General features: G+C 38.3%; 2 protein-coding genes across 3 annotated transcripts; one reads left to right on the top strand and one right to left on the bottom strand.

The window, feature by feature from the left end:
* Positions 1 to 7,939: 7,939 nt before the first annotated feature.
* ABHD17B (abhydrolase domain containing 17B, depalmitoylase) lies at positions 7,940 to 24,657 on the bottom strand. Of its 2 annotated transcripts, XM_081945169.1 has the most exons (5): positions 24,286 to 24,657; positions 16,419 to 16,652; positions 16,178 to 16,331; positions 12,934 to 13,113; positions 7,940 to 11,512 (listed from the first exon to the last, which is right to left on the bottom strand). In XM_081945169.1, the coding sequence occupies exons 2-5, from the start codon at positions 16,642 to 16,644 to the stop codon at positions 11,293 to 11,295; spliced, it is 780 nt and encodes a 259-aa protein (XP_081801295.1). In that variant the 5' UTR covers positions 16,645 to 16,652; positions 24,286 to 24,657; the 3' UTR covers positions 7,940 to 11,292. The 2 variants fall into 2 exon arrangements, with proteins under 2 accessions (XP_081801295.1, XP_081801294.1); XM_081945168.1 differs by having other exon boundaries at positions 16,178 to 16,652; positions 24,286 to 24,656.
* Positions 24,658 to 24,748: 91 nt separating this feature from the next.
* Positions 24,749 to 48,387, top strand: LOC309388131 (uncharacterized protein C9orf85 homolog). The gene is made up of 4 exons (XM_081945172.1): positions 24,749 to 24,998; positions 42,780 to 42,886; positions 44,719 to 44,832; positions 46,730 to 48,387. The coding sequence occupies exons 1-4, from the start codon at positions 24,897 to 24,899 to the stop codon at positions 46,869 to 46,871; spliced, it is 465 nt and encodes a 154-aa protein (XP_081801298.1). The 5' UTR covers positions 24,749 to 24,896; the 3' UTR covers positions 46,872 to 48,387.
* The last annotated feature ends 2,456 nt before the right edge of the window (positions 48,388 to 50,843 follow it).

Below are 50,843 nucleotides of genomic sequence, written 5' to 3'. Positions count from 1 at the left end.
CATGGATCACCTAAGACCATCGGAAAACACATATTTTCGATGGTCTTAGGAACGGAGACACCAATTTTATGGTTGGGGGTCACCACCACATGTGGGAATGTATTAAAGGGTCGTGGCATTGGGAAGGTTGAGAACCACTAATCTAAATGAATGTTAAAGTAGTATGATGAGAAAAACCCATATCCTGAATTATTCTAGTTTCATAAACTCTTGTGTCAAATAATTTACCACATTTTTATCTTCATCATAGTCCTTTATAAGACATGGTACCACACTGACATAATATCCAGTAACTTCTGTATTGGAGTTTATAGAACATGGTAAAACATGTTTTTTTTTCCTTGAAGTATTCTTTGGATAAAGAGCTGTAATTTAAAGTCATATTCTTCTGCGCTGCTTGCCCGTACATTGTAAGACACCGCAACAAAATGCATTTAAGTAGCAGGAATCTCAAAGATGTTAATGACATGGAGACACTCTTGACCTTTTCAGCTGAAAATAAATGCATAACCTATGTACTGTATTTATAATTCCACGAATCTATGGATATAGATTCTAGAAAAACATTTGAAACTATTTTTAAATTTCCAATTGAAACATAGCAGAATAATCATTGGAAAGGCAGCATATCCTGTGCTAACAAATCACTAAAAGAACAAAAGGCACAAATTGCTTTTTAAATGAGTGCTTTTCATAGGGGAAAAAAAGCTCAAGTGAGCCTGAACAAGTGTACATAAATGCCATCATATGCCCCCCTTACGTCTGGCCTTGCATTGCCTCCTACCTTATAGTGCCATGTCCCTTCAATGGAGTTCAGTGTACTATTATGAGTCAGTGTATTTGCTAAGTGGCTGTGCCTAGGTCTATTTTTCCTCGTTGTTTTTCCTCCTTTCTCTATACAATGAATGTTCATTTTGCAAGACTTTGGTTTGGGCTGTGCTTCACTGCAAAGGAACACCACATTTTATATGTTTTCTCTTGTGTACATTTTTATGATTGTGAGGGATTCTGAGACACAATGTATCCTATTCAGAAGTAGGGGAAATGTGGCAAATAAAATATATTATCTGAAATACTTTTATGCATACCCACTGTCAACCATTACAACAATCTTTGTAAAGCTAAAGCTAAAATGTCTGGTGTATTATTACTCAGAGTCCTTAAAGACTCTTTGCATACAATTAATACATATTGGCTACCTATATTATAGAAAATGGATTTTAAATACAAAGTTTAGAAAGCACAAAAGCTGTTAATGGTATTTTTTTAAAAAAAGCAGAAGCCAATTACAAGATAATCTGTATCTACAGATATGACATTTAATCATTCAACAAAGGATGTAGTTTGGAACTAGAATTTTGTGTTTTTGTGGTACGTATTATTGAACTTTAATAGGATCAGATAATATGGGCTTCCTTAAAATAGTTATGTGGAAAATTCAGTGAAGTATTTCAATTAAAACACATAACTCTTTGTGATTAAGCAAATTACATGGGCTAGTCTCAAAACAGGAGTATTTAATTAATTCGTCTGTAATGTTCTTTGCCCTAAGTATAAAAATGAAAAATGATTGTTTGTGGCTGCTAGTATAGTTTAGCATTGAAGGAACACACATTTTCTATTAAAATTTCCTGTTGCGGTTTACCTGTGCCACTCATATGAGACTTAGTAAGTGTTGTTTTCTATATAGTCATTGTACCATTATGTGCCCTTTATTCTGTTGGACACAACTGTCACTTAACTGAATGGACTACTGGAAACTCATGCATCATTCCTATTAGCAAATGTAGCACAAAAACAGGAAGTACAGTGATCTGTTACCAATCTGGCATTTCATCATACTCATTCTGAAATAGCTGCTTCTGCAATCAACATAGACTGGAGTAAGAATCATCCACTTCAATGTACTTATTACACAGGGTGCTATTTAGCACTCCCATTCAGAATGCTTGTCATTCAAAAACTCGTTTGTGCAGAAACAGAGTTACAACACATAACATTCATATATGTGAAGTTGCTAGCTGTTATCTAAAATGGGTCATCAACCTTTCGGACCTCATGGACCACGAAATTTATTATCCACGGATCACTAATATAGTCTGCCTAATGACTGGTTGGGTGGCCGTGGCTAAGTTGTCATGTGATCGGTGGGCATGCCCAACTCAATGTCACTCACATCAAGGGGCACCTCACCAGCCTCTACTCACCCCGCCCCTCCCAGCCACTCACTCCTTGCATGCCCACCCGGGCTCCTCAGGGCCCCAACAGGAAGCTGTTGTTGGAGCTAAGCAGCCACCATGAGAAAGAATTGGCAAAACAGCTGGCTCAGTTTAAATTGGATCTGACAGAGAAGGAGGCTCAGCAGAAGCACCTCACTGAGGACTACGAGCATAGGCTTCCCAAGCAGAGGGAAAACCTATGGGAGTGCAAGCCAGGTACCGGCACCTGGAGGCTCAGCAGGCTGAGATGGTTAGCCAGTTCCAGGCCATGACGCAGTTCCATTGGAAAAAGGCAGTCTGGCTCTTTGCCACCAATGGCCCCGCATCAGGAGGCTGAACCAGACCCCAAGTCGGAATTTCTCCCCCCCTCCGACCCGCACAAAAAGGCCCAGAAGGGGGAGACTCTCTGCAGCAACACAAACATTCACTGCATGTATCCAGCCCAGGAGCCATAGTTTGAGATAATTTGATTTAGTGCAATATAAAAAATACAACTAGGTTTCCTGTAGACCATCACAATTTTCTCAAGGACCATCAGTGGTCCACGGACCACTAGTTGGTGACTGCTGATCTAGAAAACCATATAAAGGCCAGATCCCACTAATGAGGACAAGAAGAAATATATAACTCCTTGAAAGGTAGGAAACTATTTTTTAAAAAATACCCATGAAAATATGGTATTCCATTGGCTATTGTTATTAGCCAAAAGTACCTCAACAACCTTAGTCCAAATACAGAAAAAATAATTTAGAAACAAGTAATACTTAGAGGAAAGTGCTTTGTTTTTGTGAACAGTTGATATATGAGCACTTTTTGCCATTTGGCAGAATCCGGAAGTAAGTTTAAAAATTCTACATTCTCTTGAATAATTAGTGGGACTAACCAAGCACCCACATTCCATTCTTTAATTCCTTATTGGTTATGGAAATGGTAATTTTAGAATAGTACTCTTTCTAGAACTTAAGAGCAATACATTTCTAAATTATATTATAATTTAATAATTAAGAGATGATATGTTTTAGTAGAGTTAAGGCAACTGAAAATGCTGTTTTGTGAAATAAAGCTCCTTGAAAAAATTAAACTTTTCTCTTAAAAATCATGACAATATGAGATTTCTACTATTGAAATATAATGTAGTTTAGAATATTCTAGAATGAATTATTTTAAATATATAAACATAATTAACATCAGAGTTTAAGATAGCTTTTTAAATTTATCTTGTAAAGCAACAGATTAAATACTGGCAAGTATCAACCAGCTAAGCAATACAAGTTTATGTCAGTAGAGGGCATACATTCATTCTAATAACTACCACAAAATATTCTAATAAAGCCTACTAAAATATAAAAATCAGAGTGCTTACTGTCTCATTCAGATAGCAAAGCCATGAACAAGACAAATTATCTTTCTCTAAAAAGTGAAATGTTATAGAGGAATTTGAGTCTTCATTATTTCAGAAATGCAGCCTTATTTTAATGTATGTCAGTTCCACCTGACCACAGATGTCCAAGCTTTGCAAATAATTTCATTTTGTTAGTTTTGAATTGACACTTCTTGAAGCAAAGCCGTGTTGTGGTCTACTGTCTCATTTCAGCTTGTTTCATCAAATTAGCTTTTGTGAAAAACGCACTGCTGAGCAAAAAATTAAGATATTTTGTTTCTGTTGCACAAACACAAAGCGGATATGCTCTTTGAAGGTAAAGTTTCCCCCGCACACGCAGTTGTTGTTTCCATCTCTAGGGGCAGTGCTCATCTCCGTTTCTAAGCTGGAGACCCAGTGTTGTACGAAGACATCTTCATGACGCATGGAGCGCTGCTATCTTCCCATCAAAGTGGTCCCTATTTTTTTACCTGCATTTTTGTACGTGCTTTCAAAACTGCTAGGTTGGTAAAAGCTGGGACAAGTAACAGGTACCGGCACCTGGCGGCTCAGCAGGCTGAGAGCCAGTTCCAGGCCATGATGCAATCCCACTGGAAAAAGGCAGTCTGGCTCTTTGCCACCAAAGGCCCCGCACCAGGAGGCTGAAGCAGACCCCAAGTCGGAATTTCTTCCCCCCTCCCCAGAAGGGGGAGACTCTCTGCAGCAACACAAACATTCACTGCATGTATCCCGCCCAGTGCTCACTCCGTTACGTGGCGCTAGGGATTTGAACCAATGAACTGCGAGACCTTACTGATCGACCAGCTCAGCATCTTAGTCACTGAGCCACTGAGCCAAATGCTCTTTACATACTGCTAAAAATAGTTTGAATAAAGAAAATTGGTGTATTATGGCAAAAATTATAATGATGAATTAGCTTAAATATGATGACTTATAATATACATTTTCAGGTGTTAATTCAATTATGCCTTTCAATACTATTTGTTCAATTCAAACTTTAATTCTGGAAGCAGTATGAGAAATTTAAATACGTCTATTATCAGCCTCTTGATAATTCACATATTTTCCATCCTACTGAGATGTAATCCATTAAGACGTTTTCTCTAATAATTGCATACCTATATATTAAAATATATTCTGTACCGGATCTGTTTTGGTGATGAATTCCCTTTTTTCTTCATTGTTAATGGGCCACTCTGCTCTTTGAATATCTTTTTGCTAAATGAATATGGTACTGTATAGCATTTTCACAGAACCCTTGTTGATCATATACGGTTCCATGCAAAAAAACTTTAGGCAATCCTCTTCAAATTTATACTTTGAACCTGCAAATAAATAGTATGCTTATTTTGATTTGCAGAAAGAGATGTTTAAATTTGTACCATGTAAAGGTTCTGTTATCTTCTGTTGCTTGGAAATTCAGTGAAACACACCATGTTATTTGGGGTGCCTAAATTTTCTGTATGCAAGTATAAATGTGAATCAGAATGGATGAACCCTCAACAAATATACTGAATCTTCTCTTAACAGAGTCATCCATGGGATTAATGGCTCACTTAGAAACTAAACTGAAAACCTTAATTAAATCACATTTTAAATGGATTTTTATTTTTCAGTTCACACAATCTATTGCATTATTCAGTCCTGAAAGTTTGTCTCTTACATGCACTCTGATACTGAGAGTATAAAACTCAGGTTTGGTAGCATGAAGTAGATTAATAATGAACCTAGGGAAGAATTGGACTTAGGATTTCTCTACCAAATTTTTAACAGTGGAAAAAATATTTTACAATTACTACCAGATAGGCATAAAGATAATTTTACTTAAAAGGAAATAAATAATGAATACAGAGGATTCATCCACTCCAACGCCAAACATCTGATGTAGCCTATAAAATATCACCAAACTGATTTTTTATGGAAAGGGGGCATTAAATATGTGAGAATCATGTTAATAAATTTAAATTGGTTTTTTTCCCTAGCCTCAGTCCCGACGTTTTGCACACTGGCAGCAGTCTGTACATATATTTATTACTATATCAGTATAGTATTTCCCAGGGACGCGGTGGCTCCTAAGATGCTGAGCTTGTCGATCAGAAAGGTCAGCAGTTCGGCAGTTCGAATCCCTAGTGCCGTGTAATGGAGTGAGCTTCTGTTACTTGCCCCCGTTTCTGCCAACCTAGCAGTTCAAAAGCATGCAAAAATGCAAGTAGAAAAAATAGGAACCGCCATTGGTGGGAAGGTAACAGCGTTCCGGGTGCCTTTGGTGTTTAGTCATGCCGGCCACATGACCACAGAGACGTCTTCGGACAGCGCTGGCTCATCGGCTTTGAAATGGAGATGAGCTCCTAGAGCCCCGAATGACTAGCACATATGTGCAAGAGGAACCTTTACCTATAGTAGTTCCAAGAATTATGTTCAATTTTACATTTCACAAAGAAAGACTGCTCTCACTGATGAAAAGCTTTTTTATACTGCCAATAGTCAACCAGCCAACTTAAGCATACATTTGAGAAATTTAATTATTTTCACTTCAACAATTTCAATTGCATCCCTCCCCCCCCCCAAAAAAACAACAATAAAAGTTCCATAAGCAATATCGCATAAATTTAGGACATACTATGTTCCAGCTATCTTCTGAAAGATGACCAAAATTACATGATGGTGAGAATTATATAGTGGGGCAAAAAAGTATTTAGTCAGCCACCAATTGTGCAAGTTCTCCCACTTAAAAAGATGAGAGAAGCCTGTAATTGGCATCATAAGTAGACCTCAACTATGAGAGACAAAATGAGAAAACAAATCCAGACAATCACATTGGCTGATTTGGAACGAATTTATTCGCAAATTATGGTGGAAAATAAGTATTTGGTCAATATCAAAAGTTCATCTCAATACTTTGCTATATATCCTTTGTCGGCAATGACAGAGGTCAAAAGTTTCCTGTAAGTCTTCACAAGGTTGGCACACACTGTGGCTGGTATGTTGGCCCATTCCTCCATGCAGATCTCCTCTAAAGCAGTGATGTTTTGGGGCTGTCGCTGGGCAACACGGACTTTCAACTCCCTCCAAAGGTTTTCTATGGGGTTGAGATCTGGAGACTGGCTAGGTCACTCCAGGACCTTGAAATGCTTCTTATGAAGCCACTCCTTCGTTGCCCGGGCGGTATGTTTGGGATCATTATCATGTTGAAAGACCCAGCCACGTTTCATCTTCAATGCCCTTGCTGATGGAAGGAGGTTTGCACTCAAAATCTCACGATACATGGCCCCATTCATTCTGTCCTGTACACGGATCAGTCGTCCTGGTCCCTTTGCAGAGAAACAGCCCCCCCCCCCACAGCAATGATGTTGCCACCCCCATGCTTCACAGTAGGTATGGTGTTCTTTGGATGCAACTCAGCATTCTCTCTCCTCCAAACATGACGAGTTGTGTTTCTACCAAACAGTTCTATTTTGGTTTCATCTAACCATATGACATTCTCCCAATCCTTTTCTGGATCATCCAAATGCTCTCTAGCAAACTTCAGATGGGCCCGGACATGTACTGGCTTAAACAGGGGGACACGTCTGGCACTGCAAGATCTGAGTCCCTGGCGGCGTAGTGTGTTACTGATGGTAGCTTTTGTTACATTGGTCCCAGCTCTCTGCAGGTCATTCACTATGTCCCTCCGTGTGGTCCTGGGATTTTTGCTCACCGTTCTTGTGATCATTTTGACCCCACGGGGTGAGATCTTGCGTGGAGCCCCTGATCGAGGGAGGTTATCAGTGGTCTTGTATGTCTTCGATTTTCTAATTATTGCTCCCACAGTTGATTTGTTCACACCAAGCTGCTTGCCTATTGCAGATTCAGTCTTCCCAGCCTGGTGCAGGTCTACAATTTTGTTTCTGGTGTCCTTCGACAGCTCTTTGGTCTTCACCATAGTGGAGTTTGGAGTGTGACTGAGGTTGTGGATACGTGTCTTTTATACTGATAACAAGTTCAAACAGGTGCTGTTGATACAGGTAATGAGTGCAGGACAGAGGAGCCTCTTAAAGAAGAAGGTACAGCTCTGTGAGAGTCAGAAATCTTGCTTGTTTGTAGGTGACCAAATACTTATTTTCCACCATAATTTGCAAATAAATTCTTTCCAAATCAGTCAATGTGATCGTCTGGATTTGTTTTCTCATTTTGTCTCTCATAGTTGAGGTCTACCTATGATGCCAATTACAGGCCTCTCTCATCTTTTTAAGTGGGAGAACTTGCACAATTAGTGGCTGACTAAATACTTTTTTGCCCCACTGTAAAACAATACTGCTGAAAACAGGATTCCATTACTATTAATAAAACAATTGAAACATTGTAATCAAAAGCTAGGTTTTATTTGAGCTGTCTGAATGTACAATGATTAGCAGGATTTTTAAAACAGAAATAATTCCAGAGTAAAGCTTAGGGCCAGGATTGACACTGAATTAATCCAATGTTAAACAAAAGGACAAACACAAGCAAATGTAGTAAAGATTAACATTCAAGATTTAACTTAATCGAAATAATTTCCATTTACACGACTTCTTTAAATTGTTATTTTATTTTCTGGAATTATGTATATTTCTGTCATTACCTTGTATCCACATTTCCAAATGTGGAGGCTCAACTACCCAAGAGTAATAGGGTCAGTTTGAGGTAGTGTGCAGTATTAAACCAGACAATTACATCCATTTACTTGCAAACTATAGCATCCAATTGGGCAGCATATCAGTGATTATTATAGTTACCCAGCTTGACACAGCACAAAAGTGAATATATTTATTAGTGTAAAGTATTTTTTAAAACCACCAATTCCATAATAAAGATGGCAAGACATTTTTCACTAATGGTTTTATCTCTGGGTTCTGCTGAAATTACCATGACTGAGTCAGTAATAATGAAGAACCAGAAACAAATTTGATCTGGAACTGTCAGTATTGCCTTAAATGCCTGCCCAATTCTTAAAATCTCTTGCAGTGGGGTGGGGAAGCAATTTGCCACCCTTTTTCTCCTCTTCTAAAAATTACTGTACAAAATATGTTTTAGGAGTACAATTTTACTAGTAAGTAAAATTGAAATAATGTTATTTCTTAACAGTATGCTTGTGTCCTATTAGATGGAATCATATTTCTCCCACCTCAAAGGCCAGTATGCATCAAAAATACATAATTCAGATTACTTAAAAGTCATCACTGATTTGTTTTGGTAAGGTAAAACTTATCATGCTTATTTAATATGGATGGAATGGACGGAAGTATAGTGTTTACATCTTTTACATTAAGTTGCTACATCCCCAGGCAGTACTTATCTCTTTACTGCTAGTAAATAAATGCACAACTTTACCCATATACTTCTCCTATATGTATGCAGATGATTGAAAGACAAAGCAGCTGTAGTTGTAAATTACAGTTGATAATAGCCACTAGGGGAAAACTCATTGCTTAATAACCAAATCATACAGAGTGGCAAATTCTACATTCTTTGTAAGTACAATCTGAAATGTAGGGCAATCTAATCGTAATATAAATGAGCTTGCTACTGATACATACCGTTGCAAACACCCTATTGTAAAATGGCAAGTTGGTGGCCCCAGCACACAACAGTAATTCATATATTCATCAATCCCAATCTACATCTTTGGCTGGTAGTCACTTTTGTAGCTATTTATTCCACTGTTCTAGGAAAGGATATATGAAACAATATTGATATTAAACTGAACTTTACTGGAGCAACTTTTTATTTGAATTATTAAGGATTTTAGAGAAAAGATGTAGTATATTTAATATGAAAGTCAAAAAGTTAAAACTACCAAAATGTAATCAATTTTGTCAGTATTTCATTAAAATCAAAACTATTTTTAGGACCAATGTTCAAGCTCCGAGCATTTCAGATTTTATTGATTTTGGAATGCACCCACTGAAGTCATTAAGTGTATGGGACTAATAACTAAAACAACCCAATCGCTAGTGCATCACTCTAACTGGAGAAGGTATGCATTTTTAAATATACTAATAAAAGATATCCTTTAAACTATACTGGTAAAACAGCATCTCAAGCAAAGAACTGGTTGCTAATTTTCTTGGATTCAAGCTCTGCATGATCAAATTGCCAATGGATACAAATAGTTCATGAAGGTTGGCTTAGGCATATTAAACATATTAAAACTAATTGAAATATTATTTATAAATGGTATGGATTGAATTATTACATTTCCTAGATCTAACACTGTAACTGACAATTTGCTAGCTATTGTGATAACTCACAGTTTTCCTTATATATTTAATATATTAAGTCCTTCATTTATGAAATCAAAAAAGCAATTTAATTAGAAGCCACAATGGCTTGCTCAAATTGGGAGCATATACTTGTCAAATGTCTTCTATCCCCTAAAAAAGTGGATGCTATAAGTAGTAAAACCTCTGGCAACAAGAAATTGATCTAGATTTTAGGAATCACTAGAGTTTAGCGAGATGTTTTAGTCACATCAGAAATTGTGCTCTCTTACTGTGTTCACAGAGAAAGAACTAATCAGGAACAGTTTCTATTTTGTACAAACACTTCAGAATTGTAAATTTTTCTTAAGAGTTAAACACGTCAGAATCTAAGCATTTACAATACATCATACAATATTCTCAGACAATCACAAGAATAAGCAGAACAGGTTAACTACATAAGGCTTTAAAATTAGAAGCACAGTGTGTATTTGAATATTATTTTGCTTACAAGTCAGGCTATATTTTAATTGTATTCAAGCAAAAATGTATTCTAGGGAAAGGCAGCTTATTTTATGAGTTGTCAACATTTGTTTTACTATATAGGAGTACATTAGTAAACGTTCATAATAATTGAAAGAATTCTATATTGTAAAACATTCAAATCAAAATGTCAACTAAATCTGTAAGTTTGTATGTTTGTCTATATAAAAAAATCAAATCAATATCAGATTTTTTGGAAGATTTTTACATGATTATTTTAAAATAGCTGTATATAAAGTTCCTTAGATTACTTGCCGATATCACGGAGATATTGCTTCCGTATTTTGTTGTGTTTCTATTGGCCTTGTTAATAAAGCAGTGCTTTGAAAACAGCATTTTTGGCCATTAATCAGTTAGGAAAAGAAGAAGAAAACACTGAGAAGAAGACAAGGTAATAAAATACTTATTTTGATTTGCTCCCTATAATAAGGCCTGTAAAATTCAAGTGGTTGTCTTCATTCTTTTTTATTCCTTCAAATGCAATGGCTATTTGTATTTTATAACTGCTTCAATTATACCTGTGCAACAGAACATGTCACAGTACATTTTGAGATGTTTAAAAAATATTGTATATAAACCTGTTTGGGATATGCTAAAGTATTTGGCAACACATTTACAGCATCAGAGTTTACATAATTAAAATTGTACTTCCTTCTAAGATTTTTGTACATCTTAAAAAGATTTGCAAATTGCCTTAAGTATATAAGAAAACTTGCACAAAATATATAAACTACACAGGTTTTGTTCCATCATCTACAATTCGTTAATACTGGCATTAAAACCTTCATTAATTGTGTTTACAAATCATTTTACCTGTACATTTATGAAGGCAACTGACCTGATTTGAAAACAAAACCATCAGGTTTTATGTTGTGGCTATTAAGATCTGGAGTTCAGCAATGAAATTCAACAAGTAACTAAACAAAGAGGTTTACAAATTCACCAGTTCCTGTGATACAAACTGTTTTAATCTTTCAAGATACTGTACGTAAAGTTCCACATCATTATGTCCTGCTCCTTCAAGCCACAATGGTTCCACGGGTCTTTGACAACGCTCAAATAATGCTAGGCCATGTGAAAAGTCAATCACTTCATCTTCAGTCCCATGGATTATTAACACTGGAGAAGTTATTTTAGATATCTTGTCAATACTATAGAAACACAGAAGAAGAAAAATAACACACATAGCAGAAAATTCCACAGATGTCTTATATGCATATATGGTTAAAACGAATATTTACTATGCTTTATTGACAGTATGCCATTAAAGAGTTTATTTGATGGAGATTTTCAAAACCAGGTCACACAAATTCATGTAGAAATTAAACTTTTTGGGGAAAATATACAGGATTAGCATTCTGCCATATATATATAGCAGAATTATACTGTTAACTGAAAAACAATATAAAGTGAGGGTTTTTCCTAACTTCCCCTTGGGCTCCCAACACCACCTCCATGTTTCAAAGACTAAGAAGACATTTTACAGCAAAACATTAATGAAGCCTTGAGGAGGATGAAAGCACTGGAAAAAGTTGCTGGCCTCTCTTTCATGAAACCCACATCTTTCTGCAAAAGGTAAAAACTTGAATATAGGTGGTCCTCAACATACAACCATAACTGGAATCAGAATTTCCACTGCTAAGCAAGGCAGTTGTTAATTGAGTCACACCCAATTTGACAACCTTTTTTGTCATGATTGTTAAGCAAATGACTGTAATTGTTAAGTGAATCTTGGCCATTAAGTGAATACAGCTTCCCCCACTGCCTGATTGTCAGAAGCCAGCTGCAAAGGTCCCAAATGGTGATCCCATGGCTGCAACCATCGTAAATACCTATCAGTTTTCACCTGATCCCATGACCATGGTGTCAAGTTGCAAAACGACTTCAACTGAAGCCATTCTTTCTCATGCTTACTCCTGGCTTCATTTCTTGGTTGCCATTGGGGGTGGGAGGCTTAGGAATGTGGTGCCTCAGCTGCTAGTCAAAACATCTACTAGCCGGCGTGTGAACCAAGGCTATGTCAACGGACACCTGAGGGAACTGAACAGGAACCGGTGGCTGAATTGATTGGCCCATGTGATCTAAAAGACTTAGGGGGGTGGGGAATTTCTATTCTTTTAACTATCCCTGAGCACTGGAAACCCTTTAGAGCTAGCTTCATCTTTCTAAACGCCAATACGATGTACTCAATAAAGGGCTTCTTGAACTTTAGCAAACTGTCAAGAGTCTTGACTTCCCTTGAGTTCATTACTCAGAACGATGTCACATGGGTGATGCTGCGACAGTTGTAAGTGTGAGGACCAGTCATAATCACTTATATCATTGCAATTTCAAATGATCACTAAACAAATGACTGTAAAAGGCTACCTGTATGCAGATGGGCAGGTGTTATTGCAACCCACAGATTTTGTTTAATATATTTTAACTGTCTGATATATTACAACATCAAAGGAAAAAAGTCCAGTTACCTAAAAAGTTTCACATTTAATGATTTTTCTTTTGACATTCAAGCAAAAGAGTATATGGATAACTAATTTCTAACTGCATTTTTTTAAAAAGCATAGTAACTTACTTTGGGAATGCATCAAAGCAGTATGTCTTCTTTATATCAGGAAAAGCTACTCGCATTCCTGAGGTCAGAGGAGAATGAAGAATTACAGCAGCACTTTCATAACGAGCAGCAAGATCCACAGATGGCACAGTTCCTATGCTCTGGCCATATATAATCACATTTTCAGGGCGAATTCCATATCTGAAAAAGTAGTTTTTATGTCATTTCAAAGTGATGAAATATGCTATCAATAAGGTAAATATACGTGCACATAAAATAGTAAAATTATGTATCTTACAGAATGTAAAAAAATTAATCATTTTATCCCTTTCATGAAAGGTAAAAAAAGTTTCATAAGTACAAAAAATTATTTTCAGGCAAATACTTTTAAGTGAAATATACCACTATTATACTTTTAAGACTAAAAAAATGGTAGTATATTTTAACTAATGTCTAAAGATGAGTTTATAAAAATGGCATTCAATGTTTGACAGATATTTGTCATCTCAGATGGCTGTCTGATGTCTATATTGCTTTCTGAAACACATAGCACATAGAGTTTATTAATCCAATTACCTTTTTCTAAACTGGTTTTACATACAGAGACAGAATCACACATCATTCTTTCTGGTGAGAGGAATGTATGATGCTCCTTTTTGCTGAATGACAACTTCCCTTTTATGCCAACTAGAATGCCAGTCAGGAAGCCAAACAAGCAATGAGGCAAGCAGTACTTCAATATTTAGAGCAGTGTTTTTCAAAGTTGGCAACTTCTAGATGTGTGGAACAACTACCAGAATTCTCATCAGCTGTCATCTGCCTGAGTAATTCTGTGATGTGAAGTTTACACACCTGGAAATTTCTGTTCAATTCAGACACACTGATTTTAGAGCATCCCACCTCTATCTTAGAACATGTGCAAAAAGTATTCTAGTAACTGCACAATTTCTAATTAAGAAATATCAGGAAGTATTCTTTTTTTTCTTTTTTGAATAATTTTTTTTATTAGTTTTACAGTTTTAAGGAAAAGGGTAATGGGTATGGTTACAAATTTTGACAGCTACATTATGCAGGAAATGGTACTCCCCCCGTTCTCATAACTTTCACATGTTAATAAACAAGATAATTATTACTTAGCTATATTTTGACAGCTTGTTTTTACCTTATATCTTCCAATAATTTCAATCATTTTATATCAAACAGAAAAAATTCCCTGTATCAGCAATTGCATTATTTTTCTAACTCACTTCTGAGATCTAAGTTTTCTCAATGTTGCCTCTTCCCCCCCCCCCCCCCGTCAGCACCTCGGCATCTCCCGTGTCTTGTATGTCTTGTGTGGTATCATCAGCTTTATCTAGAAGGGCTTTATTTTTTTCCATGAAGGCCTCCGCCTCCATAGTTGTATTAATTCTAAGAAATATCAGGAAGTATTCTGATCAAGGAACTACTCAAAAGTATAAAAGGTCCTAGAGACCATACAATTCTCAACTTCAATGTCTCCTGACTAAAAGGCCATTTCAAATGGATTTGCTGTTACTAACATCTACTGCTTTAAAAACAAATAAGCATACAAGGTAAGGTCAAACTTTAAAGCTATTTAAATTATTATTTATCCCTACTTCACCATAAAATCACAACAAACACCGACCTACTAATTTATAACTATTTAGGCAAGGATCTGGTTTATCTTGTTTCAAACCAGAGGTCCCAATAATTACTTAAGACTCAAGACTTACATAGAATCCTGTACACAGTCAATAAAATCAAAGGGGTTATTTAGTTAACATATGCAAGTTTTTTAAGGACAAATAAACAAATCCCTCCTTCTATATGCATTTCCAAGTAATTAAAACATTAAAACATAAAGAGCGACTGCCTTACAATGCAAAAATATTTTTGAAAAACTTAGCAATGATGAAGACAGAAATGTATTGGAAACATCAGCCTCAATTAGATTACATATTTTTTAAAGTTTAAGAAATTAGTTTATTTAAAAAAACCATCACGCCTAGTAACAACAATAAAAGGTAACCCACTACTAACTGGAGCAAACAGTAACTGCTCTTGATAAATAGAATCATGACAACAGCTTGCTCACAAATATTCTTCCCCTCCACCCACAAGAATGAAAAATACAGTGCAACCATCCACTAAGATATTGTTGAAACTGCATGTGTGGTTTAACCAGAAATATTCAGGTAAGTAATACACACATTGAGTTAAAACAGCAACAACTGCTTCTTCTACTATTGCCAGTGAGGAAAGGATGGTAAAGGTGCTGTTGGGAAGGATGTAGGAAAGTAAAGGAATTAATAAAAATTTGGAATGTATCTTTAGTCTTAGCTATCTGTAAGATAGCCAGATTTTTTAAAAAATGTCAAAAAAATCCGTAAATATTCATATAAGATGGCTGCACAAAACTTTCATTCTTAATTTTCAAGCCACAGAAGAGCCACAATAGGTAGGTTAATACTAAGCCATTATTTTAAATTAACTGCTGCTCTAGTGATATAGTTCACATATAACAAGGTTTACAAATCAAAATGGATTTCTGTAATAACAGTGCTAAACATAAATAAACTATGTGATGTCTTAGAATGATGGGAACTTAAAACAATGATGCTTTAATATAAGGAAGCATTCAATGTAGAATCCCTACCACACTAAGTCAGCTTGATTCCAATACTTTATTTTCTGAAGATATGAATTAATCTGAAGTACTGAAGTACCTCTCACTTGATTCTCCTTGTCAATGGAAAATAAATCAATATTAATATTTTACTAACCTACACTACTTTATTAATCTGAACTCCACTGTCACAATGTAAACAAAACCATTATTTATCATGGGTTAGTAACATGTTCCTTACTTTACTTAATGAATTGAAAAAAAGACAATATGAACAGATTTTTAATGTAAAATCTCTCAAAGGGCTGGGCAAATCAGGACAAGTAGAGTCCAATTTCCTTACATCTTATTTCTTACAAGTCTCTAATAAAGCTTCCCTGAGGATTGAAAGAATTTGAATAACATTGGCAGGGAAAAAATGTGAGCAGTGTTACAGTCACTGTAGCACACAGCCACTAACTCTACCTTTCCCCTCAGTCTCCATACCACAATTGGTCCATTCTACAGACTTTTCCCAATGTGCAGATAAACTTTTTCAGGAGGGCTTCTACTAGGCCTATTATGCACACAGTCAAATTCACTATGAGAATAAACAAAAATTCTACTAACTTTGTAAAATAATATAACTCTATTTACCTTGTTCTAAGAGCTACCCAAGCAGCATCGATGTCAGCATACAAATTCTTCTCTGTTGGTTTTCCAGAACTTGCTCCATATCCAGAATAATCATATGAAAATATGTTGCAATTAATCCGTGAACCAAGTCCTATGTAAAAGCTGCTCATCTGACCTAAATCAACAGCATTCCCATGTGAGAAAAGTAAAGTATACTTGGCGTTAGGGGAACAACGCACAAACATACAGGCAATCCTGTTACCTTTACTGGTTCTAGTCATGAAACATTCAATAGCATCTTTTTCTCTAGAAGAGTATTGCCAGTCTGCTCGATCAGAAAGATGTAGAGTCCAACGACTCCCACTTTCATCACACATGAGTGTATAGGTGGGGTCTGGCGGCAAAAATGCCAGTTTGGAAGCTATTTTTCCTGGACATGGTGGGCAACAGAATAGGCAGCAGAGTTCACTAAATGAAAGATTGTTCATTCTCCAATCTGAAATAAGAGGGAAAGGATGTTACCTTATAGTACGAAATAACAACAACAACAACAATAATTTCAAATACTAATATACCAGGAATTTTAGAAAAATTAAAAAGGAGTGGATCAAATTCATTACACATTTTCAGTAAAACATTGAACTTTGACATATAATACCAATATTATATAAGTAATTATTGCTAAAACAACCACCATCGGGCGTTCAAATCAAACTTTTGATTAAGGAATTAGTGTTCTAAGAAAAAAAACTTTACTAATGGTGAACTCATTACCTTTTGTTTCTGAAGTGAAACATTAAATAATACCATTAGGAATGTTATTCAGCTTTCAATTTAAAATAATAGGTCAGTTATAGATCAACACCACAACACTATTTAGAAACCACTTGTAAATTGCAACCAATTTAGGTAGCAATGATTAATGCACCAGATGTGACATTCATAATCAACTGAAATTTTGAGTATTTTTTTTCATAAACTGCCAATATATTGCAAAGCTTACAAAAATATTTACAAAATATAACAATGGTCAGACAACAAATAATAAAGTAACTCTGGTTAAAGGCACCTTATGCACAGAATAGTCCACAAGCTGAAGCACTGATTTGAAGAGGCCTTTTGACTAAGGAGAATAAATGGTTTTCATTTGCCTCAATGAGACTTAATGATTTTATTTTTAATTTAACTCCTTTAAAGTCTTTATGTTGTTTATTCTTTAATAAGTTCAAACTGGGAAAATGACTTATTTCAAAATAACACTTGACTAAATAATTCTAGTGAGGATTTGGGCATATAATTGCTATTAGCAAAACAATTCTTCTAATGCCACTACAAATTAGTATACCCATTTACAAAATGTGACAGATAAAAAGGATATATAGCTGTATTCATTTGTTAATGACCATTTATTCAGCTAGTAGTCTGAGTTACAAAAACACTGAGCACAGAGACTTATGGCTAGTTCTCAAAGTTGCAGCCATTGCAGTGTCCCTGTGGTGGGTGACGTGCTTGCAATTTGGGTATTTGGCTACCAATGCACAATTACAACAGTCACAGCACTCCATGGTCTATTTGCAACTTTTACTGCTGGCTTCTGACAAGCAAAAACAATGGGTGGGGAAGTTGGCAGGAAGTCACATCTCACAGTCACATTGTGCTTCACGGCTGCACAAGTTTCTTCAGAACCACAACTGGAAACTGCTGTTATCGGTTGTTGTGGTCACATGACTTTCAACTTTACAACCCTGTTATTTAGTGACCAAGTTTCTTATCCCAATTATGGTCATTAATAGAGGACTGTTTGTTTATTTATTTATTTATTGGAATTTATATGGCCACCCACTCACTCACAGTGACTGAATGGCTTACAAAAATAAAAACCCAATATAAATACAATAAAAACAATACACCCCTCACACACCCTGGCAACAACAATCAATCAGATAAGTCACTTGATGGGGTCTATCCCACTCTGGGTTCCCCAGGCCCATTGATGAAACCAGGGCTTCAGGACCTTGCGCAAGTTTCAAAATGGAGGCCAATTTAATCTCCCCAGGGATGACGTCCCAAAGGGAGGGAGCCACCATAGGGAAGGCCCTTCTTCTGGATTCCATCAGATGTACCTCCTTAGGAAAAAAGGCCCCACAACATTCCCTGCATCCCCCTCTCTGTGAAAATATTGTCCTTTAGATAGCCGGGTCTCACATCTGGATCTGCACAAAACCATGCAGGCTATCTCATTTTGAACCAATTGGACCTTCCAGATACTTTTTAAGGGCATCCCCATGTAGAATGCACTGTAATAGTCAAGATGGATGATGACTAAGGCATAAGTGACTGCAACCCCACTGCATGTGTGCAGACAAAAAGCCATAGTAGGCAAGAAAAAGAACCTGGGTTCTTTTCTAATATTGATTACCCAATGGTAACCTTGATTGAGCCACCAAGTTTTTAAGCCGCTACCTGCACCTAATGAAATGCTGTTCAACTAAGTAATACAAACATTGCTGAGATACCACTTGAAAAAGAATATGCCAAAATCTAGAAGCCAAGTATTTTACATAATCTACTTGTTTACTTTTTACTAGTTCATTTTAAATGAACTAAATTGTAACTTTAAATCACAGTATTAATCATAGTTACCATGCTTGAACCATACTTTTTAATATCTAATTTTCTTGAATCCATGCAGCAATCATGAGACACCAGCAAAAGGAGTAGTCACAGACATGAACCATCAGGGTTGCTATGCCGAATTTAAGCACTTTTCCCTGTTTTATATCTGAATACTGACTACTTATTGTTTTCAAAATGTCTGGCTTCACACATAACTTTGTGGACCAGAGTGGATTCTTCCTGGTTTTGTTTGGCATTTAATTGGCTTTAGTTTGATTCTGTTTGGGAAACTAGGGGATTGTAACTTCTGTTGTATTTTTATTGTTTTTCTTGTAGTAAAGTTTAAAAACCTTATTTATTAATAGCATTGGTATCTTAAAATACATCACTACATCGAACACACTATTCTAACCAGAACACATTGTACCAAGAATGCTATGATCTTCCTTAGTAATAAAGCTTTTGATTAAGCACTTTTTTTAAAAAAAATGTTGTGCATTTATTCCCCCTCCTTGAAAAACAAGAACCTCAGGAATTAAACAAATCTGAACATAACCGAAGTGTCTGCAGTTCTTGTGTCTAGTTTCTTTGAAAAAGTAGATTGGATGCACAATAAATCTATTTCTCAGAAGTCAAACGACATTTTATTACAGAACTAGCAAGTAGCAAATGTCACACAAAATATATCACAAGACTCCAAAACAAATTTACAGACAAAGAAGAAATTTAGATAAAAACAGGAACTTTCATTTTTGGAAAAGGAATTCATTTAGTTTTAGACAAATGAATTTTAACTAACATTATTCAAGTTATGTTTTACTGAAAAATGGTATTTTCTAAATGTACGTTAGATTCCATAACTATTTTGAACAATAAAGCCCATGGAATTGCTGCTTGGTACAGTTGTATTCTAGCAATTCTTGCTCTACTAGATTGCTAAATAACTTAGATATTAAATCTGTTTTCCTTTATTCAGCTACTTACAAATTTAACACATGTGCAATATGCTGTATTAAATATGAGCTGGTGTAACACCTTTGCATAACAAGCAATCTGATAGCAGCACCCATGATGCTAATACTACTTCCTTTAGAAGTGTGACTAAGAAGATATATTAAAGCAAGCTATACTGTGGCACATTTTCACTATGCAGTTAGCTCAGCAATATACATGCTTAAAAATAGAAGCTAATATTTCAATATAGAATTCAGAGACATTTCTGCATTACAGATTAAATGAAAAAAGACTATTTCATTAAATACATCTTTTCGCACAGCCCCATCCATTTATAAGAGTGACTTCCATTTGAATGTTTGATAAAACCTGAGCAAATAGTAAATGGAAAGATTATAGATCAATCTTGCAATCCAATGAATTATCAAAAATCACATTCCTTTTAGTTCAACAGAGTTAATTCCAATGTGCATAAGATGATAGCAGATGGATCTTTCATTTTAGGTGCATTCAAAAAAAAAAAAAAGATGAGAACTCATTCTAGATTTTTCAGCCTTCAAACCAGCAGATAGTGTTCTCTGATATTCCAGCCACAATAGTGAAAGACTAGCTGTTGCTTTGAAATTACAAAACGTTTGCTTAAATTTTGTTCCTCCGCTTCTAAAAAGACCTATGTCATGAATCAGAGAGAATGAGAAATGAGTCTACAAAGGCCCTGACCTTACTGTGACATATTACACCCGGACAACCCCAACCTTTTCCTTTAGTCATGTGATATGGCTTCAGCCTATGAGTGAAACAATCAAGTCATCACTAAGGCTATCAATATAAAAGTGGTGCAAAACAAAAAGTATAGGTAGTCCTCAACCTATGATCACAATTGAGTCCAAACTTTCCATTGCCAAGCAAAGCGTTTAAGTGAATTTGCTCCATTTTATGACTTCACATCACACAGTTATGTGAATCGCTGCAGTTGTTAAGTGATCATTATGGTCATTAGCACATCTGGCTTGTTGGAAGCCATCCAGAAAGATTACAAATGGTGACATTACTCCAGGACAGTGCAACTGTCATAGATAGATTGGCCATAGATTTATTGGCCAAGTGTGATTGGACACACAAGGAATTTGTCTTTGGTGCACATGCTCTCAATGTATATAAGGAGAATAAAATACATTCATCAAGAATAAAAAGTTACAACACTTAGTGATAGTCAAGGTTACTAATAAGCTATCAAATCATATTAGTAAACAAATAAAACAATACTTATTAAAGATACAAGCAACATGGTTATAGTCATAAGTGGGAAGAGATAGATACTAAGAAGGAAGAGAAGAATAATAGTAATAGTCTTAGTAAATTATTTGACAGTGTTGTGGGAATTAGTTGTTAAATAGAGTGGTGGCATTCAGGGAAAAACTGTCCTTGTGTCTAGTTGTTCTGGTCATAAATATATGCCAGTTGCCAACCACTCAAATTTTGAACAGGAAGATGCGGCAATGGTCCTAAGTGTGAAAACCAATCATACGTCACTTTTTCAGTGCTGTTGTAACCTTGAATGAGGACTAAATGTATCCCTAATTTTAACACCAGTATTACCAGTCTTGCAACAAGACACAGGAAAGACTTTTATTTTATTTGCAAAGAATGAGGGTACTGTATAGGCACACAATTCCATTTTAACAATATTCCAAAAGAGCAGCAGTATATATCTTTATCTTCAAGTGCAGCAGCTCCACTATTCTTCACTGCAATGTCCATTGCAATAATGAAGGATGCCGAGTTGCACTTTTGTGGCTTATTTGCCAGTTTGCCCATATTTAACACTTTCACATTCCCATTCGAAAATAAGTCTGTCTGCTGGCAATCAACTCATTAGCTTATTCTACAACATCTAACTAGACATAGCATTTTATAAATGGGTATTTTCCCCCTATTGTCCCAATATAGGAAGAAATAGGGTACCTTTTTCCAATTGTTAATTTTGAAAACCAAGGAAGAACTAATGCCAGTACGGATGTAACTGGCACTTTTCTCCTGGTAGTATCATTCAAATTCAGAAATATACTATTCTATTTAGCTTGTGAAACATACTTTTAATTAAACTATATAATGAGTATGTCACATTTAATGAAAGCTTCTGCACACTGAACATTTATTACACTTACATGTCTGCCAAACTGGAAAGACTCAAAGTAGCTTACATTAAAAACTCAATGAAAACAACCAGAATACAAAAGGTATTTTAAAAATTAAATGACACCATTGGGAAATACATAAAAAAGTTTCAATCACAATAAAAGCATGATCACAAGCACTTTCATCTTATGGCCTGCTCAAAGTCAATTTTTTTGTCCCTTTTAACATAGAATCAGCTTTGTGCCAAATATTTAGGAGGACAACAACAGAGAAGGTACACAACAGGATCCCATAAGATGTCATTGTTTTACCATAAGGATCTGAACCCTACCTACTTGGTCAGAACCTATTGGATGGGAAAGGGAATTTAGAGAAAAGCAATTGCATAGATAGCCAAACCCAGATAACACTGTGTAGTCAGGGGTAGGTAATTAATTTTCCCAAGGAGCCACATAAGAAACTGGGGCTGTTGTGGAGGGCTATGAAAGTGTATAGGCACACATGTACACACATACATGAATTGGGGGGAAAAGCAGTTGTCTTCAAAATAAAAGCTATGCAGTTGTGTTTTGAGCATGGCATATACTTAATTACATTTGATTTCTAATTTCCAATTAACCTCATATGGGCTAGATAGGGACAGCCAAAAGTCTGGCCCAAGGCCTTAAAATGTCCAGGTCTGTTATAGAAAATACTTTGAATAGTACATGCTTTTCTTAGTTAAGCTTCAGGAACTGTCATGAAACTAGGTTTAGTCAGGACCAAATTTTGTTTGTGAAAATCTTATTTGTGGAAAAGAAATATTACCTTGATATTGTATTTTTCATTTTTTCTCACTTTTTTTGTAGAATATCTTTCTACAAAAAAGTCCTTTGAAAGTCCTTTAATAAATAATAAAGCTAGCATAGCTAGCTTGAATATTTTGCACTATTTCCTCTTAGCCATTCTTCCTTAGAATGCAATGAACACGTCATCAATATGGAATGTTAGGGTCATGGCATACAGATGGCCAAGAATATGCATTTAAAATAAACTAGAGGTAAAATATGAATTTGTTTCAAGTTTGGAGATGGTAATGTACACATTTTTTTATTTGAACAAGGATAGTTTTAAACATGCTATGCAATATATTTAAAAGGATGATTGTTTGGATGAATATATGCTATCGAACACATGGAATAAGCTATCAGAAGACATAAGAAGCCATATTACATTATTACCCTGACAAAATGTGAATGTATACAGAGGCTTGATTTGCTTGAAATAAATATTTAACGAATAGATTTCCCCCCCCAAATTAAACAGTACAATAACTCTTTAAATGGGTTTAGTTGAAACTCTTAAACATGTAAATTAAACACATGACAGCATTACCCATTCATAACAGAAACCTCATCTTGTAAGGTATGTTAGTCATTCCAAACTGGTCTTTTTACACCTTCAAAAGGCTACGGGTTAGGGAATCTTTTAGGGTGTCAAATAAGAATCAGAAACCCAATGGTTTATATTAGTTTTAGCCAAGAATATAAGCCGCCAACAAAAATCTAAAGAACACAATGCTCCAAAGAAATTCTCATTCAGAAAGATGTCTTCAGATCTTACGAAAATCCAAACAGGGTCGCAGGAGTGGGGCGAGGCTCGTGGGAAGAAAAGCTTTGTTCAGAAACACAGCCAGCACTACTTGGCGCTTTTCTATCCCCTAGAACAGTATGCCTTTCATCCTCTCTCTCTCTCCCAAAGCTGCCTCGCATACAAAAGAAGGACGAGCACAGCGCAGGACATTCTCTCCACCAAGACCCAGAGAGTGTCTCCCCCCCCCACCTCTCCAGAGCACACACACCATTCAACAACCCCAGAACTCGCCTCGATTTCTCGGCCTGCTCAACACAGCCAGACGAGCAAACCTCCCCTCCCCGTTATATAGGCCGTGGCGCTGCTCACACCGGGAGACGAGACGAAGCTCTTTCCACGGTACCCCGAAACTTCGCGGGGAGCCGAAGGCGAAATCAGGGACACCCCCCCCCCGTCCTGGCGCCGCACGAGAAAGCCGGCGAATTGCAGAGAAGGGGGAGGGGGTGAAATATACGGGGGGGGGGGGAGAGAGAGAGAGAGAGAGAGAGAGATGGAGGACAATTGCGCGCGCATACGGAGGAGGGTGCTACCCCCCCACACACACGCGGGACACACTTCGGGGGGCCCAGCAGAGCGGCTCCGGTTCCCAGAGCTCTCCCGGCATCCTCGTCCTGATCCTCCCAAAAGGCTGAACGACCGCAGGCGGCCTTAATTATACCTCAGACAACCAGCCCTCCCCCTCCTCTTACTTCGGCCACGACTGCTTGGAGAGACACCGAGGCCACTACCTTCGACCGGGGTCCCCTCCCCATTCCTTAAACCGAGGAGGCGGCAAAGAGGGCGCTCACCTCCGGACTCGCGTCCGCAGAGACCACACGGCCGCGTCCAACTGCCTAGCAGAGCGTCTGGCGCGCCTCGGCGCTCGCTCCCGGCTCGCAAACAGCGCTCGGCCCGTTCCGGCCCAGGCTCTTGAAGCGGCGCCGTTCGAAAGCCGAAGGATTCAGTTAAGCCGAGCAACCGCCGAGCGACGGCCTAAAGCGCCGGCTCGAGTTTCTCCCTTCCTCTGCTCAGCGGCGCCCAACCTCGGGGGGGAACCACCGAAGCTAGAGCGCGGCAGAAGTTCGTGCGTGTTCCGTGGGAGAAAAAAAATCCAAACCGCCTGACGGGGAACTAAACAGAAAACAGGCGAGAGGGAGAAGCTGAGGTATAGACCCCTGCCAAGCGAGGCGAGGGGCGGGACTTAAAAGCCTCTCTGACCGGTAGCCCTCGGGAGCCAACCAATAAAATTACATCTCTCGGCTGCGTGCTCGTCAGATTTCCTGGCAGGAAGGCGGGATCTTCTTCATTGAAGCCAATAGCAGCCGCTCTGCCGCTGGAGGTAACCTGAGGCGCTTCAACAAACCTCTTCGCCGGATGTGAGGAGCCTGTTTGCTTCCGGGCGAGGGGAGAAGCATGGAAGATGAGTTCGCAGAGAGGGAACGTATCCCGGACGCGAGCTCAACGGCACCAGAACGCTCAAGGCTTCAGGAATGACAAGTACGACTCCAGCGCCCAACGCAAGGTATGAGGCCGGGTTTCTGAAGTCCCCCCCTTCCTTTCGGTCTCAGTTCGGCAGATCTCTTCGTGAGTCGATCAAATCTTTTTGATCCCTACTAGTTTGTTTGTTTTTAATTTAGATGCGCAAACCCCAAACTCAGAGGTGGGCAGTTTGTGGCAACTTTATGACCTGTGGACTTCAACTCCCAGAATTCCTGCGCCGGCTTGTCCACAGGGCGTAAAGTTGTCATAGTTGCCCACCCCTGTCCAAACTAGTTGAAACAGTAAGGGGATTTCCCCTCTCTAGGAGCGTGGACTGCAAAAGAACTTGGAGTTTCAGCACTTTTTGAAAATAATTAGGAGGTTTTCGTGTAGTTATTTAAGAGTGAGAATGTGTGTGCCCTAAGCAGCTGCTAGAAATCTTTGATAGCACCTGGTAATTTTCTGTTTTAGGGCACGCACGTACCTTCATTAAGATGGCAGAGCAGCGTTTTTTGAATACACTTTAAATACTCCTTACTTTAACCACCACTTACAGAAATATGCTAGAGTTAAAGAAAGATGCTGCATTAAGCTTAAAGATAGAATTTGGGTGTGGTTGGTAGAATGGTGACCCTTACTAATTTATAGTATGCAGAAAATGGGAGGAAGTTGTTTCACTAAAAAATCGAATTATGCACTTACTTAAGCCACTAATTGGCCATCCTTTAGAAAGGAATCAAAGCATATTAAATAAGTACACATCAACAAAATAACCACCTTTGCAAAATCATAATTGTAAAGTCTATGTTTTTGTTTACCAAATCAGAGCAACTTCCTATAATGATAAAGGGATAAAAACAATGTCAGATTCAGTCTGGATTAGTCAGATTTAAGCAGTATTAAAGTCAAAAGTGCACTAATAATTTAACCCCTGGTACATTTGAAAGGACATAGGTTCAGTGGATATAATCTGGATCTGATCCAATATAAATTCATAATGGCAGAATGGTACAAATACTATAAATATCAAATTAAAATTGAATGGCCTGTAGAAACCTGGAACAGTAAGAAAGTTTATATTAGGAAGAATATCATGTAAAAAAAGTTCTCTTCAAATCCTGGAGATGTTTTGGGGATGGTAGAAGAATGCTTTCAAGAAAGCCCCTGACCCTGATCGGGAGGCTTATTTGTTAATCTTAAGGGCCTAAAATTTCAGGCATAAAATGTTACTTTTCTAAGTAATGAATAACATTTGTGGGGAATAAAACACAAATATGACTATAGAATCTGTACAAATGTAAACCATTAAACTTTGCAATAGCTAAGTTCATTTGCAAGTGTTAGCTATTTTCAAATTAAATTTCTCAAAAGTAATGACTACCATGCTTTTTGGAGTATAAGACACGTGGGTGTCCCCCCAAAATAGTGGGTTAAAATTGTGGTGCATCTTATACACTGAATGTTGTTGAAGCCCCACCTACCTGCCGTCCCCACCATTCAGGCGTTTTCGGTCTCCACGCATTACATTTTCGGCCTCTACACGCGCCATTTTAGACATGTTCAAGGCTGCAGGGATCGTCACAGCACATCGCTGCCAATCACCCACACCTGGAACTGGCTGAAAATGTGACTCATGGACGCCAAAAATGGGGCATGTGGAGGCCAAAATCACAACACATGGATGCCAAAAACACAATGTGCGGAGGCAGCAATCAGCAGCGATGTGCGGAGGCGATCCCAGCAGCCTGGAATGGGTCTAAAATGGAGCTTGCGGAGGCTGAAAACACAACGTGAGGAGGAGGCGACGGGTTCTGTGACCCGCGCAGCCTGGAATAGCTGATTGGCGGTATTCCGGGAGGCCGATTCAACCACCAATCAGCTGCTTGTGCTGAATCAGGCAGCGATAACGTGCTGAGGTTGACCAGGCTGTTTGCTGTTTGCTGCAAGGACTCTAGCCAGATGAATGCCAATGGATGCTGGTAGGCAGAGATAGAATTTTTTTTCTTGTTTTGCTCCCAAAAAAAGGTAGGTGTATCTTATACTCCAGAGCGTCTTATACTCCGAAAAATATGGTACTTACTATATATTTCTTTCTAGCATCTAATTCTAGACAATTTTTAGTTTAATAGGAAAAGATAAATATTTTTAGTTTATGTATTAGGCCTGAGAAATATAACTTCCCTGTCATTGACAGTCATGTGAATTAAAGCAATTCTTAGACACACTGAATTTTAATCAGAAATAAGGAGGTTGGAGTGCCAATCTTTTTTTTTTAAGTCTTACTGGTTTTCAGTAGAAATGGAAGAATAAAAAATGACTATAAAATAGCAGGTAGCAGCATTTGGATGACCTTATGTGCGCAGAGAAATCAGAACTGGTTCCTACTTGTATAAGAGATGATAAGAAATATGTGGGCTCTTAGTTAGAGTAGGACGTAGAAAGAGTATCCTAGAAAAAAAGGCAAATTGCTTCTGTTGCAAGGTAGTTCTGCCAGGAGTTGGGCTCTGCTCAAGCGTATCATTATCTGTTGTAGGATAAGAGGCTGAGAATGTATTGTGAGATTAGATTAGATAGTGAAGTCCCCTTCAAGATGTTACAAAGAAGTATGGCTGTGAACCCAGCCTTTGTATTTGTTAACAAGCACCCTGACAATATATTCATCGCTGTTAAAGGAAACAAACTGGATTCAGGAGAATTAGAATATAGATGCCATAAAGCATATATATATATATACATGTGCATTCTATATCAGTATATGAACAAGTACCATTGCTTTTGTTCCAACTAGAAATAAAGTTTGTTTGCTTGCTTTCCCATCCTGCTCTCCTTAGCAGAGGACTTTTTAAAGCCTAATTGGATTGGTCTGTTCTGTATTTAGAATGAAAATGGTTAACTGAGGTAGATGAATGAGGGCGTGCATAACTAGGATGTGTACAACTGCTATATCCAGAATCTGTTACACAGTCCCTTAAAGTATTGTGCAATATAACTGTAGCTATTAGATGAAAATTGGCTTTCTTGTTACAAATTAACTGCTTTTTCCATCAGGGCAAACACCTGCCTATTACCAAATTCTGCTTTCCATTTCCTATAGACTAGATGCCTATAGGAAGTCTGAAAATAAGTTATGAATTCAAGAACCCTTTGCTGCTGATCCATAATAACTAGAATACACCACATGCTTTTGATTTTGAAAGCAGTAAATATTATTTCTTTGGTGAGTCTGTCTAATCAATTTAAAGCTGCTGTATTTTATGGTAGGCAGTTTCAATTATGTAATGTCAGAAGTACGGTATGTGTTTATCTGTCCTACATCTGACATCATTCAGCTTCCCTAGATTATTCTAAAGTCAGCTATTTATACTGCAATAGCAAAAATTGTGTTATTGTATCTTTATTTTGCATAATTTATAAAGCTGTATCACATTCTGAAAATGATAGAGGAATATAGGTGTTACGTTATTGATGCCCACTTTTATGTAATTTGCTGATCTTGAATGTATGTTAAAGTCCATTAAAAGATATTCTGTCCCTTTTTCCAAAAATGCTTTATTTGAGCAAGAATGTAGTAGCCAATAATAATGTGGGTTTTTTTCTGTTTATTATTCACTACTGCATACAGATGCGCATGATCGCTGCACTTTAGAGAAACAAATATTTGTGCACTGGAAACAATAGCCCAGTTTGGTCATACTCCTAAAGAGTATTAATACTGGAAGAGCCAGTTTTAGCTTTGTGTTTAACAAGTAACAAAGGTGGAGTGTCATAACCTATGGCAAATAAAATAGGTAGTTTAATTACAGAACAAATGTATACCTAAGCACAATTCAAAAATAGCTGTACGCTAATGTATAAATAATTCCTTATTCACCTTTATTGCATTGGATTTTCAGTCCTTAAAATAAATAAATGATTTGTGCACTGGAAACATTTAAAGGAAATGCTTGTGTTGTTGTTTTTACTTTGTATAATTATAGAAAGGCAGTGAAATGCATCTATAAATCTCAAAGAAAATACAGTCACCGATACGGAACAAATATTTTAAAAGATAAAGAGGAGAGTCATTGTGAAATATACTTTATTAGTCACAGTTGGCCTATTTACATTTCAGTTTCCTCCTATGAGTCAGTGATATGGCACTACTATGCCCTGCTTCTAATGTTTATTTTTAAATTTTCTGTTCTTGCATCTTTCTAATGATACAATTCACATATTTTTCCTCGTGTATTTGCAGTGGGTTATTTTCCTGTGGCAAATAGTTGTAAATAATAGTTCAAGAAGGGTATGGCGGACCCAGAATTATGGCTATCGTTTAAAAAGTCCTGACCATCTGTTGCTCAAAATTGCTGTGTACTAAATGATAGTGTTAGAAAAACAAACTGATGTGTGATTATCTAAGTCCTTAATTAGTCTGTTTCTCCACATGTTTGCATATTTTAGTGGTTAAACCATTTCAACTCAGTCCAAATTCGTGTCACTTTTACTCTTAAGGTCTACTGTACGGGGAACAGAGCAGGAGAATAATAAGATATTGATTTGATACTATGGATGCATTGTGTAGAAATAATTTTCATCTCTGCTTAGTGTTTCCAGACTAAACTAGATCAGACCAAACTGATAATAATACAAATAATGACTTAAACTATAGTATACATAATCTAGCATGCTACCCTGAATTCCTGTCTCATGTATCATAACTGGACTTTGGGTGAAACCTGGTATCATATTAGTTGATTTGGTTTCCCAGTGGGTCTTCATTTCCCTTAATTCTACATCCCGGTAGGTCTGCTTTTGAGACATGGTAACAGTCCAGAATATATTTTGGGAATGAATGGGAAATTACTTGGAGAAAGAAATGCTTACTTCTTCAAATTCCATTGGAGAAATTCCGTTTATAAATAGATGCATGGCTTGAATATTATCCTTTCTGTCCTGCTAAGGAACAGAGTATGACTTCTGTTGCATGCTCATGTGATAGTCAGATGTTTTGAAAATAGCCTGATGCAGATGTTAACTTCTTACACTATTCTTGACTTTTAGAAAAAATAGGAATTTGGCTTGTGGCTTCATAGAGAATCATAATCATTTCTGATATAGATTTTTTTCCTTTTGGAGTATCAGTCAAATCATGGCATCTCCTTTGCATATGTGTCTGCCTGATATCTTCCTTCATATCCTATTTTATTTGTACTCTTCTCTTATGTACATATACGCCCAGACAGGGATAAGCACACATATAGGCAAAGTGTTATTTTTCAACATAAAGATGTCGTAATTAATGGAACAACCTTAATCCTTTTGTCAGGGTGAATATAGGTGAGTGATTGAGGAGAGGTTAGAAAAGCAAAGGAAGAGAGCAGATAGCAGCAGTCTTAAACAGATCCATTGACTGCATATCTTGCAACCAGTAGCTCCGCCTAAGTCCGGGGTGTCAAACTCAAGGCCCGTGGGCCAGATCAGACCCGCCAGATGCTTAAATTTGGCCCGTGGAGCCACCCTGGAAACAGCAAAGGATCAGCCTGCAGTTCCTCTGCCAACGAAAATGGAACTTGGGAGGACCGCGCAGTCTCCCAGGCTCTGTTTATGCTTGCAGGAGGCCCTTGTGGCCGAAAACGGAGCCTTGATGAGTGACATCGAGCTTGCCATGCCCCCCTCCCCCCCAAAAAAATCAAACACAACCCTGGTGCAGCCCTCAATGAAATCAAGTTTGACACCTCTGGCCTAAGTGATTAGAGATTTGAGAAAAAGTGTATTTGATCCTTCAAACAGATTCATCTTAAATGAATCCTCTGTAAATGAAGGTTCAAAAGCTGATATTAAAGATACTTTATTGAACCCTGTATATTTCTTGCTTTCTCAATCTTACTGAAGTTTTGTCAGCTATGAAGATACCACATGAAGAGACCTCTTGCTCCTTGCTTGGAATTTTTGGGAGGGTGGGGAGATGGGGGGAGTTGATCTTATTTGGTATTGTGAGTGTGATAGAAAACTTTAAAGAGAAAACTGGTAGTTCAGGATTGAACTGTGGGGTCCTTAGTGCTCTCTGAGCTTGGTTGTTTCCTTGCAGACATTTCATTACAAACTAGGGAACATCAGTATGAGTGCTGATGTTGTCAAGCTCAAAGAGCATTAAGGATCCGATCCCACAGATAACTCTAAAATTGGAGGATATACAGCTTTTATAGCAACTCTCTTATCCATCTTCTTCTTCTTTTTCTTTCTTAACTATATGAAATGTTTCAAGGTCAAAAAGAGTAATAATGGCTGGTCCAGTTTATTTAAAAAACAAAAAACAAAATCAGGGCTTTTTTTTACCTCAGATGGAAAAATCTGTATTATCTTACTCTGATCTTTACAATGTCTTGTAGTATTGTGCATGGTATGTTATTGGAGCGTTATATATTACTATTTATATTGGCTTGTCTTGATAGTATGAGATTATATATATATATTCATCAAATTTCTTAACTTTTAAAATTTGAGAAATCAGTAAATTTATCCTGTAGCTTCTACCATTAGAGTGGAAATAGTTATCATTCTTCATCCCTGTGAACATTAAAATCTTAAAAAGGAGAATAGACACAGTAATGGGAGAATGAAATTAACACATGTAGTATTGATTCCTTTGAGTGTGAAAATCAAGTGTGTATGTGTAAAACCAATTGAATACCTGATCATAATTGAGTCCAAAATTTCCATTGCTAAGATAGTTGTTAAGTGAGTCACACCCAATTTTACAATCTTTGCTATGACTGTTAATCAAATCATTGCAATGTTAAGTGAGTCATGGTTATTAAGTGAATCTGGCTTCCTCCATTGACTTTGCTTGTGAGAAGCCATCTAGGAAGGTTGCAAATGGTGATCCCATGACTCTGGGACTCTGGGACAGTGATATTGTCATAAATAAGTGTTAGTTGCCAAGCTTTTTGCTCACATGACTATAGGGATACTGCAATGGTCATAAGTGTGAAAAGTTTTCATAAGTCATTTTTTTTCAGTACTGTTGTAACTTCAAACAGTCACTAAATGAATGGTTGTGTAAGTCAAGGACTAGTGGCAAACCTAGCTTCCAGATACAGGTAAAACAAAACTGGATTAGGAGTTAAATGTCAAACAGGAAACGAGTCATAGCTAATGCAACATCAGCTTTTATTCATTGTCTCACATGGCATTGCCTGGAAATCTTATAAATAGCAGCCATGAAAATCTACAGTATGAATCATAGTTTTGTTTTATAATTGCCATATTTCTTGTTTTGTTGCAATTAAATAATGCATTTTGGCCTTTCTATAGATTCTGGTTTGACAAGTTGCATGATTGACATTTAAATAGCTGTTGGAAAAAGTATGCAATCGGTTTAGAACTGCATACATTGGGCATGCCTTTTTGCATTCCATATATTCAGATATTACAGGCTTGACTATTTAGCAAGAAACATTTCCTTTGTCAATTGTGATCTTATAGTCCACTAGCTGGATACCCGTGCTTCGCTACGAAACTCTAAGGAGCCCCAGGCCTCTCCTGAGTGAAGAAGTGGAACTGAGGTAACGGAATGTGAGGCAACTGGCAGTTGGAACAGAGTTCTTTTCAGGTGGAGAGGGGGTTGGTGTCATCATTTGAATACAGTTAATACAATTTGACCCAGTATATTTAAATATTTTTGTGCCGTCTTTTCATTTATTTTTATTTTTTTCCAAAATAGGAATATTATTTTTAAATAATTTGTTAATATTATTAACAACATTGTTTCCTAAATATTTAAAACATTTATAGTTTTAATTTATTGGATGCCTCATTCTGCCCTTTAGTAAGCGGGTAAAAACCCTTAACTGAGTTTTTTGAAATTAACCAGTAAACCTGGTGATTCTATAGATTTTTCCAACTCCAAATATCGTAGATTTCTTTCATGTCTTTTGAAGCATGCTGATGATCTCCCAAAAGTATTAAAATTGTCAATGATGCTAATGTACTCCCAGAAATACATAAAATAGTATATTGCAGCGATGGCGAACCTTTTTTGGCTCGCGTGCCACAAGTGGGGGGGAGCGCAGGTGGGTCGTGTGTGGGCGTGCCGCACCCATAATGCAATGTGCGACCCTCCAGTGCGCAAGTGCACACAACAGGCGCGACCCCCCCCCATTTTTACATGCTTCCGGTTTGCTCGAAGGGTCGTTTTGAGCACTCCGAAGGCGTCAGGGAAGCCTCCGGAAGATCCCTGAAGCCTCCGGGGGGCCTCCGGGGGGCGGGGGAGGCTCTTTTCGCCCTCCCCAGGCTCCAATAAAGCCTCTGGAGTCTGGGGAGGGCGAAAAATGGCTTTTAAAAATGGTGAACTCAGCTGGCCAGCGTGCGCATGCGTGCTGGCCAGCTGACAGGGCAGCGCCTCGCGTGCCCTGACAAATGGCTCCACGTGCCACAGGTTTGCCATCACTGGTATATTCTGTTATTTTTAATACATAAATTAATACAAAACACTTTTTAGAGAAAGAAGAGTGATAGACTTACCTACACATGTTTTCCTTTTTTAAGTAAATTAGGGGTAGATGTCTTCATCCTGAAACATTTAGTGGGGAAATCAGTGATATCATTCACAGATTTGATTCAATAATTTAATAAATTTGTATAGCTACCTTTATTCAGGATGATGTCGATCACGGGTGTCAAACTCACGATGTCACATTGCTGTCATATGACATATCACAACGTTTTAAATAATTTTGCTGTTTTTGATTTATAAACCATCCTTAATTGTCTAGGGCAGGGGTGTCCAAACTTGGCAACTTTAAGACTTGTGGACTTCAACTCCCAGAATTCCCCAGCCCCGGCTGGGGAATTCTGGGAGTTGAAGTCCACAAGTCTTAAAGTTGCAAGTTTGGACACCCCTGGTCTAGGGCATCCATCAAATTGATGTAGGCTGTTTAAAAGTTTGACAGATATCATGGCTGCAGGTTCCTATAGATAACTTTAAATTTTATTATCATTAAAAGTTTACTGGCTTGCCCTCCCCCCACAAAAAAAGGATTAACCTCTGAATACTTAGGATGCATTTGAAATAATATGGGAAGCTGTCAGTGTTTAATTTATTTCAGTATTGTCAACTCTGAGAGACCAAGGCTTGAAGCACTTAAGTGGCCCCTGTCATTTACGTCTGCAGTTCACATTTTGGATAAAAGTACTATCACCTGAATATTAGACTTCTGCCTTTCAAATGTTGTACTCATATTCATTACCTTAATTATACTATAATACATAAGTGAGAAAAATTCTATGCGTTTCTTAATTTTGTCATCTGTTTCTCTTACCACAATTGTCTTGAATAAGATGTTGGGTTTGGACTTAGTTGAAATTCTTAACTGACTGGTAAATTCACATGGTGCCACTCGGATCAATGGGAATTATTTTTACGAAAGAAGACCAAAATCATGCAATAATAAGGCAAATACACTATGTTTTGTAACATATGTCCTTGAGTCTGGCAACCCTCTGGGTCATGTTTGAAATTCATCCACTAGGGGGCCATGAGATTAGAACCAGGCTGCAGAAATGGACGGCGAGTGCACGTGTACATGTATCCTCACTTGCACGAGCAAGCGGGCAAGTATGTACACCTGAACTCCATTTGTGTGAATGGCAGATATGCGGGCCTGCTGCTCGCGCAAATGGAGCTGCACACGCAGAGCCACCCCCTCTTCTCCCTCGCTCCACCCCGCCACTCTGCAAAGCTGAAAATGTTGGGGAATTCCATGCTACATAGCTTCCTCCTTGGAAGTGCTATAGAGATTTTAATCCACTTACTCATGATTATACACACATCAAATAATAAAAACCACAAACATGAGTCTTGTTATTCTCTGGTAATAATTAAAATACTCCACCACCAATCAGCTTGGAAACAAAATGTAATTGTTAGTCTCTAGAGCAGTGTTTCTCAACCTTGGCAACTTGAAGATGTCCGGACTTCAACTCCCAGAATTCCCCCAGTTGAGAAAAACTGCTCTAGAGGCTTGTAAAAAAAAAGGCACATTTTAACCACTTTTCAAAAGGTGACTAACGTGGTTTATGCATTTTATAATGCAGGATACTTAACGTATGAATGCAAATCAAGCTGATATTATGCAATTTAACCTCGCAACCTACTTAGAGTTATAAGAACAGCCATTACCAATATTCTTGAGAATGTTGCCATTTGTGAACATATATGTTTGTGAAACAAAGGTCACAGTTTGGAAAGTTGTCATGTGTCACAAGGTAATAGCTGGTGCATATATATAGAAAACATGGTCTTGCAATTAAAACTATTCTGGCTATACACACAGCGTCAGTCTGTACCATATGAGGATGTAACAACTACACAGAACAATAAAAATTATCTCTACAAAATTTAGCTTTGGACTTTACTCTATAAAGCTCAATAGATTGAAATCAGCATCTTGAATTGAACTTAGAAACTTATGGGAAGTCAGGGCAGCACTCTCAAAATAGTTGAATCATCCTGTAGCTATGGTATCAGCAGGTGATACATTTTGTACCAATTGCGTTTTTCAATTAGTCTTCCAGGGCCACCTGAAAGAGAGTTTACTGCAATAATACAAGGCTTGAAGTACATCTGACTGTGTTCACATTTCTCTGTATAAGCACATCTTATCTGGCAGTGCTAGCAGAAACGTATGCATACATATATAGACAAATGAAAAATTTCAAAGCCTTCCACAGGACAGGGCTGCTTTTATGATATCAAATAGATGTGTTTTGCTATTTTCTACTACACTTTGCAAAGCATGTGTTTCGAATGCTTTGCACAGCCATAGCTTTTGGTTCATAATAACAGATACGCAGATGAAACAAATGTGTTGATTTGGAATTCAGACCACACATGTTCAAATCAAATGTCACTTGGTTTTTTAGCAGTTCACCTGCTATTCACTGACTTTCTGCACATATAAAGCTATTGTGTGTTATTATCAATAGATATAGAGATAGCTAACAGTGGGACTGTTAAAGCATTTTTTCTGCTTTCCTTGCCTAAAAGACTCACGTTGCATATCCCTATGGAACATACTTCCTAATCATTCTGAGGAGTTTCATAATTTCCCTCTTCACTCAGTTCAGTCTCTTCTAATTCAGACTTACGCAGTTCAGGGACTCATTGCTCTCGCTATCTCTTCATAATAGAGGACAGTCCACCATAGGCCCTTAGATGTAGATAGAATTCAGGAACGTAAGGTTTCGTTTCCTTCCTCCCTCCCTCCTGCCTGGACAAACTGGCCCTGCAGTTTTCTTAGAATAATTTCACAAGTGGCTTGCCATTGCTTTCTTTCTAGGGCTCAGTCAGAGGGGCCCTACTGGTTTTGTGCCTAAGATGGGACTAGAATTTACTGTCTCCTGGTTTCTTCACCACTACACTAGACTGTCTCTTCGGGTTTTTCTGTGATCATGCTGTTTCCTAAATAAACTTTAACTTTAGTTTTTTTTTTCTGTAAGCATCGGAGCAGAGGTTATATTCCTAACTACATTGTTAAACAATTATTTCTGCCACATAAAGCTATTTGTTGCCCAGCAATAAGCTATTGGGCCCAGAGCAGAGAAAAGTTTAAAGATGATGAAAAAGAAGTAGGGTTTTTTGTTTCAGTTCACAAGTGTTTATCCGTCTGCAAGAAGGACAGATCGATAAGGCAGGATGGGCAGTCTCTAAGGAGAGCAGACAATTGAGATGCTGAACAACAGGATGCCCTCTTCAGTTCTGCAGTTTAATTTGCCCCTTTTCTCTTAAGATGATAGTGATTGTGTCCGCTTCCCAGAGCTATATATATGTGAGATGGCAGATATATAAATGTAACAAATGTAATAAAATAAGCATGTACCTTGAATCCAAGTTAATATCCTTTGCATTTGTTCTGTGCTTTTTGTATCAACGAGATCTGAAAAGTATTACTCCTCTTTCGCTCTCAAAACAAGGAGTGGAGTAGAATAAATCCTACTTTGGGCTTGAGTAAATGTCTGCCAACAAATTGCCGATAGGATTACTAATGTATTCAGCAATTTATATAATTTAATAGTTAATGTAAGGATTTTTTTTGTCACTTCTGCCACTGCCTTCACTTTTTTCTTAAATTAAAGCAGGAAGGGATATTCATTAACACACACATTTCTCTTCAGGTAATCTGTGGGAACTATGTGGAAGGTAGGGACAAGGTACGGTAATATATTTTTCTATACTTCTGTCTGTCTTTTCATTGCTTTCTTCATGCTTAAATGGAAGAGAGTTGGCTGATGTCTTACAGAAAGCTTTTGAAATTAGGCCAAGGACTGCATTAAATTAAGCTGAATGCTTTCGGTGGCTCAACAACTACTCATTGCCCTTCCCTGGTATAGATCCAAATGATGATCTGGTATCTTCTTGGAAAAAAATAAGAGTAACTTATTTAGTTCAAGAGAGAAGGGGGAGTGCTCTGAGGTGGCTTCCTCAGCCATACTGACTAGGCGTGCTGGGAATTACAGTTCCAAGAATCTGAAGGGCACCAGATGAGGTAGTTTTTTATTGTATGATGCACAGTCACGCACACAATGATTTGGTGGGTTGGGTTTATTAGTACTAATGACTCTTAATGTCTGAAAAAGGGACACTCTCTTGGATAATATGATTTTATCATTTGTATACAGCATTAGATTTGTGTATGCTTGATTGCTCACAAAAATCGTAAGAAGAATTTTTAAACACAAACAACCCCACACTTTAATTTTCCATTGAAGAAAATGTGTATTTCTGTATCTGAAATATGATGAGCTTCAATCCTCAGAAGATTCTTAATTGCTATAAGTTTCAATAATTCAGAAGTAGTATTGATCGTAGAGATAACACTTGGACTCCAATGTGGGCAAAGCTCTGCCTTTCTTTGGAGACAACATGCTATCAATCGAACTCTAACGTCATATCTAAATCAGCAGGTTAAGTTCAAAGATTACTTTTTTATTGCACGTTGTTGATCACCAGAATTACCAACATTGTCTTCAGGAGCCAGAAGTGGAAAATTTAAAGAAAAAAAGAATCTTTTGAACAACTATGGTGAAAGGGGGGAAATTAAAGAAAAATCGTAATGAAAGTCATAATGTTCTGAAAAGAATGCTTTTGATATAGATTCACAAGTTTGATTAGATAGTACTATAAAAAAATCACAATAGGAAGAGTGTTGTTCTGTGTCGCTTGTTCCACTTGAGATAGTTTAGGCCATCAAGGGAAGCTTGATGATTTATGATTTCTTGAAATAGTGTTGTAAACATATTGCTATTTGAATAAATACATCGTTAGTTACTAACAAATTCAACATCTATAATTTAAAAATTACCTGTTAATCTTGACTGAAGATTATTTTGGGCAAAGAAAGCTTACACTTTTGTATAAACCTCTTGATTTTAAAATTAGAATAGCCGCCAGGTTCTGAATTATACAAATCTCTTTTATTGCAGTGGAATTGGGCTGATTATAAAAAGGTAAAGCACCGAATAAGCTAATGGTCATTACAGTTTTCCAGTGGAAGAGAGGGAGTGGTCACGTGTGGGTATTCTCAAAGCCTGATTGGTCCAAAGACTGAGAGTAAACTTCTTAAATACTCCTGCCTTCCATTCCTGCCCAGTTTCCTCTCAGTCTCTTGGTCCAAGCACTGTTTGAGATTGGTTGTTAGGTAGGAAAGTGTCTTTTTTTCGTTTCAATTGAATTGTTAATTTGGCTAAATTGGAGACTTTAAATTTAAACAAATTCCAAATTGCAGCTGCAGCCCAAAGGGACAGTCCTTTCTGCCTTGGGCGGGCGGGGAGGGCCCCATGGGGTGCTCTTCCTCCCCTCCGTGGGCCAGGAGTCTTTGCCCGATCCCCGGGACTGCGGGGTGCCATACTCCTAGGGGCGGCTGGTGAGTGAGTCCGCGCCTCCCAGCTGCAGCTGAGGAGAGCCGGGCCTTTGGGAGCGCCATAAGGAGCATTCAGGCGGCTGCCACGTTTGGCACTAAATCGGCGAGGCGCGAGTGGCTTGGGGAGTGCGCGCTAGTGCCGCGGGTCCCCCAGAACTCTTACGAGGCCGCCTTTTCACTCTGGAGCTCCTGGTGGGGCTGCAAGGCCTTCCGCAGCACCCAGTGTTCCGGCGCCAGCGAGCTGCCTGACCCGGCGGCCATTTTTGTTGGCACCACATGTGCGGAGCTAGGCCTTGAACCGTGCGGCCATTTTGAAGAGGCCTAGGCCGGAAGGATCGGCCCTTGTCTGCCAGTCACACTGGGGGCCCAGGTTCCAGCGGGACCGACAGAGGCTTGCTTTCCATCGGCCCGGGCTTCAGGACACGTAGGTGGGGCAATGGAGGAGAGCTCGGAAATCCATCAGGGCCAGGCAGAGGGCCCTTTGGTGGAGGATGAAGGGCTGGGGCAGGTACCTGGGCCCAGGGAGCCCCCCCAGCCAGGCCCTTGACCTCTCATCGGCCCTTGAGGTCTACTACGAGGGAGGAGGCCAGGAGGCACAAGGCCCTAGAAAAGACTTTTGCCAGGGCTGAGCAACAGGCTAAGTCAGCTGGGCCTACTTCCACCAGCAGATCCAGGTCACCACTCAGGCCTGCTTCGGCTCGTTCCTCCCCTAAGGGGTTCAGCCATTCTTCTCCCTCAGCCTCCCCAGCTAGATCCCGTAGCTATTCTTGATGGAGGGGGCATGCTTTCCCCTCGGTTTCCCCAGGCTCAGGGAAGGATAGCTCTGTGGGCCCTTCCCCTCTGGGGCTCATCATTCAACCCGTAGATTGGCACCACGAGGTCCTAGCTCTCATAAGGACATGGATGACTTGGAGAACTTCCCTGAAGGGATCAAAAGGCTTATTGTGACAGCTATCTCACGGGGCATTGCCCAACGGGACAAAGGTTCCCACTCCTCCAGATATCCAGAGCAGGTGGCCTATGGGCCTTCTCTATGCCTTCCCCCCCATCCCCCTGATTCCGGGGACCCTCAGGAAGGTGGTGGTGGAGAAGGCATTAGTCATCGTGGTGGCTCCTTATTGGCCCAGGAGGCCCAGGTTCGGGGATCTAGTCCAGCTATCTGCGGCCCCGCCGTGGCAGATTCCGCAGGAGGAGGTAGTCCTGCGGCAGGGGGTCCTGCTTCACCTGAGCCTCAGTGGCTCCATCTGACCGCCTGGCTCTTGAACAGCGACTCTTGAGGGTGGCCAGCCTGTTCTCCAGCGTCATATGCACCATCAAGACTTCAAGGCGTCCATCAACGACCCAGATTTACAACTCCACCTGGTCGGCTTTCGTCAAGTGGTGCACCCCGCTTGGCTTTTCCCCTGAAGGGGCGATATTCCCAATGTCCTGGACTTTCTGCAGAAAGGACTGAATGGGGGTCTGGCTGTAAACATTCTGCGCAGACAAGTGGCAGCCCTGTCTTCGGTCTTGGGGGGCGGGGGGTCTTCCTCTCTCCCTCAAGTTCCACTGATCAAGCGTTTTCTAAAGGGGGTGGCTAATCTCAGGCCTACACCCATTCATAGGTTCCCTATATGGTGTCTGCCCCTGGAACTCCAGGCATTGACGGGTTCCCCCTTCGAGCCTCTCAGGTCTGTTCATCTGAGACTTTTGTCCCTTAAAGTGGTTTTTCTAGTGGCGATTACCTTGGCCTGGCGTATTTCAGAGCTAGGCGCCCTTTCATCCAAAGATAACCTTTGCCATTTTCACCAGAATAGGGTGGTTCTTCATCTTGACCCTACTTTTCTCCCAAAGGTAAACACCCCTTTTCACATGGTGCAGGAGGTCATCCTGCCTGACTTTTGTCTGGGCCTGTCTTGTGATAGGGAGAGGCTCTGGCACCGTTTGGACGTGCGTCACGCCCTGCGCATTTATCTCCGACGGACCGCGGGGATTTGCAAGTCGGAGGCATTATTTGTCTCCTTCCAACCTGGGCCTTTGGGGGCCAGGTTGTCGTTGGCGACCCTTGGCTGCGACAGGCCATCCTGGAGACCTGTGGGGCGGCGGGTCATCCCGTTCCCTCGGGATAACTGTCCATTCCACTAGGAGTGCCGTGACCATGGCAGCATGGGCCACTAGGGCTCCCTTTGAGGACATTTGTCGGGCAGCTACTTGGGCATCTCCGACCCCCTTCATCCGACATTACTGGCTGGATTCGTTTGCCTTGGCGGAGGCATCATTCGGTCAGAGGATCCTGCAGAGGGTGGTGGCCGATTCTCCCCTTGGGCCGTAGTTGTTGATTTTCCCTCCCTGGGACCGAGCTTGGGTATGTCCCACACATGACCATTCCCTCTCTTCCACTAGAAAAAGAATGTTGGTCTTACCTGAACGTGTCTTTTCAGGGGAAGAGAGGGAGTAGTCACAACCTGCCCTGTTGAAGTGGGGTGGGCCCAGGGTTGTGTTGTGTTGTTTCAGTTCTGTTGTTTGCCTTCGAGGAAACTGGGCAGGAATGGAAGGCAGGAGTATTTAAGAAGTTTGCTCTCAGTCTTTGGACCAATCAGGCTTTGAGAATACCCACACGTGACCACTCCCTCTCTTCCCCTGAAAAGACACGTTCAGGTATGACCAACGTTCTTTCTACATGCCATACAAAAAAATTAGACCTAATATTGTGCTTTTAAGGCAAATGTGAATGTTCAAGCTTTTTAAAAAGTAAACTCCCATGCCATATGACCTTCTTTAAATTCAATCTGAGGGTATTTTCAGAAATGGACTATAAAATGGCATAAGATAAGCATCTATGTATAAACTCAGAAATCTGACTTAGAAATTCTGGTTCAGAAGTACCAAGTCCTTTGGCTATAATCCACATAATTACTTCAGATATATCTAGTAACTAGCTGGATACCTGTGCTCCGCTACGAAACTATGTGATCGGGCTTGATAAATCGACACTTACTAATATCGACACTGAAAATTAATGAGTAGTTATGATCGGCCTCTCCTTCTCTCCCTCAGGCTTGCCCCACAGAAGTCTCTCTTGTCTAATCCCCCTTCTTTCCTCAGGCTGGCCCCATTGATCCTCTTCTATCCCCTTCTCTCCCTCAGGCTTGCCCCACAGAGGCCTCTCCTATATTATCCTCTTCTATCCCTCAATCTAACGCCTTAGCATCAGAGCGTTTTTCAGGTGGGGAGGAGGAGTAGAATGTCTAAACTCCCAGCCCGCAGGCCGGATGAGTCACATGCTGGCCATGCCCATGCCCACGCCCAAATGGCAATTGGAAAAGAGTTTTTCTGATGGTTATTTCAAAAAATCCTTTCTTAGTGAGCAGATGCCAAGAGGAACATATGAGCCAAATTTCACGTTTGTAGGCTTTACAGTTCTGGAGATTTTGTGATGATGTGTGAATGGTATTTCACTTTTATATAGATAGATTATTATACCTAGGCTTGCTTTTGGACGAAACCATATAAAAGTGGCAGGGGGAGAGAAACCTCAGTTTCAAAATAACTTTATTTTATTAACGGTCTCATAAAACTGAATTTATTTCTTACCATGTTGACCTAAAGATGATAAAGTCAAATAATAAATTAATTCTTGCTCTAAAATCTTACTAGGTAGCTTTCTCAAAACAATCCAGAAAATCAAACTCTGAATTTAAACATGATTCCTCGTGCCTGTCCTTTGCATGAGTTAATGCTTAACAAGAAGGCTCGACAGGAATGATAGACTGCTGATATGCTGTAACAAAAATTATGGGGTAGGAAATACATGTTTTGTAGTTTATGTCTAGCAGTAGTAAACTTACTAAGTATTTAAAAAAACCAACCAAACTAAAATTGAATTGTTACTGATTTGAAGGATGAATGTGTATCATTAAATTTGATTTTTCAACTTTTTCTCATAGAAAATCAATGCAAAACACCATGAAGGGCTCTGTCAACACTGTAAGGAGGTCCTGGAATGGCGGGTAAAATTCAACAAGTATAAACCATTAACACAGGCTAAGAAATGGTGAGTAAATTGTTATTGTAATATATTAAAAGCCATAGGGCCAGTCCAGGAGATATAGAAACTTTTAATCAGTTGTGGCCTAAGAGAGGGCAGATCAGACTGTGTAGAGCCCAACCACCCCTTTCTTAAGGGAGCAAAAATACTTTAAGAATCAACTATACAAAAAATATGCATTGTTACGTATTTTTTGAAGCTTCATTACTAAATAACAAGGTGCACCAAGGAAAGATTAGCATAAAACCCTCCTTGCATACTAAAAATTGTAATTAAGCCAGAGCCATACAAGTCTTCCTTAACCTAAAGTAGGTAAATAGTTTAAGTATGAAAATGCCTCTTCAACTTCCACAAGCCTACAGTTTATCAATAAGTAACAGTGATTCTTCCATTTTTTAGGGGCAGTTGAGAAGCAACCTCAGGAGACTATGATTTTAACCACAAAAACAGTGGGAGGTGATCAGTCCTTTCCATGATAACAAAGGAAGCCATTTTTTTGCAGCTTTAAGGATAGTTTTTCTGTGACCCTTGTTTGTTCTAAGATTTTTAGAGGGTTTTTTTAAAATTAAAAAATATATCTAGGTTTTGTAACATGCATTTCTGCCAAGTGCATCACTAGGTGATTCATGCAAAGGAATTGTAAATAACCTTTGAGCTTAACTCTGTTTAAAATGTCTTATCAGTATTATTCAAGTCTCTTATTTTCCAGTGGAAGGGAAGTGTTCAAAACAAGCATTGTGTCTTAATTCAATCCTGTACATAGAACAAAGAAGAACATAACTTTAAGAAGCGTCTGCACTTCATTAGGGATATTTTTTAAAATACTACCAACAAAGTAGTGTGAAAATTACTCAGAGTTGCATTAATGGTTCTTGGCAAGCTAAAAAAGAAATCTGGCAAGGCAGGGACTACTTGTATTTGCTACACATGTTCCTCCTGCAACATGCTTGGCAAGGCCTTTAAACAGATTGGCCTCAAATTCTTCTTACTCCTAGCTTCCCTTGGATTCTTTTCAATCAAGACACAGAATCACTTATGAATAGGATTATCTGCTGGCCAGAAAAATAAAAGCTCTATGATCAGCTCTGGCAGTTTATGAATATGCCTGATATAGTTGTTGCTAAAAAAAACCATAGAGGGACTGGTTGGCAACTGCTACTAAATATTTAAAACTGTCAGTTTACAGTTTTAGTTTCATAGATATTTCAGAAATTAAGTATTTTCTATCAAATGGTAAATATGGCCAGAGAAATGGACAAAAATGTTAATGAAAGAAACACTAGACTAGAATCTAAAACATATATGTCCTGGTATTGTGAAATCCATATCTATAATCTAATCCACATTTGGAAGTAATTTCAAAATTCTTTTTTTCTTGAGTTCAATTTACTCTGTAAGAGATTACTTTACAATGTATGATGAAAATTATTTAATAAGAAGATTGAACAATGTTTGTACATGTGCATAGATATAAGTTCATTTGAAGGCCTAGCCATTGATTTTGTACATCTCTGTATTTGAAAATTGTTGTTGTTGGTGTTTTTAAAATACTTAGAACTAATGAAGATTAATTGCAGATAGATATTTTTATGCACAGATTGAATGTATGGTTTAAGATTATTGCTGGTTACTTTAAACATCATGTATATGGTAAAGTATGATCAGGTGCTACCAGTTTTTGCCAACTGCATAAATAGAAATAAATTGCCATACCATCTCAAAGATACATTGGTTAAGTATATGATACTTGGAAAAGTTCTATTTATGATTTCACAGGTTGCTTTGTGTCAAAGAGCCATATGAAATATTTTAATTCAGCTTTCTTTTTCTCTTAATAGCATAAAATGTCTGCAAAAGACTGTAAAGGATTCTTACCATATTATCTGCAAGTCATGTGCCTGCGAACTAGAGCTGTGTGCTAAGTGTGGAAAGAAGGAAGACATCGTGATTCCGTAAGATTTCCTGTAACTCCATAAAATTATTTAACAATTATATTATGATACCTAATAATTCTGCCTGTCCTATGAGGTCATTAAGAGATGGCCTGTTTAAGATTTTGTCACCAGAGGTGGGGACATTGGGTTAGAAGCCAGGACATTTCATCTGTGGGAGCTGGCAGCAAGTCATCGTGCAAGGTCCTCACTTAATGACTCACGATTCTCACTTAACTATGGGAAAAGGGACTGCTGGGATTACTATTGCTAAACAATCTGATCACATGACATCACCACATCACTTAGTAATGGAAATTTTGGTCCCAATTATTACAGTTAAGCAAGGACTTTCTGTACAGTGTTATGTGCTGCCAGAGTCATTTGATCTGGGTTTCATACCTTTTTTGTTCAAGCTGAGGAGAGAAACCCCTTGTAAACTGGGTATGTACTCCTACACATGGGACTTTCCCTTCTGCTTGGAGTGGAAGTAGAGGCCAGTGCAAATGTAGTGAAAGTTGAGTGTATGATATCATTTTGATTTGAAGTTTGTAATCTCTGATTTTAGTAAAATATATTTTATACATGCATTCTGTACATACATACCTATATTAAAAATTATGTGGACCAGTCTTACATCTGATGCTGAAAACATGATGGCTTTATAGTATAAACAAGATGACAAAATATTGTTTGGATGTTACTGTTTTAAGCAAATATAATAATCAATGGCTGTATGTGAACATATGGTAGTAGGCTTAACATAGAATGCCCTGAGACTTTTACTTCTAGTTTGTGATGTTCAGCATATATGATCTTGCTATGAATATAAAGAGATTCCATAAAACTCAAAGCTAAGAATGGTAGTTGACACCAAAGAAGGCAGAATTAATATTCAAAAGAATTCTAAGAGGCGAGTATATTGTACTGAAATTAATAAAAAGAGAGGTACGTAAATTAAAATTTTGTGTTCAGGTTAGGAAAAAAAATAGACATAAGTATCAGATTAGAAGATCTTGCCTGAGAATAGTATGGTAGAAAAGGATCAGGGTATCTTAATCGACCACAAACACGTTGTGAAACAACAGCTACTAAAAGAAGAAAATTAAAGGAAGTTTGATGGGTTATCAAAACTAACAATTCCATTCCAATCAATATTAGTTCAAATGTGGAATACCCTATCCAGTTCTAGATGACTTAATTTAAGAACAAGTTTAATGAACTGGACTGTGTGTTCAAGAGAAGAGCAAATAGAAAGGTCAGTACCTGAGTACAAAGAGGGTTTTTTTTTCTTTTAACCCCCCCCCCAGGCCTGTGATATTTTCCATTTCATGGGGTTCCTTGTCCAGATCTGTTGTAGCTCCCCTTCAGTGTCTCTGTAATTCTTCAAATCATTCGCATTTCTAGTTTGAGATAAATATTGTTAAGTATTGTTTCTCTAAACCATTAAATAATCAGCAATTTATCATTTAGAAGTTTAAACTTTAAACTTTAAAATAGCATTTAATAATAATATTTTCTCTCCTTTGGTGAGATATACACATATTCACAAAAATATATGGTGTATTTCTACCAATAGCTGACAGCTAAAATTATGGACGGTTTTGCGATGTGAAACACTAAACAGTTTTAGATTTTGGCAGTGTCATTATAGAAGCAGATCGTATCTCTGGTGTCACTGGTGAAGTGCTGCCTTGTACATGAACACTCTAGGTAGAAAAATGTTATGCTTGTATGGGCATGTCTCCTTAGCCAACCTGAGACATTACTTTGCTCTGTCTGCCCCACCAAGCTCTAGGTTACAGTCTGTCCATTCTTACATTAGATTTGTGCCACATGGGGGAATGCATAAAAGTTCCTTTTCTTTTCCTACCAATAATAAAGTCTGACAAATATTATTGTCTTTCTTTTTTCATAGGATTCAGACAAATCTGCAGCATACTGAGCAAAAGCCTTCCCAAAACCATGAAAGACAGAATAACAGAAAAGATGTATTTGAGAAAGATGATGAAACAAATTTAAGTGGCTTGGAAGATGAAGATCTGGATTTACTCACATAGTACATTCAAAACTTAAACTGAAAACTACAGGGATCTAAACGATTTCTTCAAAACAAAGCTTTTAGGCATCATTTCATTTCTTCCTAAATGATTGGTTGGACATTTTTGCTGTGTGTGGAGTTCATGGCATCTGGAAACAGTTTTCACAAATCTTATGATTCTGTTTTCTTCAAGAACTAAATTTGCTTAAACGTTCTGTTGTTAGGATAACTTTTTTATTTAATAAGTTAAATAGCAACAGGTATGGTATCCTATATCTGATTTTAAGGTATTCATTGTTTCTCATTCTTTTCCTGACTCCTGTGCTTTCTTTCACTTACCTTATTCCTTTTGTTTATAAGGCTAACTCCCCATTTCATATTTTTTTCTTCAACAATTGTTGTTTCATCTTTTACATTTATTTCCGCATGTGTAGTACTTCCTCTGCCAAATTATTGTCTTTAAAGAGGTTACAGCATCACAAAATCACTAACGATTTGGGCAGAGCCCCATCATATTAGAGGAAAGCAGAGCTAGTACATCTCCTCGGCTAAGGGCAAAAGGGCTTCACCCATCTTCAGTGGCCACTCATGCTATTGTTTCTCCTCTTGTTATAAGAAATCATAATTGAACATTGGAGGAGCTTGAGCTGCTGCTTCTTTTTTTGCTGCTTTTCTTTTTGCCTCTTCTGCCATTAAATTGTTTCTCCCTCAATCTTACTTTAACACCACTGAGAGTGTAAAATAAGCATTGTGAAAGCATTTTGTAACACACACATACACACACACACTCTAAAATGCATAATAAAACACATAATAAGCAGAGGCCAGTCAGATCCATTCTGTGAATCCTATACCCAGAACATGAAAGAATGTAGCCCTTTTACTGAAAAACCTTTGCACAGTGCCTAAGTACCAGGAGCCCTGGTGGTGCAGTGGTTAGAATGCAGTACCACAGGCAAACTCTGCCTACAGCCTGGATTTCAATCCTGATGGGAATCAAGCTTGACTCAGCCGTTCATCCTTTTAGCCTTCCAGTTAGATAAAATGACACAGATTATTGGGGACAATAAGATGACATTGTTAACCACCCAGAGTGTGCTGTAAACTTCTATGGGGCACTATATAAGTCTAAGTGATAATTGCTTTTGCTATAGTGGCCATACTGATAAAGATAAAAAACATCAAGACAAGTAACAGATCTTTTCTAAACTGTAATTACTTTCATTTGGGAAATGAATTGTCAGATGGGAAAAGGAAACCAGCTGCTTTACAAGAAATATGTTTTGTATCATTCCTATCCTTGCTTTGGAGAAAATTAAAGAAATTATAGTATTGTAAGAGCAGTTTGGATTGTATGTATTGTGGTGAGTTTAAAAGCAGCAATGATGTTACCTGCTTTACATGTAAATATAATATGTATGATGACAGTTTTGTGCCTTGCTTGCCCATCACCACAGCAGACAACTGGAAGCTTATATTTTGATATTGCTTATTTATGTATTTGTTCTAGTTTAATAAATGAATATGACCTTGTTGATGATCAGGGTGATTTCCTGAAGCAAAACATTCTTATAGGGATGCAATATTTGCTGCCAATCTCCACTCTGAAAACCTAATTTGACAAAAGTAGGAAATGAATTTTATGCTGGGATATCAAATATTTTTGTGTGAGTACCACAATAGGGGGAAATACATGATAGTAATCTTCCCACGAAGAGATTCAGTCATAAGGAAAAGGGTGCAGATTTATTTTTTACAACATTCAAGGTTAAGACAAGAAAGAATGGATGAAAGCTTTATAGAGGATGAGCCAAATATGAACTACGGAGAGATTTCCTAACAGTGAATTATCTAAGATTGAAAGAGTCTACCCCTTTATGGAAGTCCCATCACTGGGGGGTTTCAAGAAAAGATTGGGCAGCCATCATCCAGGATGGTATTTGGATTTCTGCAATCCAGATGCAGAGGATTGGACTAGACCACCTCCAAAATACCTTCCAGGTCTATGATTATTTTGTGATCTCTGTTTTTTAGTTGGAGAGTCACTTGGTTGAGTTGGGTGGCTATAGAAATTGAATAAATAAAAATTAATAAATTCTACAAATGTCTGAAGGAACATTCCCCCCCCCCCCCCCCAGAGTTGTGGGGAGAAAGAAGAATTGACAAATGATCACCTTTTTCCATCAGAGCAACACACTCCACTTCATGGAATGGGTCAACATTTGACTCATGCATTTTTATTTCTATTAGATTGTCTCCTTCCAAAGTGAGAAAGAGTGAACATTTCTTAACTTTTATAAAAATCATCTAAGTCCTAATTAGTAAGGCATCATTCCTTATGCAGAGCTGTTCAATGGGGTTTTCCATATATCAGAAACATTTTTTTAAATTATTGGGACCTCATATGACTGAAAAAGGTGAGGGCATGTTAATGAATAGACGACAGTTGCTTGTATTCATGTAGAAGCTAAAGTCTTTTTTTTTTCTTGCCAAGTCATTTCTGAGACATTTACAACCCTACTATTAAAAATGCAGCAACAAAATCAATTGCATTTTACTGCTGTACTATCTCTATTAAGTATTTATATTCCACTCTTGAAATAATTTCCAGTATAGCTTGGAATTCTTAAAAAAAATACAACCATAAAGCAGCAGCATCCAGCTGCTTCTATACTCCATAGCACTACACTAGCTAGCACTACAGAGCCAAAGGAATTGATTTTGGTAGTGATTGGATATACTGTAACTTGGAGCCAGAAGCTAGGCAGATGGAAGTTGTGCCATAATCTCAAATGTCCTTGAATGATTGGAACTGGAGTCACACCAGTAATTGAGGGAGGTTGTCCTGTGGCTGAAAGATCTTTCCCCTTTGCAATAGTTGTTCTCCCGGACAAAGGAGACCAGGAGAATTTATGTCTGTAGGAGGCAACTTGCTATCACATTTAATGCACTTGCTATAGGCCTCATGAAGTAATAGGAAATCAGCATACCAAGAGACACATGGAGACATTCCAACACATCATAGTTGAAGCTTTTGCTGGATATAAGGAGGAACTGAAGAAAAACCGGGGAGGAAATAATGGCTATCAGTCTTGGGGATAGAAGGAACAAGGGATCCATATCAAGTGGTGTGAGCACTCAAGGGGCACTTTTCCTACCAGCCTTTTGTCTTGCAAAGTTCTCAAGGCTTTGTGAAGATCTATCAATCAGATATGAATGCAGAGGTGATTATTTGAAGGAACATAAGCCCGTGTTTCTCATTCTTACACCAGTATTTTAGAGGCCCAGCACATTAGTATCTATGCAGATACATGTTTAGTGTTTTTGTTTTCCATGCTGCCCACCCCAGTTATCTCTCTGCTTCCTAGGAGACTTTTAAATAGAAACCTTACTGAAGGGACAGATTATATCTGGCTTTTAGCTTCTTATCCTGCCTTTACAGATAAGTAGCAACACCACTTGATTTGTACCTGGAAATGAGCCAAGGATCAGAAATAACTCACAAACATTGGTTATCTCTTGCTGGGTTTTTTGCAGGGTTATGACAAGATCTTTGAGGGTTTTGTTAAGATCTGGCTTGCTGATAGATATTAGTTATTGCTTGCTTTTGTAATGATTGAATGCCACTCAGAGTCTGCAAGATAAAGCAGCATAGTAATAGGAATACAAAATAATGCCAGGTTTTGTTTCTTAATCGTGTTTAATTTGATCATGGCTATATTATAACTGGTAACTTGAATGTTTGAACCATGTTGTTGCAGTCTTATGTACCTCATTAGTTTAACAGCGGAGTAAGCGATTGGGGTTTTTGTGATATTATTACATCTGACACTCCAGGATAAGCTACTTAATATAGAGAGAGAGGGATTTGAATCTCCAGAGGCAAAACTAGATTTTAACCACCTTTACCACAAGGAGAACAAACCTAACCTACACTAGTCAGAAATATGGATCTCTTATCAAAAGAGCCTTTGTCTTTCCTGGATTCACT

The sequence above is a fragment of the Natrix helvetica genome (genome assembly GCF_964273705.1).
Source record: "Natrix helvetica genome assembly, chromosome: 2".
NCBI lineage: Eukaryota > Metazoa > Chordata > Lepidosauria > Squamata > Natricidae > Natrix > Natrix helvetica.
This window is presented reverse-complemented; position numbering and strand designations above follow the sequence as displayed.

Coding starts and splice junctions, on each gene's coding strand:
- ABHD17B (XM_081945168.1), bottom strand. CDS start 16,644: ATGAACAATCTTTCATTTAGTGAACTCTGCTGCCTATTCTGTTGCCCA. Junction 13,114..16,177: donor TGGGTAGCTCTTAGAACAAG/GTAAATAGAGTT, acceptor CTACTTTTTCAG/ATATGGAATTCGCCCTGAAA. Junction 11,513..12,933: donor TGCTTTGATGCATTCCCAAA/GTAAGTTACTAT, acceptor GTGTTTCTATAG/TATTGACAAGATATCTAAAA.
- LOC309388131 (XM_081945172.1), top strand. CDS start 24,897: ATGAGTTCGCAGAGAGGGAACGTATCCCGGACGCGAGCTCAACGGCAC. Junction 42,887..44,718: donor TTAACACAGGCTAAGAAATG/GTGAGTAAATTG, acceptor TTCTCTTAATAG/CATAAAATGTCTGCAAAAGA. Junction 44,833..46,729: donor AAGGAAGACATCGTGATTCC/GTAAGATTTCCT, acceptor CTTTTTTCATAG/GATTCAGACAAATCTGCAGC.